General features: G+C 37.3%; 3 protein-coding genes, 1 non-coding gene and 1 pseudogene across 14 annotated transcripts; 2 read left to right on the top strand and 3 right to left on the bottom strand.

Moving 5' to 3' along the window:
- Positions 1–13,221: 13,221 nt before the first annotated feature.
- On the top strand, positions 13,222–16,116 carry LOC104779985 (SAGA-associated factor 29 homolog A). 6 transcript variants are annotated; one of them, XM_087509995.1, is made up of 9 exons: positions 13,256–13,649; positions 14,235–14,328; positions 14,467–14,543; positions 14,681–14,787; positions 14,889–14,974; positions 15,215–15,268; positions 15,353–15,506; positions 15,619–15,632; positions 15,747–16,116. In XM_087509995.1, exons 1-9 carry the CDS (start codon positions 13,526–13,528, stop codon positions 15,847–15,849), a joined length of 813 nt encoding a protein of 270 aa, XP_087366121.1. In that variant the 5' UTR covers positions 13,256–13,525; the 3' UTR covers positions 15,850–16,116. The 6 variants fall into 6 exon arrangements, with proteins under 6 accessions (XP_087366123.1, XP_087366122.1, XP_087366124.1 ...); XM_087509994.1 differs by having other exon boundaries at positions 14,678–14,787; XM_010504444.3 differs by having other exon boundaries at positions 14,672–14,787.
- Positions 16,117–17,443: 1,327 nt separating this feature from the next.
- Positions 17,444–20,161, bottom strand: LOC104779982 (uridine kinase-like protein 5). Of its 2 annotated transcripts, XM_010504435.3 has the most exons (13): positions 19,913–20,137; positions 19,741–19,832; positions 19,592–19,661; positions 19,397–19,512; positions 19,244–19,340; positions 19,083–19,162; positions 18,721–18,999; positions 18,569–18,629; positions 18,428–18,488; positions 18,251–18,344; positions 18,088–18,160; positions 17,972–18,054; positions 17,444–17,877 (listed from the first exon to the last, which is right to left on the bottom strand). In XM_010504435.3, exons 1-13 carry the CDS (start codon positions 20,010–20,012, stop codon positions 17,680–17,682), a joined length of 1,404 nt encoding a protein of 467 aa, XP_010502737.1. In that variant the 5' UTR covers positions 20,013–20,137; the 3' UTR covers positions 17,444–17,679. The 2 variants fall into 2 exon arrangements, with proteins under 2 accessions (XP_010502737.1, XP_087366119.1); XM_087509993.1 differs by having other exon boundaries at positions 17,972–18,160; positions 19,913–20,161.
- Positions 20,162–43,652: 23,491 nt separating this feature from the next.
- Positions 43,653–47,781, bottom strand: LOC104783613 (replication protein A 70 kDa DNA-binding subunit D-like; annotated as a pseudogene).
- A 2,040-nt stretch (positions 47,782–49,821) lies between these two features.
- Positions 49,822–52,642, bottom strand: LOC104779980 (proteasome subunit beta type-7-A). Of its 5 annotated transcripts, none has more exons than XM_010504434.3 (9): positions 52,527–52,642; positions 52,018–52,178; positions 51,396–51,537; positions 51,168–51,264; positions 51,022–51,091; positions 50,814–50,918; positions 50,628–50,726; positions 50,219–50,306; positions 49,822–50,102 (listed from the first exon to the last, which is right to left on the bottom strand). In XM_010504434.3, exons 2-9 carry the CDS (start codon positions 52,159–52,161, stop codon positions 50,026–50,028), a joined length of 822 nt encoding a protein of 273 aa, XP_010502736.1. In that variant the 5' UTR covers positions 52,162–52,178; positions 52,527–52,642; the 3' UTR covers positions 49,822–50,025. The 5 variants fall into 5 exon arrangements, with proteins under 5 accessions (XP_010502736.1, XP_010502734.1, XP_010502733.1 ...); XM_010504432.3 differs by having other exon boundaries at positions 52,415–52,589; XM_010504431.3 differs by having other exon boundaries at positions 52,322–52,532.
- A 17,763-nt stretch (positions 52,643–70,405) lies between these two features.
- Positions 70,406–70,512, top strand: LOC147945489 (small nucleolar RNA R71). Its single transcript, XR_015597873.1, has one exon. It is a non-coding gene; the product is annotated as a small nucleolar RNA R71 (small nucleolar RNA).
- Positions 70,513–72,089: the final 1,577 nt, after the last annotated feature.

The raw sequence follows: 72,089 nt of genomic DNA, 5'->3' as shown, positions 1-72,089 counted from the left end.
TGGGCACACAAACCCGACCGTGCACCAAGATAGTACCATTATCTTAGACTTGATACTCTGAATCCACATCCTTTGAGGCATTCACCAGCCCCAAGTCCTTCTCCTGAGCCATCTCTCCTACCAGAGATTCCATCTCCCACTCCTGAGCCGAAGCTACCCGCTTCCGACTCAGAGCATCTGCAACCAAGTTAGCCTTACCAGGATGATAGGCTATCTCCAAATCATAGTCTTCCACAAGCTCCATCCACCGCCTCTGCCTCAAATTCAGCTCAGACTAACTGAATGTACACTTCAGACTCTTATGATCTGTAAACACCTGTATCTTTGCACCATAAAGATAAGATCTCCAAATCTTCAGGGCAAAAATTACAGCACCCATCTCCAAGTCATGAGTAGGATAGTTGTCCTCATGCTTCCGCAACTGCCGCGAAGCGTAGGCAATCACCTTCCCATGCTGCATCAACACACATCCCAAACCAACTCTAGATGCATCTGTATAAACCACATAGGGTTCTCCCTGCTCAGGCAAAGCCAACACTGGCGCAGTAGTCAACATCTCCTTCAGGCTTGCAAAGCCCTCCTCACACTTCTGTGACCAAACAAAAGGAATATCCTTCCCTGTCAACTTACTCATAGGACGTGCTCTGCTCGCAAACCCCTGCACAAATCTCATGTAGTAACCCGCCAATCCCAGGAAACTCCTGATCTTGTGGCATTCTGCGGTCAAGGCCAATCTCTGATAGCCTGAATTTTCTCTGGATCTACAGAAACTCCATCTACACACACAATATGACCCAGAAAACCCATCTGACGCTGCCAAAAACTGCACTTGCTAAACTTAGCAAACAACTTCTGCTCCCACAACTTCTCCATAACTGCCCTCAAATGCACGTCATGCTCCTCAGGACTCTTAGAATAAACCAGGATATCGTCGATGAAAATGATGACAAATACATCCAGAAACTCCTGAAACACACTGTTCATCAATCTCATAAACGCTGCTGGTGTGTTAGTCAACCCGAAAGGCATCACCACAAACTCATAATGCCCATACCTCGTCCTGAATGCAGTCTTCCTCACATCTACCTCATCTATCAGTATTTGATGATAACCCGACGCAAGATCCACCTTTGAGAACCAATTAGCACCCCTCTACTGATCCAACAACTCATCAATCCTTGGAAGAGGGTACTTGTTCTTCACAGTGACCCGGTTCAAACCTCTGTAATCAATACACAACCGGAAACTCCCCTGCGATCTGAATATCAATTCCTCTGACTCGTCCAATAACCCTCAAGAACTTGCCTCCCGCAACTCTGACAACTCCTGTACGCTCCCCGGAATCCCCTCTGATTCCCGCGCTTTCTGCACACTCCGGAGTAATGAAGCTATGAAAAGCTCGAGAATCAAACATAACACGGGACTTAAACCCGCCCACCAACAAGGTCCCTACACAAACCTCATGTGTTGAAAACCTAAAACTTTATCACGGGAAAAACATAAAATCTGAACCTCCTAAGAATTCACAAAGACATAGTACCAGAAATTATACCTGTGCTCGCCCCGGCACTGGTTCCACCAGTCTCTGCAGTCGTGTAAACCCGTGGCACCTTCTCAATCCGTGCAACCTGCTGCCCTCCCGGCTGCACCTGCTGCGACGCTGCCACTGCCACCGGCTGCAACTTGGGACAAAAGGGCCTGATGTGCCGTGGCTCCCTGCAATGATAGCATACACGAGCCGCTGTCGTCGGAGCACTCCTCTTGGGACAGCTAGCAATCTTGTGATCCTTGCTTCCACACCTAAAGCAACTCGCACCACTCGACGTCTGCATAGCCTCCCACCTTCTCTTGGTTCCCTGCGCAGGCTTACCACCTTTGCTAGAACCACCCTGCTGTTGAGCCCTACTAGGCTGAACTGCTGGACTAACCTCCACTGACTGTGCCCGGATATCCTCCTCAATCCCTTCTGCAGTCTCAACCAGCTCCGCACGCGTAGCATAACTCCGCCCTCTACAATGAACCCTCAAATCATCACGTAGGGCCCTCAAAAACCTCATGATCTGAGCCTTCTCAGACTCCATAGCCCGACCTCCATAACATAGAAGTCGACTGAACTCCAAGTCCAGCTCCCGCACTGACCGTGTCCCCTAAGACAACTGAAGGAACTGCACCTCCAACCGGTCCAATGCCTCTGTCGGAAAGTACTTGCGGTTGAAGTCCCCCCCCTAATTCAACCCAAGTCATCTCCCGCTGCACTCTCCTAGCAGCCACTGATCTCCACCACAACTCAGCATCACCAATCAAATGGTGGACCCCTATGTCCACCCAGAACTCCTCAGGACATCTCAGAGTATGGAAGTTACATTCCACACTCGTCCTCCACGAAAATTGCGCAGTCACGAGACCCTTCATATCCTTGAGCATGGACAAATAATGTCCATGTGCTCTTATATCCGCAGCCACTGGCTGCCACTCCTCCGCCACCACTGGTGGCACAACCTGAGCCTGAGTCGTGACCATTGCTGGCAACCGCTCCAACAACTGTGCTAGCAAAGCCGTAAAGTCATCACCAAGGACTCCACCCGCTGGGACTCCCATACTCGGGACCCTAGCATCACCGACCACTTGAGCATCAACACCGCCCCCTCCAGCCACACTCATGGAATCCTCCTGGACACCCTGCGACTCGCCAACACCCTCAGCTGTCACACTCTGGTCCTCGGTAAGACTAACCACTGGGACTCTGCCCCTACCACAACCACGTCCGCATCCACGACCACCAACCACGACCAGAAACAACATCCTCTCTAACCATTTGCACTACCATGAATAGAAGGCTAAGCACGCAATTATACATAATACAAAAACATATATTAACCGTGGAATCGCACTGTAGGCTCGAAGAGGATGTTCTAGGACTCCATGCCACAGACAATTTACTAACTCACATAATCAACCAAGACATGCAATCCCAAACATCACAACAGAAACCTAGTGAACCCAAACCTAGAACCGTAAGGGCTCTGATACCAAGCTGAAATGACCCAACCCGTTTTTTTTTTAATAATAAAAATATATAAGTAATAATAATAAATAAACTACAACTAGTGGTCCCATACCCACTAGCCATCTAACCACAATCACAACCAACAACAGAAATAAACAATACCAATAATAACCAATATCATAACATAATGCATATCCAATAACCAATCATCAGAAAACATGAAACCAGCAACCTAGAAATGTTTCTAATGACCCAACTCTAGCAACCTAGCAATGCTAGACAACATCCAATCGAGCCCCTAGAACATCCTCCTCTTCATTGCCTTGATCCACGATCACACTTTGCCTTTACCTGCACCACAAACACAAATTGCAATGCATGAGTATTTTATAAACACTCAGTAAGGCAATTCTCCCATCTACTAGGTTATACACATATGTAATAGAGACATCTCTAACCATCAACCAACAATCAACAAACAACAAATAACAAACCAGGACTCTGCATCAACCGACACCAACATGCATCGACCGACACCAACATGCATCGACCGACACCACATGGGGATGCATCGACCGACAAAAGGGATGCATCAACACCACAAGGGATGCATCGACCGATGCAAGTTACACATGCATCGACCGACACTCGCACTGCATCAACCGACGCATGCTCGACATAACACGAAAATCCTAGGTTTTACGCGCCGTTCTCGCATTTGCATCGACTGACGCACAAAGTGCATCGATCGATGTAACATGCCGAGCATCGTGTTCCCCGAAGCTTCTCGCCGGATCTTTGTTCCTGCAACCACAAAACTCGATCCCAAGCCACCAGAAAGCTTCCTAACGTCCCAAATAACCATCTAACAAGCCTAACAACACATAAACAAGCAGATCAGAGAAACTCTAGCTTAGATAAGTCATGGTCCTGCACTTACCTTTGCCAAGTCGATTTTGAACCTTAAACAAACAAGAAAACACTTCCAGGAAGCTCTTACAACGATCCCAGCTACAGATCTTTACAGGAACAGCCTCAAATATCCATAAATCACCAAGAACACTCAAGAACACTCAAGAACACTTAGGGAACTTTTCTCTCTTTCCTTTTCTCTCAAAAGCGGCCAAAACCCGACTAATGAGACAAAACTCGTGTTAAGGGTTTTTCCTAACCCAAAACGCAGCGTTTAACTTAACTCGTCCGCAGAAAACTGAAACTGCATCGACCGATGCACTATATGCATCGATTGATGCAATCCCCTAAACCGGGATTTCGGTTCGCGGATGTTATAGTTCTCATGCTCCAGATTTTTCTGATTTGTTTCTTTTGTTACCATTATTATTTTGTAATATTTGTATCGGTTTTTGGGTTTTGCTAAGCTGGTTTTGTAAATTTTTATGATGATGGTGTCTTCGATATCAGTTTTATAAATTTAAGTGGAGGTGTTGTCTCTAGGGGATGTGGTTTTTGTGTTTTGGTTTGCAGAACAAGTGATTGATGAATTGAATGATAAAGAAGAACCCTCTAGTGGTGTTGTTGGACAATCATCATCATCAAGTGCATCATAATCTAGAATACTAGTAAGTTCTTCTCATCATCAAATTGGAACTTTTGTTGTTTGTGTCTGTGAATGCAGAGCCTAGTTGAAATTATCACAGCTTGAAAGTAGCAGCAGGTGAAGACTTCATGGTGAAGTGAAGCTTGGTTCTTTTTGCATTAAAAAGATTAAGGAAGACAACTTATAACAAGATTAAGGAAGTTGGTGGTGTTGTTTTCTGGATTATTATAATTTCTAGTTTTCAAGATTAAGAAGATTCAGAAGATTAAAATTTCTTTTTTTCAAAATTTGAATAATTGGAGACATATATCATGTTTATGATAAACAATTTATGTATAAAATTACACAACCTTTGATGACTTTATAAAATTATACAAGGTCTAAATTTCTGATTATGATATAAAATAGATCAACTCATTTAACCCATAAATCCATTAAGCTAAATGAGTTATGGGTTGATCCAAACCATTTGTTTAATGAGTTAAGTTGACTCATTATCCATTAAATACTAAATCTCTATGGCTATGGGTTGGTTTGGGTTGGTTTACCCAACTTGACACCCCTACTTTCTATTCATTTTCTACAAACAGGTCATCATTTGGATTCTTACTAATGTGAACAATCACAGAATTGTTAACAAATTCACAATAGAATCACAAATTTCAGTTGCACCATTGTAGTTTTTGACGACAATTCCAAATATAATGAAATCAAATTAATTAATTTACACTAAAATGTATTTGTTCCCAACAAATCAATACTAAATAAAACTCATAAACCTAAAACTAGCTTTGAAAAAGTCTACACTTAATAATGTAAACAATTACAAAATGCTTAACAATGTCAGAATATAATCACAAATTTCAGTTGCACCATTCTAGTTCTTGACAACAATTCCAAATATTATGAATACAAATTAATTAAATTACACCAAAATCACTTTGTTCCCAAAAAATTAATTCTAAACCAAACTCCTAAACATAAAACTAACTTTGAAAAAGCATAAACATAATAATGTAGCAATCACAAAATCCTTAAAAAAGTCACAATAGAATCAAAAATTTGAGTTGCACTATTCTAGTTTTTGACAAAAATTCCTAACATTATAAATCCAAATTAATTAAGTTACACCAAAATCACTTTGTTCTCAACAAATTCATTCTAAATCAAATTCCTAAACCTAAAATGAGATTTCAAAAAGTTTACACATAATAATATAAACAATGACAAAATTTATAACAAAGTCACAATAGAATCACAAATTTCAGTTGCACTATTCTAGTTTTTGACAACAATTTCAAATATTATTAATCCAAATGAATTAAATTACACCAAAATCACTTCGTTCGTAACAAATCCATTGTAAATCAAACTCATAAACCAAAAATAAGCTTTGAAAAAGCATACACTTAATAATGTGAACAATCGTAAAATCCTTAACTAAATCACAATACAATTACAAATTTCAGTTGTACCATTATATTTTTTGACAACAATCCTAAACATTGTGAATCCATATTAATTAAATTACACCAAAAATCACTTTGTTCCTAACAAATCCATTCTAAATCAAACACCTTGCTTATTGACAAATACATACCTTGTTATTGGAGCTTCTTGAATGAAAACTCTCCGATTTTGAGCTTCAACTCTCGGATATGATGAACCATTGTCGCTGATGGTGACCAACGCCGGTGGGGATGATGAAACCCAGAACAAACACTCAGAAAACACAATCTTGAGACTCAATTCTCCTTCAATCAACAGATTTAGATTGAAATCTTTGATCGTGAACAAAAAAAAGAAAAGAAAAAAAGATCGAAGAAGAGAGAGTATTGTACAATTTTGTTTTCTTTTGTTAACCAGTCATGTGTCAACAATGTTTTTCTTCAACCTTGATTGAGAAAAGATTTTATGTTTTCCCGTGATTGAGATTTGAGAGAGAGGGTTTTTCTTCAATAGTGTTTTGTGTTCAGGTTTACCTAAACTAACTGAAGGTTTTCCTTCTACAACAACCACAATGTCTAAGTTTGGTCGCTTCTTCCCAGGAAAGTGTCCCAAACGCTGCTCTCCCAAATACCTCTACAAGGGTGATGAACACAGATCCATCGAATCGACCTTGGGTGCGTTTAGAGCTGAATTCCACAAATCTATTTTGGTATAATCCATTCAATCTAAAATGAGTTTTGAAAAAGCCTACACTTAATAATGTGAAAATCACAAAATCCTTAACAAAGTCACAATAGAATCAAAAATTTCACTTGCACCATTCTAGTTCTTGACAACAATTCTAAACATTTTGAATCCAAATTAAAAATCACTTTGTTCCCAACAAATCCATTCTAAATTAAACTCCTAAAGCTAAAATGAGTTTTGAAAAACCTTACACTTAATATTATGAACAGTCACAAAATCTTTAACAAAGACAAAATATAATCACAAATTTTAGTTGCACCATTCCTAGTTTTTGACAACAATTCCAAACATTATGAATCCACTATAATTAAATTATTCCAAAATCAATTCATTGCCAACAAATACATTATTAATCAAACTCCTAAACCTAAAACTAATTTTGAAAAAGCCTAAACTTAATAATGTGAACAATCACAATTTATTTAACAAAGTCACAATAGAAACTAAAATTTCAGTTGCACCATTCTAGTTTTCGACAACAATTCCAAACATTACGAATTCACATTAATTGAATTATATCAAAATCAGTTTGTTCCCAACATATCCATTCTAAATCAAAAACCTAAACCTAAAACAAACTTTGAAAAAGCTTAAACTAGATAATGTGAACAATCACAAAATCCTTAACCAAGTCACAATATAATCAAAAATTTTAGTTGCATCATTCTAGTTTTTGACAACAATTCCAAACATTATGAACCCAAATTAATTAAATTACACCAAAATCACTTTGTTCGCAACAAAAATTCTAAATCGAACACCTAAACCAAAAACGATTTTTGAAAAAGCCTACACTTAATAATGTGAACAATCAAAAAATCACTAACAAAATCGCAATAGAATCACAAATTTTGGCTGCACCATTTTTGTTCTTGACAACAATTCTAAACATTATGAATTCAAATTAATTAAATTACAACAAAATAACTTTGTTCCCAACAAATCTGTTTTAAATCAAACTCCTAAAGCCTAAATTTAATAATGTGAAAAATCACAAAATAATTAACAAAATCATAATAGAATCAAAAAATTTGGTTGCACTATTCTAGTTCTTGACAACAATTCCAAAAATTATGAATCCAAATTAATAAAATCACACCCAAATAGTTTTGTTCCCAACAAATTCATTCTTATTCAAACTCCTAAACTTAAAATGAGCTTTGAAACAGCCTAAAATTAATAATGTAAATAATCTCAAAATATTTAACAAAGTCACAATAAATCACAAATTTGAGTTGCACCATTTTAGTCGTTGACAACAATTCCAAATATTATGAATCCAAATTAATTAAGTTACACCAAAATCACTTTGTTTCCAACAAACCTATTCAAAATCAAACTCCACAACCTCAAATGAGCTTTGAAAAAGCTTACAATTAATGATGTAAACAATCACAAAATCCTCAACAAAATCATAATAGAATCAAAAATTCCATTTGCACCGTTCTAGTCCTTGACAACAATTCCAATCATTATGAATCCAAATAAATTAAATTACACCAAAATCACTTTGTTCCTAACAAATACATTCTATATCAAACTCCTAAACCTAAAATGAGATTAGAAAAAAACCTACACTTAATATTATGAACAGTCACAAAATCTTTAACAAAGTCAAAATATAATCATAAATTTTAGTTTCACCGGTCTAGTTTTTGACAACAATTTTAAAGATTATGAATCCACATTAATTAAAATATATCAAAATCAATTTGTTCCCAACAAATCCATTCTACATCAAACTCCTAAACCTAAAACTAACTTTGAAAAATCTTAAACTTAATAATGTGAACAATTACAAAACCGTTAACAAAGTCACAATAGAATCAAAATTTTCAGTTGCAGCATTCTAGTTTTTGACAACAATTTCAAACATTATGAATATAAATTAATTATATCACACCAAAATCACTTCGTTCCCAACAAATCCATTTTAAATAACACTCCTTAAACTTATACTTAATAATGTGCACATTCACAAAATCATTAACAAAATCACAATGGAATCACAAATTTTAGTTGCAGCATTCTAGTTTTTGACAACAATTTTAAACATTCTGAATCCAAATTAATGAAATTACACCAAACCACATTGTTCACAACAAATTCATTCTAAATCAATTTCTGAAACCTAAATGAGATTTGAAAAAGCGTACACTTCATACTGTGAATAATCACAAAATCTTTAACAAAATCACAATAAATCACAAGTTTCAATTGTACCATTTTGGTTATTGACAATAATTACAAACATTATCAATTTATATTAGTTAGATTACATAAAAATATTTTTCTACCCAACAAATCTATTTTAAATCAAACTCGTAAACCTAAAACAAGTTTCGAAAAAGCCTACAATTAGCAATGTAAACAATCACAAAATCCTTAACAAGTCACAATGGAATAAAAAATTTCATGTGCACCATTCTAGTTTTGACAACAATTCTAAACGTTATGAATTCAATTTAATTAAATTACTTCAAAATCACTTTGTTCCCAAAAAATCCCGTTCTAAAACAAACTCCTAAACGAAAAATGAGTTTTAAAAAAGCTTACACTTAATAATGTGAACAATCACAAAATCCTTGACAAAGTCACAATAGAATCACAAATTTCAGTTGCACCATTCTATTTCTTGACAACAATTTCAAACATTATGAATCTAAATTAATTAAATTACATCAAAATCACTTTGTTTCCAACAAATACAATCTAAATCAAACTCCTAAACCTAAAATGAGATTTGAAAAACCTAAACTTAATATTGTGAACAATAACAAAATCCTTAACAAAGTCACAATATAATCACAAATTTTAGTTGCACCATTCTAGTTCTTGACAACAATTCCAAACATTAATGAGTCCACATTAATTAAATTATACCAAAATCAATTCGTTCTCAACTAATCCATTATAAATCAAACTCATTAACCTAAACACAATAAACTTTCAAACATAACCACAAAACTTGCATCTAAAGGTTGGTTTTATGTTAAATCTGAGACTAGCCTCTTAATCATTTTTAGATCTACGGATCTTAAAAGCTTCGCAATACTCGTCGAACAACTATCCATCCGGTGTCCACAAATGTCTCTTACAGCTCCTTGTTCACTAATGTTGTGGAGATCGAGATCATCGCCTGAGCCGATGAAGAAGCTGATGGCGGAAGGATTTGACCTAGTTCTACTGATGACATCTTTTTATGGGCCTTAGGGGCTTGGCCAAACTGATACACTCTTGAAGCCCATCTATAAGCAAGTTGGTTCACTTGTTTCTACAACTAGGTCCAGGTATGTTATTTAAAACCCTTCTACGAGCCCACTAACCCTATTGTTACGATACTCTCTCAATATTTATACACCAAGCGCTATGCTTCTATCGACAATGGTACTAGTGTGGTTTAATCTTCGATGGATCAAAGTTCCATTGATTGAATCTTCTCGGTTTTCATCTGAAGAACAATTTCTGTTGAATAGTTCTGATTTTTCGTCTCTGAACTTGCTCCGTCAATGAAAGAAACGATTACCCCGGTTTGTTCATCTACCGGATTTTACCTTAAACGTTTGCAAACTACCACAGATCTTCGTCGCCCTTATCCAGATACATCTAGCGAGATCTGTTCAGTCCCAGACTTGGCCTTCTAATCTTCTGAAAAAATGGGAATGCCTTCGGCAAGTTGATAACTCTCTAATTTGCATGTTTTTAGCATCCTTTTTTGTCCATATTTTGCATTGTTTATACCCTTACCTTAGCATTTTTAGGTCATTAACTGTAGGAATTCACTTTTAGGCCATTTAGGGTGTTGCATTCTTGCATTTGCATACTTTGGATGAAAACAGGTGCTTTAGAGCCTAAAATGGAGAGAAACAAGGACAAATCCGAGCATGTACCCGAAGGAGCCATCGAGCTGGAAGAACAGTCCAAACCCCAACACGATCGAGGAGGATCCGAAAGCAGGAAGAACAACCCGAAGATCTACCCGAGGATTAACCCGAACATGACCCTCGGGCAGGACTGGAAAGCTAGGTCAAAGGGGTTTCCATATATAAACCCCTCCTCTTCTTCCTTGCAAACTAGCACGCCGCAGACCCTCAAACCAGAGAGCGAGAGCTTCTGTGAGAGAACTGAACGACTCAAAACACTTTTCATTTTTTGTTAGGATTTATTTTATATCTTTTTTGTCATTTCTTTAGATCTCTACTTTGTACTCTTTATTCTCGATTCTATCGTTTATTACAATGCAATTTTCATTCGTATATGCTTTTGTTTCTCTTGCAATGAATTCCGAGTAGTGTAGTAAAGTTTCTAGGGATGGGATAAATGATTTCGTGTTCTTGATTGGTTAGGATGTCTTAGTTTGATTGTATATGTTTAATAGATTCCCTTCTAGATTGGTGTTCTTAATGCTGTCAACAAACCGAGAGGGTGAGATTAGATCTAGGGCGTTTTACCACCGAGAGGTGTAGATGAAATGCTTGAATCAACCAATGCTAGAGGTTTACTCACTTAGCCTAAGAGATTAGATGAGTAAGGGGTTTACTGACAATAATGAATCGGTTTTTATTGCCTGCTTGGTCATGTTTCTCCAACGAGATTTGGGTAGGGGAGTGATCAAGGTTGATTGTTTCTATCACGAGAGTGTTTTAACAAGATATTAGAGATTCATTGTCTAGGGAATATTTGCTTGAGGCATGTAAGACATCCATATTGCTCACGAACACTTAGGATTCGATTACCCCATCCTTAGAAGCTTTCGTATTTTAATTGCTTGCATTTTTATTCATCACTCGATCCCTTACCCGAACATGTACACGATCACCTGCTTCGAGTAACCCCTCGAGTTGTTCATACATTCTTTGCTTACTCGATCACCCCACCCGATCCTGTACTCAAATGCTTGCATTGAGTGCTTAGGTCGTGTGGTTTCTTGTTTATATTCCTTTCTTTTATTATTTTAGGATTGTTAGACAAAACCCCATTATTGCTTGGCTTGACTTGCATTGTTATGATTGCATCCTTCCTGCTAGCATAAACAACCATTTGGATTGATAACCCTATGTACTACAACTGCATAGGGAATTGATACCCTAGGTGGAAAAGCCTGTTATCAATTTGGCCGCGAAACTGCTCACCAGTACTAACCTTTTTACTATCTTTTGCAGAAGAAGTAATATGTCTCATGTTGGTGAGCTTGAGGTCTTGGATACCTTTTTAAAATTAGATTGTCAATCGACTATGACTATTCACCATCTCCCTGACTTGCTCGTGGAAGAGGTTTCGACTCACCATCTTCTCGCTTGTGGCAATGTGCCTTATCGTTCTTGTCTCCGAGTTATGGATCTTTGGTCGAAGTATCTTATCACTCTATCTTATGCTTTTAATGTTTCAAATCTTGTTGTACTAAGTCTTATTTGGGATCAATCCTTACACTATGTAATCCCCTTGATCTCTTGAATAGAAAATTAAGCTGTTTGACAAAAAAAAAAAAAAAAAACTACAAAACATTAGTAGAAGAGGAGCATGCGAGTGCAAATATATTAGAATAGGAAGAAAAAAAACAAGGATTTCAGTCATGTCTACTAATTAGAGACGACAATACCAAAGTTTTCATATTCCAATAAACACGTAAATCAGAAAGTGTTCGATCATTATTCATAAACGGATGCTACCTTCAAAACGTCTCCAGTTTTGGAATCAATAAATGGTTCACACTTATCGAAATTACTGTTTGAAGTGGCAACATAGACAGCTAGCTCAAACAAAGAAAAAAACTCAAATTGTCTTTCGTGAACAAAATAAGTTGAATTAGTTTACTTCTTAATCAACCAAGACCCGTTAAAAGCATAGTTTATCTAAATTGGACATTTCATTCATATACAAATGGCAGAAGGAGTAAGAAAGTTTATAACGCTCTTCTAATTAGACAGGTAAAATTATGATAATCACTTTCTATAACTATGATAATAGTCTATGAATAATACATTAACAGGTGTTCAGTTTAACTTATGTATTTTATCTATTCTAATTTGTTTTAGTTAAAAAATTATTATAGAGTTGAAACAAATTTAAAATAAATTAATCTGATAAGATTTTAATTGCTTGACTTCAAGTTATGATAAAATTTGTTTTCTTTAATTCTCTTAAAAAGATAAATCTTATGATTATGAATAATATACTAACAGGTGTTCAGTTCAAGTTTTTTTGTTAATTAAAAATAGTATAGTGTAAAAACAATTATAGAATAAAATAATCTAATAAGTTTTTTTTTTGTTAAATTCTCTTAAATAATAAAAGCTTTTGATTAGTAAATCTAGTTCAAATAAATTTACTTAATTTCCATTTAAAAATTTTTATCCTACTTGCATTGGTCTAATCCAAGTTATTATTACACACTCATAACTACAAAATTTATATATTGGGGAACTATAGAAGGATATGCTTTTAAAAAACCTTTCCCTTTATATAAAAACGACTCATACTTGATCTGCCCAATCACAAATCAACAAAAACAAAACAAAATTGCGATTTGCATTTACTAAATCTGAAAAGAAAAAGAAAAATATAAACTGAGATCTTTTCTGAGATTTTGTCCTCCTCCTATGTTTGAAGTTTGAACATAAAAATTGTATTTTTTTTCTTTGAAGTTTCCAACAGAATTTTTTTTTTTTTTGAAACTTTAAGTGATTAGAATTTTAAATTTGTCTTTTTTATTTGGTGGGTATATTCTTTTTTATCGGGATTTTTGTTAGCAGAGAAAGACGACGATGTCGTCGTCGTCGCCGGACATTGCCGGAATATTAGATAATACGAAGGAGCTTGATCGGTTAAGGAAAGAACAAGAGGAAGTTCTTGTGGAGATCAATAAGATGCATAAGAAGCTTCAAGCTAGTAAAGTCTTTCCATTTTCAGCCTTTTTTTTTTTTGGTTTTTTTTTTTTACTACTATCCAAATTTTTGAATGAAGCTTTTTTGATCTCTCTTAGACGTGCGTGATTATTTTAATTGATCTTTGATTGTGTTCGATTAGTTATGGTTATTAGGATCATTTGGGTTTTGGATCTTGAAGTAATTAGATAGAACTCTGTTGTTAGTTTACATTGATAAGTTTGAATTTTGAATACAGTTATCTGCTAAGAGAACCAATTAATAGACTTTAGCTATTCATGTCGTAATGTAGAAATTGGTATTGTGCTTTGATTAGGGAAAACAAGAAGAGGATTTAGCCACTTTTGGCATTTGTCCTTGTGAATCTTTAAGAGTTTTGAAATTTCTTGATTAAGCTCTGTTTTCGTACTTGGAAAGAATCGTCGTAGCGGACTAGATTTATCGAATTATCTAACAGACTAATGAGAATCTTATACTGAATTGAGCTTGTTTCAGCTAGAATGGTTTGAAGTTTATGTGACTCTATATGACTGTTATTTGCTTTCAATGAGTTATTCTGGCTGACTTGTGTATGTGTTTTGAACCGCAGCACCTGAGATAGTTGAGAAGCCTGGTGATACTTCATTGTCAAAGCTTAAAAATTTGTACATTCAAGCAAAAGAGCTTTCAGAAAGTGAAGTAACGTAAGCCAGATCTCTTCATCATTTCCTTTCAGTTGTTACATCAGATTTGAATGGTTTAGAGAGTGGATGATACAACTAAATGACTCAATTGTTTGTGTGCAAAAAACCCAAATCTCTAAAGCTGTGTGCTTATTGCAGCGTTTCAAATATTCTGCTTACTCAGTTGGATTCTCTGCTTCCATCTGGACCAACTGGGCAACAACGCAGAAAATTAGGTATACTTCCGATTATTGTTAAGACCCTTCTTTGAATATATCTCAGGCTAGTCTTGTAAGTAATGTATTGATATATATATAAAAGAGGGATTAAGGTTTTTCCGATGCTTGTAATGATATCACATAAGTGGCAGAAGGCAACGAACAGAAGAGAAAGAGAATGAAAGTAGATTCAGATGTAACAAGAGTTTCTCCTTCCATGAGAAATCAAATCGAGGCATATGCCAGTCTAAAGGGTGAACAGGTACAACAACAACTACACCATTTGTTTCTTGGAGGACTTGAATCACTTGTTTCTTTCAAAATTGGCCAAAAGTTATTATGTGACATCTGTTTTTTTTGTAGGTTGCTGCAAGAGTCACAGCCGAGGATGCCGAGAAGGATGAATGGTTTGTGGTGAAAGTTATTCACTTCGACAGAGAAACAAAAGAGTAAGCTTGAACCCTTTTAGTAAGATCATTTCCTCATTGGTTAGGTTAGGAGAGGGAACAATCATGCAATTTTATACATAGTTGTGCTAAAAGATAGATTTTGAGGATTTTTCATGAATCATGCATTTATATATTAGGATAAAACTAGTAGATAGCCGTTATGATGCAGTTATGGTATATATTTTGCTAGACAATAGATTCATATATGCGTCTAAATAGTGTTTTGAACCTTTTTCACAGAGTTGAAGTACTTGATGAAGAACCAGGAGATGATGAAGAAGGAGGTGGCCAGAGGTAATTAAGAGCTCTTTATAACTCTGAAACTTTTGCAATAACATAGCTAGAGCAGCTTGCTTATTATTCTCTTGTTATCTTTAGGACGTATAAACTATCAATGTCATGTATTCTACCGTTTCCAAAAAGGAATGATCCTACAAGCACACAAGAGTTTCTACCAGGAAAACATGTCTTAGCTGTATATCCTGGAACCACAGCCCTCTACAAGGCAACTGTAGTCAGTACCCCACGAAAGGTTAGCTTTTTTTTCCCGCAACATTTCAAACTCGTTTCAGCAGATGTATATAAAACCAATCAGAACTAACCTCTAGTTATCTAAACCTCGCATGTTGAACATGTGGTTCCAGAGGAAGTCTGACGAGTAAGTTCCTGCAGCCACACCTTTGTTCATATCCCATCATCAACTAATTAGGCGCTTTTAATTAAGATTTAAGAATCTCAAGTGCTTAATTTGATAATATCTGATTCATACTAGGTACTTGCTAGAATTCGATGATGATGAAGAAGACGGAGCATTACCTCAAAGAACAGTGCCATTCCACAAAGTGGTAGCTTTACCAGAAGGCCATCGCCAGTGAATTTCAGATGGATACAATAAAATAAGAGACTAACTATTTGGGTGCCAAAAGCATAAGTTAAGAGCTGTTGTCCCTGTTTTGTAGTTCACATGAGATGTTTTGAAGACTAAAAAGGTAATTTTTTTCCTTTTTACTATTCAATTTGGGGCGAAGCTACTCTAGTTAAATGTAATGTTTGAATGTGTTATGTGTATATATATATATATGTATGAGACCATGGATATGTATCATATTAAGACACAATTTATAAAAGTTACATTTGTATGATTACAAGTTTTTGTGAGATAGATGAAACAACTACTTTTCAAGTGTGACACTATATCCTTACTCGGATCTCGACTCGCGGTTCCCAGGCGTTACTTTAAACTAACCCCGAGAGACAAACGACTACTTTTCACGTGTCATTTAGTGTTTTGCCGTTCACTTAAGGAAGAATATCATCTAAATTAGGATCAATAATACGTACCAGCTGAAGGGTCTAAATTGGGTAGAGAGACTGGTAAGTGGTAGGTAACAAGGATGTAAAACTAAAAACGGTATCATACGGATCTAATGGCACGTGGAGTAACTAAAACAATAACGCAAGGTTAGTTTTGTCTTAACACGACACCAACTTCGACGCTAGGGTTTTTGCTTCACGGCTTGTTGAAGAGAAGCATTTTTTTCCCTGTCGTCCCCAGTTTCTACTTCTGCTTTAAGGAACTGGTAAACAAAACTCGTCTTCCCCTTCGATTTAATTATTCTCTTTTTGGATCTTTTCTCGTGCTTTTTTTTTTTACAATGTTTTGTGTACAATTGTTTGTTTTGTAGCAGTTCAAAGACTTAGAAATCTGTCAGTTCTAAGCTCCAAAAGATGCAGAACGAAGAGGGTCAAGATTGACAAAAACAAAAGAACAAAAAAAAAAAAACTTTTTTATTATTATTGTAAGGAAACTTAATGAATTGATTGTTCTTGTTTGTTTTTGGATTATAATTGCAGCTCGGCTACTAACAGGTTGATCACATCAAAGGATCATGCTTCTGTGCAGCTCAACATTGGTCATCTCGATGCTGATGGGGTGTACACTGGTCAATTCACTACCTTTGCTCTCTGCGGTTTTGTCCGTGCTCAGGTTTGTCAAGTCAGCTTCTTTATCATAAATCTTGAGACTTGTCTGACTTTAATCTAGTATAGCAATGGAATTGGTTCTGGATCATTGTGTTAACTAGAATTGGTCATGTAATGCTTTTGTTAGTTCATGACATTGTTAACACTTTCTTGAAACGATATAGGGTGATGCTGACAGTGGAGTCGACAGGCTATGGCAGAAGAAGAAGGTTGAAGCCAAACAACAGTAAGACCAACAAGCTTTGTTTTCTAGTTTCTAGGTTTCTTTTTGAAATCTAGATGTGAACCTGTATCTGGTTTTCTAATTTCTTGTTGCTGCAAAGCAAAGATACTTTTGGTTTGAAAGATAATGGAATGAGATGTTTGGTTTTTGTTTGCCCGGAATTAGCAATGAAATGACAAATCTATTATTCTTCTATACGCATTCAAGTCATATCAGGCCAAAATAAATCAGTAATAGTATTGGAGTTGTACACAATAGACAACTATAAGAATGGAGATTAGTCTACTAAGAAAAGAATGAATGGGTTTCAATGTAATGTTATGTATACTGGATAGAGTAATTTAGAGAAATAGGATAAATATTAGCAAAATATGAGAATGAAGATGGGAGAAAGAGAATCTCAGGATGAATCAGAAGGTTATTCAAGTTTTATATGATAATAATGCTATGGCTTTGTTGGTTCCCAAGTAGCTTAATGACTATAGAAGAGTATATCTTTTTAGCTTCTTGACTTGAGATTTGCAGTGAAGCTTGTTGTTACTTTTGAACTAATGTTGTTTGTACCAAAGTAACGGTCTGCAAATTCTCCCATGCCTGGTATCACACGCGAGTCCTCATTAAGGGATGCATCGATTTCTGAAGTCACAATCTTTAGCATTGGGAATTTCTTGCAGAGCGCGTGGATACCTTGAGGTGCCTGCAGTTTTTTTCTTGGGTTAGTATATAATAATACTGATGAGTTATAGCTCGAGAAGAAACATTGACAAGAGGTTTCTTTGGTTGATCTTTACTGCTATAAGATTGAGAAAGATGATATGTGATTCTGGAACTCCCTTGCTCAGAAGCAAAGTTATAGCTTTCACTGCAGAGTATCCTGTTAACAATTTTAGAAGGTTACTACTAGAACCTGAAGCTAGAACAGGGTCAAGGAGGAAGACATGTCTGCTTGCGATATCTTTAGGCAACTTCTCATATATTAACTGCAAGAAACATCATTTGAATGAGCAAAACTGTTTGAGCTGAGATGAATGGGGGAAACATGCATGTTTGCAGGCAATGTAATCTCAGACCTGACGACCATCGTTATTCTCTCTGTGAATGAGGATTTTGCCAATCTTAATACCGTTGCAGCAAGCTCTTAGTGCATTCTCCATACTTTCACCACTGTAAATACCAAAAACATAAGGATACCATAGCAATGTACAAATCCGAAAACAAACGAGATAGCAAAGCTTTGTTTTAGATACCTTCTGATCACTGAGACGCCACACAATCTCTTGCAGAAGTCAACTCCAGTGTACACTGATCCTGTTAAGTTCAAAAAGTCGATTACATAAAGTGACATTTTAATCTTTACCTGAACTCCAACATCTTAGTGGCTCAGTTACCTGTTGGAGTGGTGATCTGTTTCTCTGTGAAAGGAAGATGACCAAGTCCATGTTCCACAACCTGAAACAAACATACACAACTCCAGGCTTAGTTTGGTTCCTTATAAGAAACCTATTTCCGGAAATTGAATGTACTGACTAGAGGCATTTACCAATCGAATCAATCGGTCAGCGTAGAAGACGAAATCATGCTTGGCTGTGTTGACGTCGCGGATAAGAGTATGCATTCCTTTGATCTGGAACGTAGAAGATATGAGGAAGATGTTTGAGTATATCTTACAGAGATTGTGTTGGCACAGCTTTGTACGAATATGTTGTACAATGAGGTCAATTGCAACATCATTGTCTCCTCCTCTAGGAATGATTATATCAGCATACTTCATCGATGGCTGGATGAATTCGTCAAAGCTCGGCTTCACAAACTTGGTATACTGAAAAAAAACAAAAGTGATGGTCTGATGATTAAAAGCTAGAAACAAAACATTATATCAGATTCAGAGACTCATCACTGAACCTGTTCAAGCACGTTTTGGATGTTTCTTCCTCTCTGGACAGTATCACGCTGTATTCTTCTTGATAGCCTTACATCAGCATCTGCATATTGGTGTAAATTTGTATTGGATAAGCAGAAAGACCTTGAAACTGTTTCAATCTAAAGCCGAGGAAATAACAAACCTGTGTCGACAAAGATCTTCATGTTCATGAGATCACGAACTCGAGGATCATTAAGAACCAAGATTCCCTCTAAGATGATTACATCACCAGGATTAACCTGAATTGAATCGTCATTAGTCCATAATCAGGTCTAATGAACAACGCTTATCTTACCGGACTAGATGATTCAATGCTCTGGTGGATTTTGAAATCGTAACTAGGAATGTTCACTGGTTGTCCTGATCTTAATTTCTCCATACACGAAAGCAAAACCTCGGTGTTGAACGCAGCTGTGTAGTTTTCAATCAATCAAAAACAAGATTCTCATTCAAAAAAAAATAACAAATCGTCCTCAGATCAATCACTCACCAGGATGATCGAAGTTGTATTCATGAACCTTCTTTAGTTTCTCCTCACTAAGGGAATGATAAAACGAATCCTGCAAAATCAAATGTTTTCACACGACTGTTTTGACGATTTGATTTGTAAAAAACAGATGTAAGGGTTAAATAAATTACTTGGTTCACAAGCACAACACGTTGATCGTGTAACTGAGACATGATCATATTGCATACCGTCGTCTTCCCGGAGGCGGTTCCTCCGGCAACACCTGAATTTAGCAGATCGAATCAAACCAAACCAAAACCAATGAAAATCCTCAGAGACAAATTAAAAAAAAAAAAATCGTACCGATGACGAAAGGCTGTTTAAGAGGAGCAGGAGCTGAAGGTGATATAGAATTGTCACTGATCAAAAAGTGATCTTTTACGCCATTAGATAATTTCTCCATCGTCCTCTCTTCAATCTTACGTTTAGAACGAGAGATAACAAATCTGAAAGATATAGAAAAGACTATAGTCGGCCTTTTGGTAACGTCTTAAATGGATAAATTGAAGACACTATGTGTGCGTATCTCCATTTCCTATTAGATGTGTAAGTAAGTGTTCGTATTGGCGCACGCCGTATTTTGTAACCAATGTTCTTGATAAACCACATGGTACGATTTGGTTTGGTTTAATTTTCACAAACCAGTGTTGAAGAAACTACATAAATTTTAGTTAAAGTTGTCAATTCCAAAGAAAGAAGTTTCTAAAATATCAAAATCCCCTATATATTTATAGAGAAGCATTTTGCTGAAAATACTGATGTGTCGTCACCAAAATGATTTGAAGTTTTAATTGCAATTACGCATCTCAAGATTAACATATTTACAAAAACAAGTTTTTAATTTATTAAATATACTATTAAATTATATAAGAAAATATTTATTTATTATTATTTACATAAATATGCTATTAGAATATATGAGGTAATATTTATTTCTATTAGTTTTAAAAAATGAAAGATTTAATCAACTATTAAAACTATAAAATATAGTTAATTATTTAATTATTATTTTCATAACATATTTAATTATAAGTAAATTACATCCACAAACAATTAAAAAATTATTAATTTATTCAACATTTTGAAATGCAAAACTTACACCAAGCGCGACTGTCTCCGCAACATGTTTTGTTTGTAAACACTTTTCCTCCAAATTGGCTCGTTTGAGCTGATTCTATTGTTGTCAAAAAAAAATAAATGCAAAACTTATTCTCCAATTTAAGTATATTTAAAAAGTAATAATCACAATAATCTCAAAAAATAAATATTATTTCGTAAACAATTTTAAATTTATTCACCAATTTAAATTTAAAAAAAAACAAAAAATCTGTGTCCTATTTAAAAATTCCAATGACTATTCAGATATATTTAACAAATAATCAAAAAATAACTACTGTAATAATCATAATAATAAGATATTTGATTTTTTAATAATTAATAATAAATGGTGATTCAGCGATCTTAAAATGATACTGATTTTTTTGAAAACCTCAGACATTCATTATTTACCATTTTAATATATTTTTCTCATGGTATTTTTAAACTTAGAATTAGTTTAAATTCATTATTCTAAAAACATTGTCTTATCTATTTAATGGCATATTAATGTAGACAATAATGTGAAATATTAAGTATATGAATTTGATTTTTAAAAACACAAAAAAAAACAGATTATCATAACTAATAACATTTTATCAAAACTTTTTCTACCATGTTTAATTTTTTTTCCACATTTCACGAGTGAAATATATTTCTACACAAAATAATTAAATGCAAATTTGAATAAAACAAAACAATATGAGTAAAATTATTATCTTGACACTTTAGATCCCAAATGATAATTTTATTTGAATCGATTTATCCCGCACTATGTGCGGGTTGCTACCTAGTTTGTATTATAGAAAAAATCTTTAAACTACAAAATTTGGCCGATCTTTAATAAATTTCAAGTTAACGTTCTAACAAATTAAAAATACTGATAATGGCATTGAAATACTGATTTGTAGTATAAGTTGATCCGCTGCATTTATGATTTATCATTATGTAGTTTTCTTTACCATAAATGGAGTTTACTATTCTTCTGTATCAGAATACTTGATGTTTTAAGATTTTCAATAGGATTAAGAAAATAAGTAATGGTGTATCCTACTATATTAATTGGGAAGTACAAATATGAAACTAACCTTAAAATGTGTAAAAAATTACATTCAATTGCCATTAGAAAACCTTAATTATGATTAATTAATTAATTAAATAAATATAATGAACTAAAAAACGAAAATTGGAGATACATAAAATAAAATTAATTGTAGAAAAGTAAAAAATAAAAAATCTATTAGAATCAAAACTAGTTTATACTTTAAAAGAAAAATATAACAGGTAAAATTTTAAAAATCTAATCGAAGAAAATATATATAACTACAAATTTTATCAAAAACCTTTCCAGCACGAATTAAAATTTTATCAAAAATAAAATAAAATAAAATAGATAACAGTTCCGTTTAACAGTTTAGATTTTAAAAATTAATTAATAAAAAAATAAAAGATATAGATATAGTATCTTATCTATTTAAAAAAGTTATATTTTTCTTTTAGCCAGCGTTCTTTAGCAAGGATTGCGTTTAATTGACAAATGTTTAAACAATTTTATTCATTACATGCAAATGTTTTATTGACAGGTTTCCAATAAACATTTTTAAAATACAAAAAATTTAATATAAGCAACCCGATTTTTTAATCACAAACCTTTATAAATAACATAATAACAAAATAAATTATTAAAAAATTTTATCAAACAAAAGTTCAGCCCGCGATTTTCGGGGGTTAGTACCTAGTTGCTATTAACTCAGAATAATAAATGATGACTACATTTGGTATTTAGTCGTGTTTTTTTTTTCTTTTATGTCATTTGACTTTTTTCCAACAATTGTAACTACTAATATATCAAATGCTTCATAATTATGTTTAGGGTCTTTACACATTTCTTCTACACAATACTATTCAAAAACATTTAAATTAAACTTATGTTTACAATTTTAATGATAGGAGTTGCTTTAAAAAACGAAATTTTGTTTAAAATTTTCAAACTTAGAGCCAAAACTTGTGTTTCTCAAAAACGAAATTTTTAGAATGGAGCCAAACCAAAATAATTAAGTTCCATTAATCTTCTATATATATTGACATAGATTTACATCATTTACTTAAAATTATATATGGCTTTCCATAGTTGTAATCTAAATTTACCACCTCAAAATAATGAAAGAGAATTTTTATTTGATTTGAATCAAAGTCCAGCCATAAAACACGAACAAGAAAATGATCATCATATGAATTCTTGAGTAGGCTATGATTTTATCATGTAAACATCTGCTGAGTAGTATTCACCTTGATCTTCATAATTTTCTTTTATTTTCTTCTCCATGTTTTTTTCTTTTTTCATTTTTGTTAAGGAAAAGGAATAAATAAAAACAACACACGTCTGAGTAATATATAAGAGTAGATAGACACGAATGTGAGCATTTATTTAGCTTTGACCTGGTCATTTTGCATGTATACATTTCATAGTTTAAGTATTGTAAAAAGCAAAATCCTTAAATAGTTATTTTATTTTGAAAATAAAAATGAATTAAATACTCTGAAAAATCATCCTTTTTGATACAAAATAAAATCTTAAAACATCAAATATTCTGATATAGAGGGAGTAAAAGAGTAAATTAGGAAAATACCCTCTTTTTATTACACATTTGAAAATACCCCTTTTCATTATCTTTTAAAAAACTATTCTAAAATATACAAAATTACTAAGATAAGCTTACTTCAACAAGACGACAAAAAAAAAAAGAAAGCTTACTTCAACATAATAATTAACCAAAAAAACTATATTTCTAATATCAAATCAGTTTATTGGTAATAATTAAAAATTTTAATTTTAAAAAGTTGTTATATAGCTAATAATTTTAAAGATTATGATCCTAAATATTTTTATTAAATAATAATGAATAATAAAATATTTTCATGGTGCAGATTTGATGATTTATTATATTAAAAACACCTATAATAGTTTAAATTCCAAGTCTTTTTTTAAAGAGAAACATAGAATTGAAACAAAAAAATTGGTGATATTATGAGTTGAATAATGTGTTTGGAGTGTTGAATTTTGTTTCTTTATATAACATGAAATATATGAAGCGGTAGACTTTATAATACATATTTATTTAAATAGGATCTTGTTAAAATTTAATATATAAAATCAAGAAATTATATTTTTGTTACATATATAAAAACTATAATAAATATAATTCAAATTTTATTTATTAATAAGGATAATATATATAAAAAAAATTATGTTCATCTCGTCGTAATTGCTCTGGCGTTATATTTTTCTGTCGTAATGACCAAATTGTCAAATTTGTGGGCATCGAACACGATTGATAAATGAGTTACAATACTATTTGGGAGTTTGACTATGTTGATATGTTATTCTGAGATATGGTAGAAGATGATGTAAGAATGTTTAATTTGTTTTTATCAGATGATTGTGATTTATTACTTTGCGCGTTTTATGAACATTAAATATTAATATTGTTTATGCTTTTTTACAAATAATCTCTACCATCAATCCATTGATTACCTCTAACCGAGGAATTTAGATGGTAGTACTATCCATTGATTACATCTAATTTTTATTGATTTCATCTAATTTTGGAAACGCCAATTAATATTAATATTAGTTTATGCTTTTTACAAATAATCTCTACCATCAATCCATTGGACAAAAATTTATTGATTTCATCTCATTTTGGAACGCCAATTAATGTTGTAGTAGTATCTTTTTTTTTTTTTACGGAAGCATCTAATGTACCAAATTGTAACGTTTTATCCAACTTTATTCATTTTAGTTATGTGTTATACAACGAGTAATAGTATTATATCTAAAAATGGTATGAATGAACGTACATTATTTACAAAAGTACATTTTTGTTGTTCTCAACCTTTGCAAAAGTACATTTGACAAAATGAATTTTCACCCAATTTTTTATATACAGTATTGCACTCTTTAGATATTTTCTAATTAATATTAGTAGTTATTGAAATGACCGGACCCGTTTTTTTTAAATAAATAAATAAATAATAAATAATAAATAATTACAACTAGTAGTCTCATACCCACTAGCCATCTAACCACAATCACAATCAACAGCAGAAATAATTAATACCAATATCTAATAAATAAACAATATTATATCATAAACAATATCCAAAATATCAAACATCAGGAAACATAAAACCGGTAACCTAGCAATGTTTCTAATGACTCAACTCTAACAACCTAGCAATGCCAGACAACAACCAATCAAGTCCCTAGAACATCCTCCTCTTCATTGCCTTGATTCCACGATCATACTTTGCCTTTACCTGCACCACAAACACATATTGCAATGCATGAGTATTTTAAAAACACTCAATAAGGCAATCCTCCCATCTACTGGGCTATACACACAAGCAATAGAGACATCTCTAACCATCAATAAACAATCAACAATCAACAATAACAAACCAGGACTCAGCATCGACCGACACCAACATGCATCGACCGACACCAGTTGGAGGTTGCGTCGAACGACGCAAGATTTGCATAGACCAATGCAAGGCTAACTTGCATCGACCGATGCTCCCATTGTATCGACCAACGCATGCTCGACATATCACGAAAACCCTAGTGTTTACGCGCCGTCCTCGCATTTGCATCGACCGACGCACAAAGTGCATCGACCGATGCAATGCCGAGCATCGTTTTTCCCCAAAGCTTCTCGCCGGATCTTTGTTCCTACAACCACAAAACTCGATTCCAAGCCACAAGAAAGCTTCCCAACGTCCCAAATAACAATCTAACAAGTCTAATAACACATAACAAGAAAATCAGAGAAATCTCTAGCTTAGATTAGCCATGGTCCTGCACTTACCTTTGCCAAGACGAATCTCAGCTACAGATCTCTACAGGAACAGCCTCAAATCTCCAGAAAAACACCAAGAACACTCAAGAACACTTAAGGAACGTTTTCTCTCTTTTCTTTTGTCTCAGAAGCGGCTAAACACGACTAATGAGACAAAACTCGAGTTAAGGGTTTTCCTAACCCAAAACGCGGCGTTTAACTTAAGTCAAACTGCAGAAAAATGACCTTGCATCGACCGATGCACCTACTGCATCGACCGATGCACCTACTGCATCGACCGATGCAATCCCTAAACCGGGATTTCGGTTCGCGGGTGTTACAATTCTCCCCATCAATATAGATTCGTCCTCGAATCTCGAACAACCATCAGCCAAGGACTCACGTGCAACCGTCTCCAGGGCCTGCACTCCTCCGACCGAACTACGAAAGGTCACCTCTAGGTGATAGACTCACGCTCCAGGCATTATTTGCTCTCGACTTTTGGACTTTCCTTTACTCACAGGCCTAAACCTTGAGTTTTATTGGCTCCTCATCATGCCAAAGCCTGCATGCCATAATATTGGCTCTTCATCAGGCCGAAGCCTGCATGCCATAATATATAAGGAAGTCCAATACCCGTCTCTCGGGTTGCCACCCTACAACGCGCCCCCGGATCGTCATCCGAAGTCGTTATACCAACCATACTCCCAAGCCACAAAGTCTCAGAATATGGCAGTACTAGGAGAACCTAAGTTCCCCAAGAGTCGCGAGCAAACAATTCTGAACACGTCTGAGTCCTATCCCTATCCAGGTTTCCTTCCCGTGGCTCGCGTAAGACATCTCAATGTCCTACCAACCACATATCCCCTCACTGGGATACCTCATGACCACACATGGATCATCTTGCTGAAACAAGGCCAAACACATGTCCTAAACAAGACCGCCACCAAGGCCAAACAAATGTCCTAAACAGGACCGTCAAAAATACCAAACATATGTCCTAAACAGGACCGTCACAAAGACCAAACAAATGTCCTAAACAGGACTGTCACAAAGACCATCTGTCCCGAAGGACCGTCACAAAGACCATCTGTCCAGAAGGACCGTCATAAAGACCATCTGTCCCAAAGGACCGTCACAAAGACCATCTATCCCGAAGGACTGTCACAAAGACCATATGTCCCGAAGGACCGTCTAAACAGGCACTCTAGCTAAACAGCCCGCCACAAATGCCACACATCTGGCTAAACAGCCGGCTACAAAGGCCACAAAATTTCTCAAAAGATCGCCACTAAAGCCACACAATGACTAAAAAGTCCGCCACTAAGGCTACACAATGACTAAAAAGTCCGCCACTAAGGCCACACAAGCCCCTCAAAGGCTCTCTCCACTTAAATGGACAAATTTTAACTCACATAAAACTTTCCACTTTTACCACTTTTGGAAACTTCTATTTCAGGAAACTTTCCTCCAAAAACCCTGCCTCACGGAAACTTTATACCCCGAGCACCACCTCATCTTGTTACTTAGTCGCACAACCAACCACCCCAAGCGACCAAGTAAACAAGAGGAATGGGCTGGAATACTCCATTCCTGCTCCAGCCACGGATTACAGATGGGACCAGGCTAGACAAGCTCAAGTCGCGGCTTGCTTCTCATACCACTTCTTAAACCTTGCCTTCATCCTCGCCTCAGGCTCCCAAGTCTGCTACTCAACACCATCACAGTCCCAAAGGACTCTCATCAAAGGAATCCTATTGTTCCGAAGTTCCTTAATCCTTCTCTCGAGAACCTCACTGGTCTCGCCCCCAAAGTCATGTTAGGCTGAAGATCCTCAGGAATCTTAGCTAACAACTGATCATCCTCACGAAGACACTTTCTCAACATAGAAACATGGAAAACCTTATGGAATGCACGCATAACCTCAGGTAACTCCAGTTTATAAGCCACTGGTCTGACACGCTCAACCACTCTGAACGGACCCATATACCTCGGGACTCAACTTAGTCTTAGTCAATGACCTGTTCGGACCCTGCAACATGGCCATCTTGAGGTACACTCTGTCTCCTACCTGAAACTCAAGATCTCTCCTCCTCCTATCGGCATAACTCCTCTGCCGATCCTGAGCCTCCTTCATGTTCAGCTTGAGAAGCCGAATCTTTTCTGAGGTCTCCTGAACAAAATCTGCCCCATAAATGCTCCTCTCCCCCACCGGAGTCCAGCATAACGGTGTACAACACGGCCTCCCATACAAAGCCTCATAGGGAGCCATCTTAATACTCGCCTGATAACTGTTGTTGTAAGCAATCTCTACCAAGCTCAAATAATCTGCCCAATGGCCTCCCCAATCCAACACACACATCCTCAGCAAATCCTCCAGCGTATGAATCGTCCTCTCTGACTGTCCATATGTTTGGGGATGATAAGCTGTACTCATATGCACCTTAGTGCCCATCTCTGCCTGAAACGCTCTCTAGAACACCGAAGTGAACTTAGAATCCCTATCAGACACAATGCTCGCTGGCACCCCATGCAACCTGACTATCTCCTTCACATACTTCTTAGCCAAGAACGCTGCTCCATCAGTCTTCTTAATGGCCAGAAAATGTGTCGACTTAGTCAACCGGTCCACAATGACCCAAATAGCATCAAACGTCCTGGACACTGGCAAACCTACCACGAAGTTCATAGTAATCATATCCCACTTCCACTTCGAAATAGGAAGACTCTTCAGTAACCCTCCTGGAACCTGATGCTCAGCCTTCACTAGCTGGCACACGTCGCACCTCGCGACCCAACTAGTTACATCCTTCTTCATCCCGACCCAATGATAGTATCTCTTGAGGTCACGGTACATCTTAGTCGCTCCTGGATGAATATAAAACTTGCTCCCATGAGTCTCTCTCAGGATCTCGTGCCTCAACTCGTCATCTTTGGGCACACAAATCCGACCGTGGACCAAGATAGTACCATTATCTAAGACCTGATACTCTGAATCAAAATCCTTTGAGGCATTCACCAGCCCCAAATCCCCCTCCTGAGCCAACCGCACTCTGCTCAGAAGATCTGCTCTATCAACCGCCTCCAAACCCAACGGTTCCTGAGACACAACACACAAACTCAACGCACCGATCTGTCCTACCAGAGACTCCATCTCCTGCTTCTGAGCCGAAGCTACCCTCTTCCGACTCAGAGCATCTGCAACCAAGTTACCCTTACCAGGATGATAGGCTATCTCCAAATCATAGTCCGCCACAAGCTCCATCCACCGCCTTAGCCTCAAATTCAGCTCAGACTGAGTGAATATATACTTCAGACTCTTATGATCTGTAAACACCTGTACCTTTGCACCATAAAGATAAGATCTCCAAATCTTCAGGGCAAAAACTACAACATCCATCTCCAAATAATGAGTAGGATAGTTGCCTTCATGCTTCCGCAACTGCCGTGAAGCGTAAGCAATCACCTTCCCATGCTGCATCAGAACACACCCCAAACCAACTCTAAATGCATCTGTATAAACCACATAGGGTTCTCCCTGCTCAGGCAAAGCCAACACTGGCGCAGTAGTCAACATCTCCTTCAGGCTTGCAAAGCCTTCCTCACACTCCTCTCACCAAACAAAAGGAACATCCTTCCCTGTCAACTTAGTCATCGGACATGCTCTGCTCACAAATCCCTGCACGAATCTCCTGTAGTAACCTGCCAATCCAAGAAAACTCCTGATCTTTGTGGCATTCTGTGGTCTAGGCCAATCCCTGATAGCCTGAATCTTCTCCGAATCTACAGAAACCCCGTTTGCAAACACAATATGACCCAGAAAGCCCATCTCACGCTGCCAAAAACTGCACTTTCTCAACTTAACAAACAACTTCTGCTCCCGCAACTTCTCCATAACTGCCCTCAAATGCACTGCATGCTCCTCAGGACTCTTAGAATAAACCAGGATATCATCGATGAAAATGATGACAGATACATCCAGGAATTCCTGGAACACACTGTTCATCAATCTCATAAACGCTGTTGGCGCGTTAGTAAACCCGAAAGGCATCACCACAAACTCATAATGCACATACCTCGTCCTGAATGCAGTCTTCCTCACATCTGCCTCATCTATCGGTATCTGATGATAACCCGACGTCAAATCTACCTTGGAGAACCAAGTAGCACCCCTCAACTGATCCAACAACTCATCAATCCTGGGAAGAGGGTACTTGTTCTTTACAGTGACCCGATTCAAACCTCTATAATCAATACACAACCGGAAACTCCCATCCTTCTTCTTGACAAAAAACACCGGTGCTCCCCACGGTGATACACTAGGACGGATGAATTCCTTACTCAACAAATCCTCTAGCTGCTTCTTCAGCTCTGCCATCTCTGCTGGAGCCATTTTGTAAGGAGCCTTGGATTACGGCATCATCCCTGGTTCGAGTTCAATCTTAAAAGGGTCAGACCGAGATGGTGGTAAACCCTGCAATGACTGGAACACATCCTCAAACTCCTCTACAACCGGAATACCGCTAACCGTAGACTTCCCCACTGACTTTGGCATAGATATGGTAACCAAATAAGCCTCACGGCCCCTCTCGATCATCTTCCCGGCCTGAATGGCCGAGATCACGAGACTCCCTGAAGTCGGTCTAATACCCTAAAAAACCAACTTCCCTCCTAGACGCTCAAACTCCACTCTACCCCGATTGCAATCCAAATGCACCATGTGTCGATGCAACCAATCCATCCCGAGAATCACATCATACAACTCCACTGGACTGATAAGCAAATCCGCTGGCCACGACTCCCCTACGATCTGAATATCAATTCCTCTGACTCGTCCAATAACCCTCAAGAACTTGTCTCCCGCAACTCTGACAACTCATGTACGCTCCCCGGGATCCCCTCTGATTCCCGCGCTCTCTGCACACTCTGGAGTAATGAATCTATGAGAAGCTCCAGAATCAAACATAACATGGGACTTACACCGCCCACCAACAAGTTCCCTACACAAACCTCATGTGTTGAGAACCTAACACTTTTTCACAGGAAAACATAAAATCTGAACTTACTAAGAATTCACAAAGTTAAAGTACCAGAAATTATACCTGTGATCGCCCCAGAACTGGTTCCACCAGTCTCTGTAGTGGTGTAAACCCGTGGCGCCTGCTCAATCCGTGCCACCTGTTGTCCTCCAGGCTGCACCTGCTGCAACGCTGGCACTGCCACCGGCTGCAACTTGGGACACAAGGGCCTGATGTGCCCTGGCTCCCTACAATGATAACATACACGAACCCCTACCGTCGGAGCACTCCTCTTGGGACAACTAGCAATCCTTTGATCCTTGCTCCCATAACCGAAGCAACTTGCACCACTCGGCCTCTGCGTAGCCTCCCACCTCCTCTTGGTTCCCTCCCCAGGCTTATCGCCCCTGCTAGAACCACCATGCTGCTGAGCCCTACTAGGCCGAACTGCTGGACTAACCGCAACTGACTGTGCCCGGATGTCCTCCTCAATCTCTGCTGCAGTCTCAACTAGCTTTGCACGCGTAACATAACTCCGCCCTCTACAGTGGACCCTCAAATCATCACGTAGGGCCATCAAAAACCTCCTGATCTGAGCCTCGTCATACTCCATAGCCCGACCCCCATAACATAGAAGTCAACTGAACTCCAAGTCCAGCTCCCGCACCATCCGCGTCCCCTGAGACAACTGAAGGAACTGCACCTCCAACCAGTCCAATGCCTCTCTCGAAAAGTACTTGCGGTTGAACTCCCCCACGAAGTCAGCCCAAGTGATCTCCCGCTGCACTCTCCTAGCAGCCACTGATCTCCACCATAACTCAGCATCACCAGGCAAATGGTGAACCCCTATGTTCACCCAAAACTCCTCAGGACATCTTAGAGTATGGAGGTTACGTTCCACACTCGTCCTCCACGCATCTGCAGCAGTAGGATCTGTACCACCCGAAAACTGCGCGGTCACGAGACCCTTCATCTCCTTGAGCATGGAAAAATAACGTCCATGTGCTCGTGCATCCGCAGCCACTAGCTGCCGCTCCTCCACCACAAACTGGTGGCACAACCTGAGCCTGAGCCGGTACCACTGTTGGCAACCGCTCCAACAACTGTGCTAGCAAAGCTGTAAAGTCAGCACCAAGGACTCCACCCGCTGGGACTCCCACACCTGGGACCCTAAAGTCATGTGTTGAGCCCTACTAGGCCACTGGAGTACCAAGACCGCCCCCTCCGGCCACACTCATGGAATCCTCCTAAACACCCTGCGACTCGCCAACACCCTCAGCTGTCACACTCTGGTTCTCGGTCTCACTAACCTCTGGGACCCTGTCCCTACCACGACCACGTCCGCGTTTACGACCACGTCCGCGTCCACGACCACGTCTGCGTCCACGACCACGTCCGCGTCCACGACCACGACCAGCAACAACACCACCTCTAACCATCTGCACTACCATGAACAGAAGGCTAAGCACACAATTATACATAACACAAAAACATATACTCACCGTGGAATCACATTGTAGGCTCGAAGAGGATGTTCTAGGACTCCATGCCACACACAATTGACTAACTCACATAATCAATCAAAGCATGAAAATCCCAAACATCTACAGCACAAAGCCTAGTGAACCCAAACCTAGAACGGTAAGGGCTCTGATACCAAACTGAAACGACCCGACCCATTTAAAAAAAAAAAAAATAAATAAATAACAAATAATAAATAAATACAACTAGTGGTCTCATACCCACTAGCCACCTTACCACAATCACAACCAACAGCGAAAATAACCAATACCAATATCCAATAAATAAACAATATTATATCATAAACAATTTCCAAAATACCAAACATCAGGAAACATAAAACCAGCAACCTAGCAATATTTCTAATAACTCAAATCTAGCAACCTAGCAATGCCAGACAACAACCAATCGATTCCCTATAACATCATCCTTTTCAATGCCTTGATTCCACGATCATACTTTGTCTTTACCTGCAGCACAAACACATATTGCAATGCATGAGTATTTTAAAAACACTCAGTAAGGCAATCCTCCCATCTACTCGGCTATACACACAAGCAATAGAGACATCAGTAACCATCAATAAACAATCAACAATCAACAATAACAAACCAGGACTCAGCATCGACCGACACCAACATGCATCGACCGACACCAGTTGGAGGTTGTGTCGACCGACGACAAGATCTGCATCGACCGATACAAGGCTAACTTGCATCGACCGATGCTCCCATTGTATCGACCGATGTATACTCGACATATCACGAAAACCCTAGAGTTTACGCGCCGTCCTCGCATTTGCATCGACCGACGCACAGAGTGCATCGACCGATGCAATTCCAAGCATCGTTTTCCCCCGAAGCTTCTCGCCGAATCTTCGTTCCTACAACCACAAAACTCGATTCCAAGCCGGAAGAAAGCTTCCCAATGTCCCAAATAACAATCTAACAAGTCTAACAACACATAACAAGCAAATCAGAGAAATCTCTAGCTTAGATTAGCCATGGTCCTGCACTTACCTTTGCCAAGACGAATTTGAACCTTAAACCAACAAGAAAACACTTCCAGGAAGCTCCTACAACGATCCCAGCTACAGATCTCTACAGGAACAGCCTCAAATCTCCAGAAAAACACCAAGAACACTTAAGGAACGTTTTCTCTCTTTTCTTTTGTCTCAAAAGCGGCTAAACACGACTAATGAGACAAAACTCGAGTTAAGGGTTTTCTAACCCAAAACGTGGCGTTTAACTTAAGTCAAACCGCAAAAAAGGACTTTGCATCGACCGATGCAATTCTTAAACCGGGATTTCGGTTCGCGGGTGTTACAGTTATTAACATAAATTTCTTTGTTTATGGTGAACATAAATTCTATATTACGACGGCTGATAGCCAAAATTTATATATTAGCAACACTTTAGTAATTGATTATCAGATTTTAGTAACACTAAAGTGGATGATAATTTCATACTTATTAAATATTGGAAGATGAAATGTGTTATTTAAATATTTATTGGTGTATGGTCAACAGTCCATGTTGGGCTTTGTGTATATCGGTTGTCTATGCGAAATATAAAAAAGATCAGGACTCGTACCAGCTGGCTTGTTGTGGTTCTTTCTTATGGGTTCTGAAGGTGCAGCGTTGCGGTTGCCCTTAACCTTAATCTATGGATGTGCAGCATTAAAAGTATCGTTTCAAGATCACAGCGTAAGGGTAGGGCCAATGCCGCACCACCAAAGCCTAAGGCTAAGGTTATGAAAGGATCTAGAAGATCATGTAATTAATATGAAGATATTGCAATATTTGTTATACATATATGTAAAGATTTAATTATATCTTAGTTTAGACAATTATCTTACTAAATAAACTTATGTAATCCCTATTGTATAATTCATGAGAGTAAATATCAATTCTTCCATTCCTAAACTCCACAATCTCTATCATGATATCAGAGTAGGTTTGCTTCTAAGTCGATCAAACTCGTTTTATTTTTATTTTATGTTATTAAGTAAAGTGCTTCCATATTTAAATTCATCATGAACCTCTGAATCTAAGCCATCGAACTTTTTATCCAAGTCTATCATCAAGACCTCTGAATCTTTTTATTCAAATCTATCATCATAGACCTGAATCAAGTCATAGTGCTTCTCTTTACTATTCCAAAAAAAAACATGATTATGATTTTATCTATCAAGCTAAACTCTTCTTTTCAATATTTCTTTGATATTTTTCGTCTCCTATTTATTTATTTTTTCAGTTTTGAAGCCGATGCATTTAAAAAAATAATATATATATATATATATATATATATATATATATATATATTATTATCACTTTCTCCAGCCATAGAGCTTCTTTATATTTAAATTTCTTACAAGAAAAAAACATATTTTTGTCTTTCTTTTTGTTTTCTATTCCTTTATTTCAAAAAAAAAAAGTAATAGAAGCGGAAGCAAACGAAAACGCTAACCCATAGGAATAGAGATACATAAGATACCCATAGGAATATAGATACACATGATCGATTGATCTGCTACCATGATAAATTGATGAGAGTAATGACACATAATGTGTTAGAGAAAGAATTGTATTAGACTGTCATGATCATAATGTTAAAACTTATGTTCTCTTATATACACATGAGATTTCCTAAACTAAGATATAATTAAATCATTTGATCAATAAAAAAAAGATATAATTAAACCTTTTACAGGTATGTATGATAAATATTACAATATATTCATATTAATTACATGATCTTTTAGATCCTTCTATACACAAGAGATTTCCTAAACTAAAATAATATAAATAACTAGATTCGAACCCGCGGTACACCGTGGGTCAAATGTTTTATAATTTGTAAGTTATAATTTTTTATGTTTATTAGTCATACGGGAGATTAATTTGCAATTAATTAGTAACTATTTCAAACATCAAATTAATGTTAGTTATAGTATGAGTATAACTTAAAAGTGTATTATATTCTTAATATAATTAAAATCTTTTAACTAAATTGTATTATTATTATAATTTTTTTAATACATAAAATTGTTTAGTGTTTATAAATCTTAATTAATATATAGTATGATGTTTTGTTTGTGTATTTAATTTGGAAGTATATTTTGGGATATTGTAACATTCATTAGTAAAACATTAGTAAAATTGTAATGGTACATTGTGTAGACATATGCTAAACATTAGTAAACAGTTAATTATTTACGACATCTCATAAGTAATAATAATATTGACATTTGGACAAAAACAAAAGAAAGGAAAAGACACAGTTTAAAAAAAAAAAAGACACTTGAGTTTTGTTGAGTTTTCGGGCACTGTCTGTTTTGTTTATTTTACCTTCTTCCTTCATTTTTATTTTAGACGGAACCAATTTTTTTTTTTTTCCTCTTTTATCAAAAAACGAAACCCAAAATCTTAGATCACGATTGGAACCCAACAAATTCTCACCTTCTAGATTTCTATATTTGATTGCTTATTGCTCTACTTACTCGAATTCAATCCAAAATGGTTGATTTCAATCTCGAATCTTGTTGCTTGGTAAGTTCTTGATTTAAAACTGTATTCGGTCTTCTCAAGAATTGGATTATTTGATACTTCCAAACATATAATCGGAATTGTACATCTTTCCCTTTAAACTGTTGTTGAATTCGCAAGTGTAACTAAGTTCGAAGTTAGAACCTGTAATTTTAGTCCAGAGGGTTATATCGATATATTCAATTCACTCTATTACAATCTGACCATAAATTCGATTTTTAGGGTCTGTGTTTTGATATTTTTTGTTATAAGATGAATCCACATCTTAGCCAATCTATCTCTTACAGTTATTTTCTTATGTTGTAAAAGTATAATGATTCAACACCAAAGCAAGATAAGTTCGAGTTTGATTTCGTTTACATAAATTACAATATTCTGTAAACTTCCTCATACAATAATATATGTTCTTTCTATGTATGCAACGATTCTGCAGCAAGCTGGAGTTATAACATCAACAATTACAGTCAAATAAAAGGAATAATCGATGACGTCTTACTCGGTTAGTTACATGCCTCTCTGTTTTTGGCATTGTTTGGTAAATTAGTCTATAAATGAATGGTCATGTGTTTACAAATAACGAAAACAAAAGAAAATCCAGTTCTATAGAAATTAAAACAGCATTCTTTTGTTTTATATGGTCTATACTTATTTCAGATAACAGTATAATACGAAATATAAAGTAAATTTCTTCAAATACGATTCAAACCAAACATCCCCAAAATGTTTAACTAATAGAAGATTGGAAAAACAAAATTCACCCTTGAAATTAAAAAAAAAATTAAAACAACAAACAACAAAGCACACCTTACTTCCATAGATTTTGGAAAATTTCCTTGAACACAACATTCATCGTTTGCTTTGTTTTCCCTCCATCTTTATCTAAGATAAGCACTTTCAAACCCTTCTTCGATGTGACCCTAGAAAGGGCCACATATAACTGGCCATGAGAAAACACTGGTCGAGGTAGAAAAAGACCAACTTCTTTGAGTGATTGTCCTTGACTCTTGTTTATAGTCATCGCAAAAGCTACAAACAATGGAAATTATCTTCTTCTCATCCGGAAAGGCATTTTAGTATCAGTCGGTTTAATTAAAACCTTTGGAATTAACACTTTCTCTCCAACCCTTTCACCGGTAATAACGCAAGCTTCTAGGACATTAATCCCCATATGAGTAATCTGCAATCGTGTACCGTTGCATAAACCACCTTTAGGATCTATATTTCTGAGTAACATTACAGGAGCACCAATCTTTAGACGGAGACTGTGATTTGGCAACCCTGAGAGCTTTATACTTTTTAAAAAGTCAGAACTAAAAACATGGTTGTTTATTGATTCGCTATCCTGAGGATCAATACTATTAGCACTTAAGTACACCATTTCTTCACCTATATAGATATATGATCACGTTATTATTGTATTTAACTAACAACGAAAAAACTATAAATCCAGATGATTTAAAAGTATATACTAACCTTGGAGCTTCTAAAGCAGTCTTTCATTGATGGTGTTAACATCACTATTTGTTGGACATAAAATAGCTCTTGTTTGGAAAAACTTCGGATCTGTTTTCGTATGCAACTTGTCCAAATCACCATATACGGCTCTACTTATAGAATCAATAGGATCAACTACATCTGTTATCAGCAATTCTACTAGAATATCAATAAGAGCTTCCCCATCGTTTGTTTCGGGAATTTTGCCATCTCCAACAGCTAGAATCCAATCAGAAAACTCCTTTATATTCCTTGATTCAATCTCTGTCATATTCTTTGACATAAGCCGCATATTCTTCGTCAAAGACAGAACATTACAATGTTCCCATAGATACGAAATGTTTAATGAAGCTAGAACAATCTGAGCCCTACCAGCACCATTTATTACAGGTAATACTTGTCTAAAGTCGCCTCCAAATACAACTACCTTTCCACCAAACGGCTTGTTGTCTGCATTTCTCATTATATCTGATAAACTTCTATCCAGATTCTCAAAACAATATCTGCTCATCATTGGTGCTTCGTCCCATATGATGAGAGACGCTTCTTTCAACATCTTAGCCAAATCTGAAGTAGGATTGATATTACAGGTTGTAAAATCATCATGATTTATAGGGATACAAAACCTTGAGTGTGCAGTCCTTCCACCCTCTAACAGCAAAGAAGCTAGACCACTTGAGGCAACATTTATAGTTATCAATCCCCTGTATCTAACAGCTGCAGAAAGAGTTTTCCACATAAAAGTCTTTCCTGTTCCCCCAAAACCGTAAACAAAAAAGACTCCTCCACCGTCATTTAAAACAGCTACCATTATCTCATCATATATTGCCCTTTGCTCCGACGTCATCATATCTATCCATTCATCATGTTTTTCTTTCAATTCATCACGATTGTAGTTCTTCTCCTCTGTTATATAACGGTTGGAATGATCTAAACCTATGCTGTTTGGCTTTGGCATTTTTTCAATTTCTTTCAGAGTTCCACCATTGCATAACAATATCTCTTCAATTTCTTGAAGCGTATAATTCTTCTTCTCCTCATCTGATAAATTTAAATCTGCAATATAAAAAATATATAGAAATTTAATTAGTTTCCGAATCATACGCGAACCGTCCATACAGATGAGATTATCAAACAAAAATACAATACAAATAATTAGAAACATGGATTATTGTATTTTTCTCTTTTCTTAGCTTCAATGTCTTTTGATAAAACATGCCATGTTTCTTCCCACACATGTAGTGGCCTTGATAAACAACAATCTAGAAGCATCATAGCAAAAAGATTCCGAAGTTGGTCTCCAAAAAAACAGAAGCTTGCTTCAATAATACTATCGATATAAGCTTGGTCGTCTTCTAAAATACCTCGAGCCCAACATGCTTTTTTGTATGTATCATACACAACACCTCTGTATGTCCTGATATCTTCATCAGTTTTGGGATCTCTTACGATTCCAAGAAGGATTCTCATATAATATTCCGCTTCCATTCTGTGTGGAACATAATTGATCCTTCCAATAGAAAATCCCCTCTTCCTTAATTTCCATTGTTTATTTTTACCATCCCAAGTGAAGAATTTAGGAACAACATTAACCTTATTCAGATTTGCGTTCTAGCAAATGCATTAACCTTATTCAGATTTAGGTAGGCCATGAACATAGAATCGACATTAGCTCTTCTGTCAAGAACATCTTTGATCTTCTCCTTCTCTTTATAAAAAACTGGTTGCTTCCCTGGTGGATGAAATGGAAGTTTCATGACTGCTATACTTCTATACTGTATTGGAAACTTGAAAAGCCTCCACGCTGCTTCAGAAGCTGAAACATATCTACAACAAAAAGGAAAAAAAATTAGTAAAGAAAACGAATACAAAAGAAAGGCAGTCAGATCAATGTTATTCGAACCTGCAATCGAAGTATTCCTTTATCATCCTTTTTTTTTTCTCACCATCTGTAACATTGTTACTCCCAACTTCAGTCTCATTCGTATCTGTAGTTTTTTTTTAGGTTCTAGAACAACTGCAACACGATCTTGGCCTTTGTTAATGTACTTGAATAAGTACTTTATTGAACCGGATTGGTTGCACCACTCAACATTGATGTGAGCACGATAGCGCAATGATAGGATACGATTGTAGGGAACAACATATCTGTTATCACACTTAAGTGGACCTTTCTCTACAAAATTAGAAGATGCTCGCCTTCTACAGATTGGATATCCGTCTTTACAAACTGAAGTTTCTTCAACATTCTCTTTTGGGTAAAACTTAGAACACTTTCCATCCACCATACACGGAGAATTTATATTTGCCGCACCACAAGGTCCATGAATCATACAATCCTTAACAACGCTGTATAGTTCAGGATCTTCATCCTTATCTGGTATCTCAGCTGAGATTATTTTGTTAATGTCATCAGCTGTTGGCAAATTACAGCTAGGATCCATGAATAACAAAATATGAGCATGAGGAAGTCCCCTTTTCTGGAATTCAACCGTGTACATAGCTGCATTTTATTTTAAAAAATCATGAATTAGAACATGTATGTGAAAGATTGCGGTTAATAAACTGTCAATTAATATTCTTACCAGCTAGATTCTTCCCTAGGAGATGGTCTTCCGTTAAATCTTTCATCAAAGAATCAAGTTTAATTATGAAGATACGACACATAATGTCTGGTCTATCATCAGAATTAAGCTTCCGCTTTTTCAAATACCTTGTTACTTCTGGCCACTTAGGGTTACATGTAAATGTAATGAATAAGTCAGGAAAGTCGTACTGTTTACATGTAGCCATTGCATCATAATAACTGTGCAACATATACCAAGGTCCACCAGTGAAAGAGGCTGGTTTTCGAACTTCCTTTCCTTGCTCTTCCATGCTATTTGTTCTGGCCTCTGCTGCAGCTTGAATTGATGCATAGTTATCACAACAGATAGTAGACTGATTATATTTGATATACGACAACCTGTTTGATTCTAAAGTCGTATATGCATCAACCAAGAATTGTTGGAAAAGTCGCTTAGACCTAAGTAGAGTCTGAGCCTCGTTTTCTCTTTCTTGGATTCTGAAAGCAAACCACTGCCTCATTGAAATAAACTTTTTTTCTTCATCTTTCTGATTACCGTTTAAACACTTCTCAATTCCAACTCTGAAACCATCTTCACCATATGGAAAAATAAGAGGATACTGTAGTGCCAAGTAAGCAACGTGAACTTCACTTATTCTTTGTAATCTGCTAGAGCTTTTTTCTTGTACAATAATATCACATCCGGGCATCTCAGGGTGAAAATCACCTGGGATCAATGCAGCTACTTCTGATGATGTTGGCATAGAATAGGTTCTTCCATCTTTACCTACACGACCACATGTGAAACTTTGCATTCTCATCAGCAGCAAACTTATCTTTAGCTTGCCTAAATGACTCAACATATGGAATAATTTCATCCAACAGGCGGAAATTTTTTGCAATTAGTTCTTTTCGTATACTATGTCTACCTTTCAGACTTCCATACTGATTTCTATTGTTGTGCATCAATAATAAAATTACACACAATTAGAACAATAAATAAAATAGGCAATTTAAATCAAGGTTGATCATGTAGAATAAGAAATTTCGTTAGAGACTATATTTATTAACAATAAGAACAATACCTCATTACAGATGATCTGTTTTCAATCTCATTATCTATGTCAACTATATAGAGCTGGGAAAATTTAGCATAGTCACCATCTTCGGGCTTCAAACTACCAATTTTGTGAAAATTCTGGCCATGTAATTGAAATTGCTTAGGACCTTTACCCTTTTCAACTGAACGATCTACTTGACCACCAACAGAAGTAAATGCAAATAGCATATTATAAGCCCTGATATTCTCACGAAAATGCCTGCTAAGCGCATCATCCTTACTAAGCAATTTCCTAATAAGTTCGGGTGCTTCTTTGAGAAGTGGTAGTTTAACGGTTCCTTGTAAGCAACATAATGAAAATTTCAGCTTTCTTGACCTTCTGCGTTTGTTTATTTGCTCATCATACCACATCATTGCACCACAGTAAGAACACTTGAATGTTGGGTCACCATGATCTACATACTTTTCATCAGACACTGTATTTCCATAAAGAAATACATCAATTAGAAGAAGGTTCAGGAAATTATAAACATTCGATTTGTGTAAATGACTTACCTTTGGTAACTTTCGGTCTTGAACATTGACCCCTTGCATTTAATTCGGTGATTCTACTCATTCTTGGAGATCGAACTTTAAAACCTTTATGACGCCTACTATATGTACCACAAATCTTCTGAACATTAATCCTATTTCTTGTGCCAATTGAATGATCACTATCAGTTTCTGAATGATTTGAATCATTCTCTTCTTGACTACTCACATCAAAGTGTTGTTCATTATCTGAGTGCTCATCTCCTGTAATATAATTGTAATTGATTTTACCAAAAAAAAAGGAAAATTGTAAGAGAAAAGGATAAATTTATAAGCTGGTACCTCCTTTAGACGAAACATCATCATTTTGATGAGAATAGACTTCCAGATTAGGAACAGATGACTTTTTTTCTTTTCTGGCCGAATGGACAAATTGTTGTAATGGTGAATCTGAAAGCAAAGATTAAGTTTGAATGTACTATTTTATTATTCAATTAAAAATTCTTTCTAAAATAATAAGCTAAACCTGTTAAATTTGTGTCTATTAATGCAGAATGACTTGTTGCTGGAAGGTGTTGCTTCTGTCTTCTCCTACTATCTGGTATGTTTGTAATGTCTTCTAATATGTTACGTGAGCATTTCTTTAATTGTCGCTGAAGAATCTTCCTTGTAGATTTTTTGGTAGGAACAGTTTCTGTGAGTATAAATACAGACTTGTAAATTTTACATATATATCTAATAAATGTAAATAGAAACTGTAATTAAGTACAAAGACATACCTTGTGAAATAGCACTTTTAGGAGAAACAGTTTGTTGAGTTATAGTTGCTTTTGTTGGTGTTGGGTTAATATGAGCTGTGCACAATATAGGTAAAACAATCGTTATAGGAAAGGTTCTTTGTAGTGGGGTTTTATACTGCAGGTTCAATCATATTCCTTGATTACCTTTTAAAGCTTCATTCCTTATGTTCTCGACAAAATTGCTAGTTCCTAGTTTTGAATATGATTGTCTTATATTCACTGCAGAGAGAATGGACTTATCTTGTTCGTCAATCCTTCTAACTGCACATATTGGAACAATAGATTTACTTAGTAGTGGACATGTAATGACATTTGAAATGGATAGATATTATTTAAACTTAAATTTTTTTTTTGATTTTACATTTCTGAGATTGCTTTCGAATGGATGATATGAATTCATGACTTCCAAGAGATGAGTAAGATTGGTTTACTTTCACGGGTGTGAGATTCTCACAATGTTCGATTACAGAAGGTATCGTCCCTGCAATTGTATCATATCCATTCTATTTTCTGGTAACAGAGTAAACATTTCCCGTTATTTTTAAAATAGAACATGACTAACCTGTCGAATACATAGAAGGTACTCCGCTTTCGAGCGTAGTAGTGGCAGGAGTATATTGGAAGCCAATGTCCTCATCTACATTTGTAACTCCTTGACTCAAACTGTGTCGGATTGGAACATGTGTAAAACCGGTGTTTTCATCTAATCCGGGAAAAGCTTCTACAGGCAGAATATTCATGGACAAAGTAAATCGTGTGAAAGAATAATGGCATTATAGGTAAGTTTTATCTACGTTACTACCTGTATTGCTGGCAATAATACTTCTTCCGGTTGGATCAATGGATTTGTCTAGAATAACAGGCGTAAAGTTTGTTATGTCACTAAAAATCCGACCCAAAACGCCTCTAACATTCACCAGATTGGATTGATTTGATTTTTTGGTTTGAACTAAAGACGAACATATTCTTTTAGTCGGTTGATTTTCATGATCAACTACTTGTTCCAATAACCCTCTCTTGGTATTCATTAATAAGTATGTATAGCAAAATGTTTTTAAAATTTGTCGTCTGTTTAAAAAAAACTCAAATGAAGAGATGGTTTCATGTTTAGATGTCAATAGAATTTCTTGTAAAAAGTTACTTGTAAATCAAAAAAAGATGTAGTAAGGTTGTGGTACCGGTATTTTATCCGATAATTTTGCTAATGTTTAAATGTATGAAATCTTTTTGATTTTAAGTTGAGATTTCATTAATATGTTTGAGATAACAATTTCGGTCCTCATTGGTTGCATGTACTAAAAATTCTACATGGATTTAGACCGTAATCTTCGCCAACATAAAAAGGTATGTCAACAAACTCCTAATTTAAAGGACTAACTAACTATATTTCCATTTTAATAGTTGTAATTTATCAATTAAATGAAAAATATGATAACTATAAATTTACCATTGTGCTAATGGTTGTAAATAAATTCGATACAATAACACTTTTTAGAATTTTCTGAAAAAACTTAATTCAAACGTTAAACATCAATTACATAATTATAGATTCTGAAAGGGATTCTTCGTTAATTTAAAAGTTTTGCTCAACAACCTCCATAAAGACTTCATCTTCTTCTAACTGTTCAAGTCCACTGTCATATTGAAACAAAGATGGCTAGCTCCGTAATATATGTTGTCGATATATGATGATTAACAGAATATACAATCTAACCTGTAACTTTTCCTCTCGATTTCTGGGAATTCTTTATCGAAGAAGCATCTTGAACAGGCAGAATCAGACATAATTAATATCAGATACCCTTGTAAACCAATTCTTAACAAAGTCATCACAGGTTTTTCCTATTGCAACACATTTCATATTCCTCCCACTAACAGAGATTTAAGAACATATGTAGACTTTGTGTGGTTAGGATATTACAGATTATACAACACATAGAAGGATCTTAACACGGTTTAGTAACTTACGTGGTATCTTTTAGTTTGAAAATGACCATATTTGCTTCAGAATCACATCCACTATTCTTGTCCATATAATGTATCTTTGCAATCGGAGATACACTCATCAGAATACCACATGCATCTACATAAAAACATGAATCATATTTTTCAATAAACAGAAAATATATCGAAGGGATTAACCTGATAATTGAAAACATACCAACAACCCCTTTCTTATCAGCTTCTGTTGCATTCGCAATTTGTGTTGCTGAAGAAAACTCAAAGAACTGACTCATCGATTTTGGACTGATAGCATCCATTGTTGTTTTAGGAATACAAAGGAGATGAAAGGGGTGAACTGAGTATGGATTCGAATTTGGAGTCACAACAACCTTGAAGAAGTCCAAGAGGTACCATTCACCTTCTTTGAGGTATCTCTTAAATTTCTCTTTATACTTGATCGGAGGTATTGAAGCATCAATTCTAGATCCTGCGATAAAATAAAAATAGAATGGATTTTAATACATTTCTAAACCAATGGAATTACATAAAGTGTGAGATAATGTATATAGGAGATGACGAAAACTAAAAAACCAAACAAAGGATAGAATACCTTCTCATCTGCGAGAATCATTTCAACATAATTCTCTTTTGCTTTCCAAATACTCAGGATTTTGACAAAAATAGTCCACTTTTTCTTCCTTGATGAATCTAGAGTAATATCTTCCAAAAAGGACCGATGAGACATGGTGAGATTTGATCTGAAACCTTTTGATATTGGAAACTTTTCGTTTTCCCTGGGACTTAGTTTTTTCTTAAAACTTAACAATGAATATCTATTTATATATACGTTGAGAGAATAATTACTCAAAATCATAGACATAAATAAATAACGACTGACTCATGTATTTTTTTCAAATATGTGATATATTTGAATTTAAATTTTTTATCTACTTTTTTTTTTAAGTTTAAACTGGTTTTGATTGACAGATTGATAGCTCTATACTTTTTTAGTTACCAAGATTGTTGCAATTGGTTTACTTTTTTTCGATTATCTAGAAACCAACTTTTTACTATTTAATCTTCAGCTTTTTGTGTATTTACAAATATCCAATATATATATATATATATATATATATAAGAACAATTTTGTGGTATTATTCCTGCAACACAATTATTATGGACGAAAATAAGGAATTCATCCTTTTATTAATTTTGGGAAGATAGAAACAAATTATTCTGACCAGATTCATCACACTGGATCAATTCTTCGAAACTGGAAACTTAAAAAACTTGCAAACAACTTTTAAATCCTTAACATTAAAAAAAAAACTCAATTCTTCTTCTTTTTTTCGACGAAGCAGTCTTCAACACAACCTCTGCTCACGACTTCTTCTTGTTTGCCTCATTCACCATCTCTGCCTTGGTCAGCTTCTCCTGCTTAATCTGAACCACTTTGATGTGGTCCAGACAAAGCTTCTTTGTAGTAGAGGAATAGTCATTAGGGGAGTCTTTATCAGCACTTCTACGCTTTGACGATGGAGTCGTGAAGTCAGAGACTACCTGACTGCTGGTCAAGCACAGGCTAGCCTAGAACAAATAAATTTTTACAAAATATAAGTATTAACAGTTGAATGCTCTAAACGTTTGTTAAGTGTATTGTTATGTTAAATGAACCTGATATCCGGTGCTATCATCCGGAGGATTATCCCCACCATTTGAATCATCATTAATGTCATCATCTGGTACACCATCATTAACCAGCACCCTTGAAACCTTGTAGATATTCAACTCATTCCACAGGTTTTCACTTTCAATACTCACAAGAAACTGGAATGTTTTTCCGACCAAATTCTTGATATCATCTGGCAAGTTGTCAGGATCTTCCATCTATAATTATAACACAAAAGGAATTTTATGTAGTGACCATTGTAAAACTCTGTTATTAAGTTATTGATATAGGATAATCATATGAAATACCTCATAAAATGGCCCATCAATGAGTGAGTTTGCTGCACAGCCTACAATCTCTGTGGCAATGCTATCAAAGAGCATCAACTTCAACTCACCAGAATTATCCAACGTTGACATGTAGTTTGTACCTATAATTATACATAACGTTGACATGTAGATGAGTATGGAGATTATACACTTATAATTGCCACCTATAATATTCGAATGTGTACACCTTGCAAGAACATTAGTAACATGATGGTTGCAACCATCACACCAGAACTGGGGTTTCTTTGCCGTTGAGACAGAACCATTGGTGATTGCGTTGATAGGTGTAACCTTCTTGTTACACCTTTTGCACGATATATAGTACCAAGCCCAATCACAATCTATGGCATAAATAGTACATATCAATTTGACTCTTCCTTCCTACACATGTGTATATATTCAGATTAGAAAACACCACTATAATTTGTAAAGAACACGTTAATAATTTTTTGATTTTTAAAACTGGTATAATGAAATGGATTACCTCAAACATATCCAAGATAGCTTGTATGTTCCTCCTTGGGAAGTTCTGATAGATCTCGCCAACATTTGCTATCTACCAATCATTCCTTGGTCTCCTCTCAATTAAGGAAATAGCAAGCCCATCGTTTGGCAACCTTACATATATATATATGTTAAGTTAGGGGGATAAAATCCAATATACAATAAGCACTTATGGTTACTTAATTATATACTGTTAAACTTACTTATTCTGCCACTCTAGGATGTCAGCATAGTCGGGATTAAAAACCACTACCGATGCGTTGAAAGCATTGGAGATACTCCTCTTCTCTATAAGAATAAACAACATTGAATTTTTTATAAAATAAGAGATTTTTGAAAAGATACTACAAACAGATATGGTTAAATGATTAAAACTTACCATTATAAGTCTTGATTTTTGCAAATCTCACCAAACAAATAACACGTGCTTGAGCATCAACTTCACAAGCACTACTCACTTGCTCAGCAAATGTACCCCACAAAGTGCATGGTAGTCTATCATCACTAATAAAAGTCACGCACATTTTAACTATGTTATGAATGGACGGATGAAGTATGTTTTCACATATGTGGAATTATGAATAAAATGTTACCTCTCATCCCGAAGCTCAAAACTGATCTTCTTAGTGGGTCTGTTGTTGACATCGATGGTTTCCATCTCACCAACATTAACAATTTGACCAACAATATCTGAAAATGATGATGTCATTGAATTAGCAAAATTTTAAACATTCGATATGGTACAAATAAAATAACTCACCAATCAGATTGTTTTCATTTAGGTTGCCGGACAAGATAGAAACAAATGGGGAGAGAGTTAAATACGGATCATCAGAGAAAGAATCCATCCTACTGGCAATGGTTTGAGTGATGAACGACATCTTATAACGATGGGTAGTAGGCTTGAATTGACCAGTGGCGATACTCAAACCAAAGTTCTCGACAGTTTTCCATTGCCCAGCGACGACCTTGTTTTCAAAACGACTGATCAAGTCTTTCTTGACCGAAGCGTGAATCTTCGTTCCATGATAACAGAAGATATAAGGTACATTGTAGTTGCATCTCGGCCATAAAATTACAGGTGAATGATGAGAGACACCAGTATTTAAACTTACTTGGACATCTGAGAGCACCATATCGAATGTTTCACCAAACCTTGTTGAGTAGGTCTTCCATGAATGAAGGACCCTGACTTGGACCTTCCAAGAAGTCTTGTAAGGCTTAACGTCTCGAAGGTAAGCGTAAGCTGCAGCCATTGTTTGTTGCTTGATGATTTTTGCTTGAGAAATGATTTTTGCTTGATGAGTTATGAATGTGTTTCATGTTGGATTATTTATAGTGATCAAGTAGGTTAGGGTATCGTATAGGATTTGTAACAAAGAGGCGTTGATGATTGCGAGATTTTTGGTTTATATTAGGATTATATTATGTATTTGATAGAATTTGCTTTCAATGTTGATTGATTGTGAAGATTATGCAGAGAGATTCGAGGGCGGGATTGATTGAGAAGATATTGTCTGAATAGTTACCAAAAAAATTCAAAGGAATATTCTGAAGTTTGTTTGTCGAAGGCTGAAAATATTGGGCTTATGGATAATTTTTAAAACCTCTTGGCTTTGCTAATATGGCCGAGATGGTATTAATCTGGCCCATAGGAAAATGGAAACCGGGTTTTTTTTTTAAAACACGCGGATCCTAGCTGTTTGGATCGGTATTTTTTTAAAATAATTTCGGACACATTTACCCTGCTCAATTAATCGATTCCTTTTCCTTTTATATGTATTCAGTGGTAACTGATATAAATACTTGAAGGATTTCTGGCATTTTTTAAAATGTACTCCTCTTTTAATTATAAGAAGATATATTTAGATAAATGTTAATAATATATTTACAAGATAAATGCAAATGTAAATAATATATTGGTGTATGGTCCAACAGTTCATGCTGGGCTTTGTTTATGTCGGTTATTATAAATCCTAATATTGTTAGTAAACCCTAAGACCTAGTGTTATATTGTATCATTGATTAAGAAAGACAACATAATAATAATTTTTTTCTCCAAAACCCTTTCTCTAGTTTCTAAATGGTATCAGAGCAGACGATTCTTGTGCATCTAAATTAAAGCTTTCGTCTTAGTGTTCTTGTCATCCCAATGATCATGGGATGTGAAGCCGATGAAGACGATGGTGGCGGAGATGATGAAGATGATGTGATGTGTGGATTTTTGTCCACGTTTGTTTTTTAGTAAACGAGCTTATGGGTTTTGGTTAGTATTCATAATTTATTTTTTTCTTAATAATTTAATTAATGGGATTTTGGGATTGTGATTTAAGAGTACTGTTGTATGGTTTTTATTTTATTAAATTCGTTTTGGGTTTTCTTTTTGCAATAATTAATTCTTTTATTTAAATTCTTGATGTTTGGTATAGGGTTTATGGTTTACATGAGTTTGAGTTATGAATTTTTTGAGTTTTTTTTGTAATAGTTTTACCATTACAGGGGAGTTGTTTGGAACGCTCGTGTTTTTATGTCAATTTCTTTTTAGTCAGATTTGTGGACTGTCCGAGATTAGGACAATTATTTGTGGAGATTGTAGGATTTGCATCCATGGGATGTTGTTATTCTTTTTTACCAAAGACCGAAGACGAGCTGATGTTCCACCCCTATTTTCAAGATTAAAGTTTATGCCCAGAGGAGTTTGTTAACATGATTTGTCCATCCTTGACAAGTGTCCATGACATACGTATTCCGTTTCATGATTGCAAAGTTTGCGTTTAGCGTACCACGTTTGTCGTACGGAGGAGTATTTTGTTTATGTCGGTTATTATAAACTCTAATATTGTTGTAAATCCTAAGACTTAGTGTTATATAAACCCTTGTATGATTGATTAAGAAAGACAACATAATAATAAAGATGTTTTTCCAAAACCCTTTCTCTAGTTTCTACATCCACCAATCAAGAGAAAGAAATTAAAAGTAACCATCCAAGATGAATAATACAACTTAGTACTCCATTAGACATGTTTATTGACTTTAGGTGAAGAAAAACATTCAGGTAAAAATTGGGTGAAGAAAAAGAAGAATCGGGTTAAAATCATATCAAACTCAGATTAAATTTGGTCAAGTTGCTACCGGTTTACTGATCAGATCAACTAAAGGTGTATTATATTATGTTATTTGTATTGCAAAAAAAAGAAGTCTATGTAGTTATTTTATGTATAAACTTTGTTTTGGTGGTTTATAAAGAGGCCAAAAGTTTGTGTAAGAAAATTGAGAAAGCACAAGTACAAGGAGAATAATGCAGAAACCCAAGCTTTTTTTTATACGATTCGAAAGAAAGAAATCTCTCTCTCTCTATATTGAAATCTAAGATGGACATAGACCAAGAAGTATCGAATGATCCTTAAAAATAGGAAACAGACAAGACTGGGGTAGATGATAACATGAGAGTACAAAGAGCCTTGGTGTAGATCAATGCAAAGGTTTTGAGAATGATTTATTCATTCCTCCATGGCTTCACCCACTTCTGTAATCTCGACTCGCTCCAACAATGGGGTGATTTTGGTGAGAAGAACCTCTGTCACACAATAAACCAAAAAGATGAAGTTCGAAAAAACACCAAGGATTAAAACTGGATTCAACCCGAGGCTTTCGATGTTAGTTTCTTTGTTGTGTGTTCAAAGAGTAACTTACCGGTTTTCTTGGTGAAGGAATAACCTTTGCTGCTGACATAGGTTCTTGGGTTTGGTTCCATGTAATTCCTCAGATATTCGTTGTTCCCCTGTTTGCCAACACAGTGTAAAACGATAAGCTCCAAAAGCAACAAATCATACAGATGGAATGCAAAGAGTTTGATTTGGTGGGGAATAACTTGGCCAGCGTAATGTGTACTAGCTGAACAGAGGTTTTAGGATTGCATTAAACCAAATGGAGAGGACATTTTCATTAATCTAATGACAATGCTAAGACTTGGGTTTTGTGGGGTTGTTGGTGATTTACTTGGTCAGTGTAATGTCTATGAGATGATAAATTATGAGTCATTACATGCTGACCAAAGGGAGTTTTGTTCAAAGGTACTTGTTAAAGCAGGGTGAAGACAAACCTTTGTTATCACGCAGATGTCCACGTTGCTACCACTACCCAGGTCATTGAATATACCCGAGCATATGGCTTCAGCGACCAACTTAATTCCCTCATCCCTCTACATGATTTTGTAACAAGAAATTTCATCAGACAGAAGAAAATAATGTATCTGGAAACAGAAAGATGAATATTTTCGTTTACTTACAGTTAGGCCTTCTTTGTACTTTGCCTCAAACACAGACATAGCAGCAAGAGAACCAGAACCCATTGTAGCGAATGGAAGAGTGTCAGTTGAACCGTGTGGGTATATCTGTGTATAAGAGAAAGGGTCAGATGTGATATGAATAACGACGATAAACAAACAAGCAAAAAAATCTCTTCTCAGGAGATAGCATCCGGGAATTAAAACTTACAGTATGCAGATGAGGCCCAGTGATATCAACTCCACCAAGCACAAGCGCAGCAGAGACATGACCTTGATAGCTGAAATGAAACTTAGGCAATTAAGTAATCTATGTTTCTTTAAGACGAGTTTCTAGATGAGACAGAACCAAATTACCTGAAAAGATGTTTTTTGAGAAGGGTCAAAGCAGTAATGATACGAGAGTCTCGACTGGTCTGGTAACGATGCAACCGCAGCTGTGAGCTGACCATATCTGGAGAATGAGAATGAAACCAAGATAACTTAGCATCAAGTTTATGGAGCGACACATTATGTCAACTGGATTCTGATATCTCTAACAGAGAAAACGAAAATTATGCCACACTGTAGTTAGAGAGTGAATACCAGTAACTGCTTCAGTGTCAGCGGCGGTTCCTGCACCACAGCAATATATGTTCGGTGCCATATAGTGAATCTTCTCACAGTTTTTATCAGCAACAATAGGTCCCTCAGTTGCTCGGGTATCCGCCCCTAGTATCACACCATCCTATACAAATACCCAAATACTGAAATCAGCGTTACATACCTTCCCCCAATCATATACTAGAATGAATCCAAAAGACAAACTATGAGAGCAGGAACACCACAAACACCCTTCACAGGTTTGAATACTGTTCTCTAAACTATACAAAAAGGCAGAGAGCTGATAATTAATAACCACAACCACATTTTGCAGTACGCAAAACCTACTTGAAGAGATGAGAACTTGGAAAAGGATCTAACATGTATAAAATGAATAAAAAGACCCATTAAGAAGAGCAATCTAGTCGTATGCTTGCGATACTAATTAGGCTTCAACTTCTAGACTAATCAATTATAAAAAAGATCTAATCTGAACTTCCACACTAAAAAAGTCAGTGCATATTAACACAGTATAATAAAGTCTCGATTCATTTTTTTTCCTAAGACTAGGTACAAAACAGTTCCACTCTATAAACAAAACTAAGGGATAATGAAAAAAGCAAACCTTGAAAATCAAACCAACGATGGTAGTACCAGTCTTCAAAAAAGAAGGAGCTTTAAGACCCTTTTGTGTAAGCATATCATTTCTCTTACACAGATCGAAGCTGAACCCACCTTTTGGCGGCACATCTACAGCTGATTGCGACATTCTTCAAACTGAACACTCTACAAATAACAAAAAAAGATTAGTAATTTAACATCTAAAACGATTACCCAGAAGACGAATTAAAATATCCAAAATCGTCAGAAGCAATTTTGAGATTTGGGTTGGATAAATTATTTGTTTTCAATATCAAAGAGATACTAACAGGAAAAGCTAAGAATCACACAGGAAACAAAAACCCAATAAGAGTGAATCAAAAACCCTCAGATCGTGAACCCTTAAATCGAATGAGAATCACCGGAATCGAGCAAGACAGAGTTCAAGATGTAGAAGTGCGAGAGTGATGAGGGAAATAAAAAAAAAAAAAAAAAAAAACTTCGTTTGTGAAAAAGTGTAGTGATTTGATTTACCTTGATGAATTGTTAGAAGAGAAGAGAGAAAGTACAAAGAGACGGAGAGTTTTCTTCTTCCCCAATTAACCTTTAGAGGGTCAAAGGACATACTTTAACATGTAGGGGTATTTTAGTCTTTCCAATCGACAAAATCTGAAAAGGAATGGGCCCTCGCCCTTTCTTCCCTGTTCTTGAGCCCACTTATTAAACCTTGTACAGTAACTTCTATAAATTAATAATATTAGACCTAGACATTTTATTAATTTATAATAATATTAATTTATCTATAAATTAATAATAATTATTTTATAATGTAAATTAATAATTATTAATTTATAGGTATATTTTTAATTGTTTAATTTTTTAAATAATTATTAATTGAGACAATTTTTGCAAAATAAGATTAGAATTTTGAATGTTGTAAATTTTATTGTATTGGAACTGAATGTAAAATAATTAAAAAATATTATTGACAATGAATTACAAATATTATAGACAAATTCACTTATACATATGACATAAATATTCAAATTTATGAATAAGAATACCAATTATCGTATTTTAATAGTCTATTAAACTATGAAAATGTAAATGATGTATATTTAGAAATTGAAAATTTTAAAAAGTTTTAGCTGTTTTATGAAATGTTATAGAATATTTTATATTATTATACTTTGAAGATACAACATAACAATTGTTTTATATATATGAGGTGTAAGAGAAACATACTTTACTATATCAGTATATACATATATAATATATATATGTAAATTTACATGATTATTTATTTATGATATTATTGAGACCATATTTTACATGGGGATTTCAAAAAAATTATAATCTTATTATCTTATCGATTTTTTTTAATTTTTACACTGTCCCGACTTGGGACTAACAAAATTTATTAATTTATAGAGTATTAATTTGTAGAGGTTTTACTGTATTAGTTTTTTATTTTTCCAAACAACTACCAAATATAAAATCAGAGATTTGAGTTTTTTTTTATGGGAAAAATGCCATAAAAATCCACAACTTTCAAATTTGGGATAAAAAAGCCATTTAAATCACTAAGTTTAGTTTGACTTTTTAATAAAATAGCTAACTTTCATTAATTGAGCCATTTAAAGCATACCGTTAAATCTCCGTAAACAGAAGGATCACGGGGTTAACTTTCCGTCACATGTGTTTAAATATATATATATATATATATATATATATCTAAGTTGTTAAAAAATTTCTGATGATCGTTGACGTGGTTTGGTGGTAACGCGTGAGTTAAAATACCTTCGCGATTCCGAGTTCGAATCATGCAGATACGCAAATTTAATGAGTTTTTTTTTCCCATTTTTAGTATTTTTTTTTGTTTCGTCTTCTTCATCTAGTAGAGAATGACGTCACGACAAAAATATTTCAGTGACCGGACTGGTTTTCGTGTCGTGACCCAAAGATAGAGCACCCACCGCCAATCCACTAAACAAACCACCGCCGATCCACTAAACAAACCACCGCCGATCCGGAAGAAACTATGTCCCCCTAAGCCTTCGAAGGTCAAGAGATTCCATCGTCTGTGCCAGTCCACAAACCACCATAGAATAACATCGATCCCTAGCTTTCTCAAATTGAGCCATCAATCCATCCATAAGGATAACTTTAAATACACCCTGAGGCGAAATGGGAATTTGATTCTGAGTTCGAACCAATGTAATGCTTTTTATTTTAAAAAACCAAAATAAAGAAGCGACACCCAGAAAGAGTCGAACCCGCGGTAGATAAATGCTTAAACACCAACATTAACCAATAGACCAAGATATGCTTTTGACAAATATTAGTAAACAAATTGTATATATAATATTTTTGATTAAACGGAAATTTCTACCGGAAATTAACACTGTTAACGGAAATTTAACGGCATGCTTTAAATGGCTCAGTCAATGAAAGTTAGCTATTTTATTAAAAAGTCAAACTAAACTTTGTGATTTTAATGACATTTCAAAAGTTCATGCTTTTTTTATCCCAAATTTGAAAGTTGGAGATTTTTTTGACATTTTTCCCTTTTTTTATTCATGAATCATAAATTCATAATCCATTTCTCCATAGCTTCATCAACTTCTGTAACTTCGACACGCTCCATCAACGGGGAAATTTTGGTAAGAAAAACCTTTGTTGTTACACAATAAACCAACAAATCATGAAGTAAGAGAAAAAAAAAAAACCAAGGTTCAACAAGCCAAATGTGATGCAAGTTTGTTTGTTGTGTGTTTAAGAGTAAACTTACCTGTTTTCTTGGTGAAGGATTAGCCTTTGGTTCCATATAATTCCTCAAATATTCCTTGTTCCCCTGTTTGCCAAACATAGTGTCTATGAATGTAATTTCGAAGGATGATTATATTGATTCACAATGAGAAGATATATATACAGATTATACAGAAGGACTAGGGTATTAGAGAGACATTATTGAGAATATACAGTTTACATAATTAGAGATTCTAATGAAATCATATCCCACTAATTACTCCTTAATATGCCCCCTCAAGATGGAGGGGCTTTGCGAAACTCCAATCTTGGAAAAGAAAGTAGTGAATTGCTGTCGAGATAGGGGCTTGGTCAACGCATCAGCTAGCTGATCTTTCGTGGAGACATGAACAACCCTTAATGCACCTGTTTGAACTTGTTGTCGAATAAAATGGTAATCCAAAGCGATGTGCTTCATGTGAGAGTGAAAAACCGGATTCGCACATAAGTATGTGGCACCGACATTGTCACAATAGATAGTTGGAGCTGCAGGAAGGTGAATACCAAGTTCAGTAAGTAAGGAGCAAATCCAAATTATTTCGGAGGAAGCATTGGCAACCGCTCTGTACTCTGCTTCAGTAGATGATCTTGCAACACCGCGTTGTTTCTTTGAAGACCAAGAGATGGGATTATATCCCAAATAGACAACATAAGCGTTTGTAGACACAAGATCATCGGAGTCACCACCCCAGTCCGCATCTGAATATGCATGTAGATTGGTTGAATTCTAACGTCGTAGTGTGATACCATGGGAGGAAGTACCATTTAAGTAGTGCAGGACCCTCTTTACGGCTTTCCAGTGCTCATCGGTAGGATTATGCATATACTGGGACAACCGATTGACTGAGTAGGAGATATTAGGACGAGTAAAGGCTAAATACTGAAGACTACCGACAACACTACGAAACTCAGCAGGATCAGAGAGCTTAGTATCCGCGTGAAGAGATAACTTCGGTGTAGTTGCCATCGGTGTGTTGACAGGTTTTGACAACAACATGTTTGTTTCAGTCAGAAGATCTGAATTGTACTTCTTTTGTGTCAAATGTAACCCCGGTTCATCACAACATGCTTCAATGCCCAGAAAGTAGGATAAGTCTTCATGATCTTTAACTGAAAATCTTTTGGCTAAGCTGTCGAGTGTTTGACGAAGTAGAGGTTTGTCATTTCCAGTGACTTGGATGTCATCAACATACACTAGCATGTACACAATAGAACTGCCACGACTAAGAATGAAAAGAGATGTATCAGCCACTGAATTTACAAACCCCACAACAAGCAAATAATTCTTTAACTCCATGTACCAAGCCTGTGGTGCGTGTTTAAGGCCGTAGATTGCTTTCTTCAGGCGACACACATAATCTGGGCGATCCGCATCAACGAACTACGGTGGTTGAGACATTTAGACCTTATCAGTTAGAGTGCCCTGAAGAAAGGCATTGTTGACATCTAACTGTCTTATTGGCCAGTCTCGAGCAACAGCCACACTTGACAGCAGGACTAAAAGTCGTCATAATCAATACCTGAACGCTGATTGTACCCCTTAGTCACCATACGAGCCTTGTATCGACTTATGGAACCATCAGAGTTATACTTCGTGGTAAAAACCCAACGACAACCCACATTTGTGATCATATGTGTAGGCTTCGGAACCAATTCCCAAGTCTGATTGCGGAGCTGAGCATTTATCTCCTCCATCACAGCTAGTTGCCACCGCTTATCTTGGAGAGCCTGATGTGCAGTGCGAGGTGTAGAGAAAGCAAGACGGGCAACAAAAGAATATTTGCGGTTGGGTTTAGTGGTACCCTTCTTAGCGCGTGTAGCCATGTGATATTTATTGACCGGTGGAGGCAGTGGCGGAGGAGCCAGTAATGGCTGTGGTGGAACCGGAGCTGGAGGTACAACCGGAGGAGATGAAGAGCGAGGCGATGGGACCAGGGAAGGCGAGGATGACGATGACGGAGACGGAGTTGGCTGTAGCGACGTAGCCGGTGATAGAGATGGTGCCGGTGACGTGAGTGGTGTCGGATGTGGCGATGAATTTAACGGTGGCGTGTCACAAACGGAGAGGGAGAAGAGATAGGCTCGGCTGTATTGTTTGGTGAATTTGGACGTGTGGATGGAATTTGGACTCGGGTATCGATTGTAGTGGGATCAATTTGGGCTGTTTGGTTATGAAGGTTATTATGGTGGACCAGAATAGTGTTTGGGTTAATAGTATGGGCCGTAGGTCGCGGCCCATTTTGAGGTGGAGCAGTGAGCTCAGACAAAAAAGGAGAAGAAGTGGAGGACGAGGAGGGTTGAGAGCGTACCTGTAATACCGCGGAGTCCGTCAACGACTGTGAGTGAAGGATCTGACCTAGGGGTGAGTAGGACAAAGAAGCTTGTAGAGGAGTGACCAGTGACGGAGAGAAGCTCGATGTCGATGATGGTGGTGTCGGAGACTGTGTCACGGCAAATGGAAACTCTGTTTCGAGAAATTGAACATGTCTCGATACATACACCCGACCACTGACCTTGTCCAAGCAGAGATAGCCACTCTGAGAAGAAGAGTATCCCAAGAACACACATGGTTTAGATCGAGCATCTAGCTTATGGGCAGCATATGGTTGTATCCAAGGGAAACAGGCACAACCAAATACCCGTAGCTTTTCATAATTTGGAACCGCATTGAAGAGCTTCTGATACGGTGATTGATGAGACAAAACTGGAGTGGGAAGCCGATTAATGAGATAAATTGCAGTAGAAAACGCATAAGGCCAGTACGTCATGGGAATCAATGCATGAGACAGCAACGCAAGACCTGTCTCCACAACATGTCGATGCTTGCGTTCAGACAAACCGTTGTGTTTCGATGTATGCGGAGGAGTCGTGTAGTGAGAAATGCCCATTGTAGCAAGATAGTTGTGAAGTGAAAGATACTCTCCACCATTATCCGAGTATAGAGTCTTGATTGGTAAGCCAAAATATTTCTCCAAAAGTGCTTTGAAGGTAACGAAGGTGTCTTTCACATCAGATTTTCATTTTAGGGGGTATAACCAGGTGTAGCGAGTGTAGTGGTCGACAAAAATAACATAATATTTATAGTTTGTTGTTGAGATGATAGGAGAGGTCCACACATCAGAAAAAAAATATTGAAGTGGTTGGGTAGATGTAATGGTGGACTTAGCAAAAGGTAGCTTGTGTGTTTTATTAAGCAAACAATCTGAGCAAGACAAAGACTGTGAAAACAATAGTGTTTAAAATAGCAGAGGAAGGATGACCAAGGCGAGCATGCCAAAAAGCAAGAGTTGTTTTCGAAGTGGGAGATGCATATAGAGCAGTAACTTGAGATCTTGTCACTAGCCACTCATACAAGCCATCCTTAGTCCTGCCTTGGAGCAACAGGCCCCCCCCGTGAGTAGATCTTTCACCTGAAAGGAAGCAGGAAAAAATGTGACCAATACATTGTTAGAATTGCAGAGGCGGTAAACCGATACAAGACTTTTGTGAATGTTTGGAACTCATAAAACACGATGTAAATCAAAAGAACGTGTTGGTGACTCTGGAGCTGGGGACAGCGGCGAGCAGAGTGACCCTGAACGTTGCAAAATTGACATTTACCAAGGTAAGGACGAAACGGACGGTTTTCAGAACGATGATTAGATTGTTGAGAAAAGGAAGTATGCAATCCAGTGTTGTTGGAGCGAGATTTGTTGTAGTGACCACCATGATTGTTGTTGTTGTTGTTAGTATTGTTGCGATGAGTAGCCACATTTGCGGTGACAAGGAGCAAAGTGACAGCAACCTTTGATAGAAGCTTCGCCTCCCGATTGAGCAGCCTCTCATGAACATAAGCGATGGTGGGAGAAGTATCTCGTCCCTCAACTTGGTCAATAATGGGACGATATTCTGCAGGAAGACCCTCAAGAATCAGCTCAATTTGGTCATCATGGTCCAGTGGTTTGCCAAAATTAGCCAAAATATCGAACCGTGTAGTAAGCCCCTGAAGGTACTCGTCAATAGTACGATTACCTTTGGGCCATGTCTTCAACTGATCACAGATCTGTTGAACATGGCCACGACTGGGTTTGTCGTATGTGTCAGTAAGAGTGCTCCAAATCTCGCATGAGGTGGTGGTGCGAGAGAGGATTGGTTGCACTACAAGAGATATAGAGCCCAAGTGAGAACTATAAATCAGTTTATCCTGAAGTTTCCAGTTGACATAGTCTGAATTTTCAGAAACGACACCTTTGGTGGTGACAGTGGCGGAAGGGATCTGACCGGAGCCATCATGGTAACCGGCAAAACCATACCCATCCACCAGAGCGTGAACCTGAAGCTTCCACATGAGATAATTAAGTGGAGAGAGTTTGGTGACATTGGTCATGTTTATGTGAAGCAGTGTGTGGTTATTGATGGTGATGGTATCGGTCATTGTGGGAGAGGAGGCTGAAGACATAAGTACAACAGCGTAGAGAAGAGAGAAGAAGGAAAAAGGAAAATCAAGGGAAAAAAAAATTAGGTTCTAAACCTGCTCTGATACCAATGAGAAGATATATATATACAGATTATACAGAAAGACTAGGGTATTAGAGAGACATTATTGAGAATATACAGTTTACATAATTAGAGATTCTAATGAAATCATATCCCACTAATTACTCCTTAATAGTGTCAAATAATAAGCTTCAAAAGCAACAAAACATACACATGTATTATGCAAGTTAAAGGAGTTTTTATGGTGGTGATTAAGTTGGTCACCTTAACGTGGACATTCTAAACAAAGTTTTAGGAGCATTAAACCAATGAGGAAAATGCTTTCCAGTTATCTAATGGCAATGTTAAGAGTTGGATTTAAGTGGACACTAATGTCTATGACATGATAAAATTATGAGTTTACATGCTAACGAAAAGGAGTTTTGTAGTGTAGACAGACCCTTTGATCACGCAGATGTCAAAATTGCTACCACTACCAAGGTCATTGAATATACCCGAGCATGTATGGCTTCAGCAGCCAACTTAATTCCTTCATCCCTCTACAGAGGATTTTGTAACAAGAAAATTTAATCAGACAGAAGAAAATAAATTAATGTCTGTGTATAAGATGAATGTTTTCGCTTTCGTACGGTTAGGCCTTCTTTATACTTTGCCTCAAACACAGACATAGCAGCTAGAGAACCAGAACCCATTTTAGAGAATGGAAGAGTGTGAGTTGAACCGTCTGGGTATATCTGTGTATAAGACAAATGGTCAGATGTGATATGAATAACGATTGCTCTAGAATAACAAATATGATTGCTCTACAATAATAAATCGATTACTCTAGAATAACAAATACGATTACACAAAAGATGATGAACTAGCTAGATTAGGGTTGGATAATACAATAAATCAAAGAGACAGTAAGTAAGAACAATACTAAGAATCATATAGGAGTGAATCAAAAAACAATGAGAGTGAAGAATCACCGGAATTGTTTCATCTCTAGAGGTTAATTGAGGAATAAGAAAAGAGAGAGAGAGAGAGAGGTGAAGCAAAACGTACAAAGAGAGACGTTAGTTGAAAAAGTTTGCTTCTTCTGTGCTTTAAAGATAGATTTCTCTAAAGCTTTTGACTCTGTGCAACGGAGCTTCTTACTCACCACCTTGAGAGCAATGGCTTTCCCTGAGCAATATGTCAACTGGATACGAACCTGCATCACCACCGCTTCTTTTTCAGTCCAAGTTAATGGCGAACTAGCGGGTTACTTTGGAAGTATGAGAGGATTATGACAAGGCTGCTCTCTGAGTCTATATTTATTTGTCATCTGTATGAATGTTCTTTCCAGGAAACTCGATGTGGCTGCTGTGAATAGACTTTGGATACCACCCCAAGTGTAAACAATTGAAACTCACCCACCTTTGTTTTGCTGATGACTTGATGGTGTTCATGGATGGTTCTAAACAGTCTGTCACTGGTGTTTTGAGAGTTTTTGATGATTTTGCTCTACATTCTGGTCTGCATATTAGCATCGAGAAATCGACTATTTACACTGATGGCATCCCCACGATTCATAGAGAGGAGATTCTCCATGAGTTCCGGTTTGCGTATGGTACTTTGCCAGTTTGGTATTTGGGTTTGTTGTTGTTGCCATGACGGATGACCTCAGGGGACTACCTCCCTCTTATCGAAAAAATTCGCCTGCGAGTAGCTTCCTGGACAGCTAGAATGCTATCTTTTGCAGGCCGTTTACAGCTCATTAGTTCGGTGCTCTTTAGTCTGACTAATTTCTGGATATCAGCGTTTAGACTCCCTAAATCTTGTATCCACGAGATTGATCGGTTATGCTATATTGATAGCTTAGTATCCAAGTCAAATATTCATAATTATCTATAGAAATTTAACATTTCTAAAAATATATTTTTCTCGAAAAAATATTTACAAAATATTTTAGTATTTATTTTCTATTTTTAATAATTTTAAATGGGATACTATTATTTTATTCCTATTTTTCTAATTTTCGTTTTTAAAAAAAATAATTCGTTATTAAAAAAAAACTTATTTTTAAAAGTGAAAGAAAAATTATTCTTTAAAATTACTCGTTTATATTTTCAATATATATATATATATATATATATTATTTTATTTGTTCATCCACCTAATTATAATTGTCCGGACCTTTTGTCTTATTTAGAGTATTTGTTCCTCTTTTTGGTAGAGTATCCAGCCGGAAAAACATGGTTTTTTCTTGAGATTTGCAGCAATCTTATGAGATTTTGTCATATCTTCAAATTAAATGGATATTTGTAGTATATCCTCTTGAGATTTTCAGTTCAAACCGTCATAATTATCTATAGAAATTTAATATTTTAGAAAATAGAAGTTTTCTTTAAACAAACATTTACAATAGATTCTATTATTTATTTTCCATTTAACAAAAAAATGGGATATGAATGTAACACCCGCGAACCAAAATCCCGGTTTGGGGGATTGCATCGGTCGATGCAGAAGGTGCATCGGTTGATGCAGGTTCAGTTTTCTGCGTTTTGACTTAAGTGAAACGCTGCGTTTTAGGCAAAGGGAAGAGGAAAACCCTTAAGTCGATTCTTTTGTCTCATTAGTCGACTTTGGCTGTTTTTGAGAGAAACAAAGGAGTTAGTGTTCTTGGTGTTCTTGGTGAATTATGTGGGTTTGTGGCGTTTTCAGATGAGATATGAGGCTTAGAACGTTGTAGGAGCTTGCTAGGAGTGTTCTATTGCTTGTTTGAGGTTCAGATTCTTCTGTGGCAAATGTAAGTGCAGGACCATGGCTTATCTAAGCTAGAGCTTCTCTGATCTGCTTGTTTATGTGTTGTTAGGCTTGTTAGATGGTTATTTGGGATGTTTTGTGGCTTGGGATCGAGTTTTGTGGTTGCAGGAACAAAGATCCGGCGAAACGCTTCGGGAAACACGATTCTCAGCATGATGCATCGGTCGATGCACTTTGTACGTCGGTCAATGCAAGTGCGAGGAAGGCGCGTAAAACCTAGGGTTTTCGTGTTATGTCGAGCATGCATCGGTCGATGCAGTGCGAGTGTCGGTCGATGCATGTGTAACTTTCATCGGTCGATGCATCCCTTGTGTCGGTCGATGCATCCCTTGTGTTGGTCGATGCATCCCCATGTGGTGTCGGTCGATGCATGTTGGTGTCGGTCGATGCAGAGTCCTGGTTTGTTATTTGTTATTTGTTGATTGTTGGTTGATGGCTAGAGATGTTTCTATTGCTTGTGTGTATAGCCCAATAGATGGGAGTGATACTAGGATTTTTGTATGTCTTATCCTAGCAGGTTCAATTAACCTTATGCAGTTGTAATACTTAAGGTGTCAATCTAGTTGGGAAACTTTACTATCACTCAAGATGCAATCAAGGTATCACAAGTCAAGCCAATTTAAAGAGAGTGCTTTTATCTAACAATCCTAGAATGATCAGAATGCAAAACGGAAATGTGTTCTAGAACTAGAAACGCGAATGTATGACAAGAAGTGAAAATGAATGAAAACAGAAACGAGTCTAAGTAGGGACTAAACAACAAGAATCGAAACAGTCTCAGGAATGCAATAAAAATCAGAAAGAAAGAAGTTCTAAGGATGAGAGTAATTGATGTCAGTGGAGTATCCTAGTCTATAGAGTATTTAACATGCCACAAGCAAACTATCCCTAAACAATGAACATCACGACTTAGCTAATTCAATCTCTTGACAGAAGCTACTCAGACTCAACCACTTCCAAACCTAGCTCTCGCTAGAGAAACATGATCAAGCGTGGCATGACAAACAAGTTCATTCACGTCAACAAACATCCTAGACAACTAATCTCTTAGGCTAGGAACGTAAGTCTCTGACACTAGTTGGTCAGATATTTCATTGTACACCTTTTGGGTGCGGAAATGTCTAAGACCTAGTTCCAATTGATCAGAGAGAAACTAGTATTTCTAACTCTAGTCCAGAAGAGATCATACAAATCAAAGCTTAAACACCCTACATCCTAAGATCCTCCACCTAATCTATCCCATCCTCAAGAACTACTACACTACTCAGATCCGAAAATCATCATTAACAATACAAACTCCGTAAACATTGAAACAAGCATTCTTAGATAGATTAAAAAAATGAAGAACAACTTGTAGAAGAAATCAAATGAAAATACTGAATAAACTCAAAGGTGTCGGATTACAAGTCTCAGAACGTTATTGGGTGGCTAGGTTAACCTTAAGGAAAATAAACAATACGGGATAAAAGATAAGATGTCCCCGCAAAAAAAACTAAACAAGATGTATATATAGTAGTCCAACATGGAAAGCCCTAAAACTTAAAACGACAAGGTAAAGCGTCGATTTAGTAATCTCCTGAAGCATGTGAAACCAAACGTCTTTCTTCTTGACATGTGCGATCGAGTCCGTGCGCGTCGAATGGAATGCGATGTCGTCATGGCTCAGATGGACGGCTGAAGAGCGTGGCGGGGGAGCATGGCTCGATCAGACAAGCTGGAGTGCGTGGCAGGGGAGCATGGCTCGATCAGACAAGCTGGAGTGCATGGCGGGGGAGAGTGGCTCGGACGAGACAAGCTGGAGTGCGTGGCGGGGGAGAGTGGCTCGGACGAGAATGGCTTCCAACGTCTCCTAAATACCTGAAATACCTTAAAATGCACAATGTATGAAAGGATGATGCAAGAACTACCTAGACACGCAAAGTGTATAGAAAGGACTAGAAAATGATGCAAACCAATGAGTTATCCTAGCTAAATGCATGATAAAAATATGCTGAGGAGAGACAAAATATAAACATATCAACTCCCCCAAACTTACTCTTTGCTTGCCCTCAAGCAAACAATCAAAATAGAGTATGGAGAAGAGGTGTGAAGATGGGGTCTCGGAACCTAAAACATGCTGAATAGAGTAGTTAGAATCAAGGTCCTTGTTTTTAGTTCTATGATGCATGGTGAAGGAACTTTATTTCTTTAATCTACGTATGCAATCCTATAACATCATTCCCTTTAACATTCATTAACAGAGAACCGTGAATCTAGCTAAAAAATGTCATTGAACTCATTTGGCTAGGGTAAAAGGTCAGAGACATAGATGGTCTCCTTCTCAGGTGGTTTATCAATTCAGAACAAGGTTCTCTCACGAAAAGGAGTTGAGCTTAAGAGAAGGCTAAAGGTTGAAACCAACTGATACATACAACAGCAGCGTCCTGTCTACCCAAAGAACATTCCAAACCGAAGTTGGTTCTATCTCTGACCTTCATTAGAAACTTAATCTCAAACCCATTCTTTCATTCTTTAGACTTGGTCTTAGGAGGAGTTCACTTCTTATCATTCTAGCGGATTGGGAAATCTTTACTATCAGTAAGGTTTTTTTTCTTTGTCTAATCTTTTCGTTTTATGCCCAGAACCAATAACTCATTATTTCGCTCAACCCAAATCCTTTACTAGACTTGTAAACCTTGAAAACACATCCCCCTCCTAAAGACTTTCTACCCTTAACTTTCTTTTTACTCTTCGCTTTTCTACACAAATCCATACCCAATACCCAAAATCGAGTTCTCATCTAGTCCTACTAGTCCGGATAACGCAAACTAGAACTACATAGGATCCTACTCTTGTCGGTTAGAACCTAACACTTTCTAACAAGCTCAACTCGGAAAAAGGCCTGACACTCGAGAATACAATTGGCCTGAAAGAACGGTTGGTTAAGGGTGTGGGGAACTGTTCCAAAGATGGGAATCAGCTACTTGGATTGACAAGGGTGGTAAAAATGTGAAATACAATCCAAGTATGTATATGGTATCCATGAGTTCAACTTCAATGCATAACAAGATAATTGCAAGTCAGGATTAGGTTCAGATAGATAGAGAATGACATCAATTCAAAACATGCTTCAATCTTACATTTTCAAATTCAATCAACATGCATCAAAGAACTAATAACAAGGGCCTTGATCATATCCTATTGAATTCAGCATGCTACCAAGGTTACAATCATCTTCAACCCCTATGCTAAATGCAACAACCCTATGTGAATGACACTAGACTCAATCCTAATATGCAAGTGCAAGCTACATGAACACTCTGTTTTTGTGGAAATTTTCAAATTTTTTAATTTTTTTGGTTTTTCTATGCAAATAAATGAATGCAGACTCAAACATGATATGATACAAAAATATGAAATAAGAATCACAGAACACAACATCAGATACATCATCTCAAACCCTCCCCCAAACTTAAATTACACAGTCTCCTGTGTAAGAAAAATTTGCAGAAGGATTTGAGAATCACAACAGAAACAATGCAGGAATGAAATGGTATATACAAAGGAACGTAGGAGTACCTCAGTAGTAGAAGAAGGAGTCCAAGGAGGGGCGTGAAACTAACTCTGTCCTTCGCCTTGTTCGGGATCCGCGGGTGTGACATCCGCTGGTTGGTCAACTTGCTGCTCAACCGCTTGCGTATTCTGATACATGTTCGGCTGCTCGTCACACTGCATGTCATCAAGTCTGGACTCGCCATGGTCCAATGCCAACACAACAACCTCTGTAGGCTGATGATGACCCTGATGTTCAACTTGCTGCTCAACCTCAACTTCATGCTCATCTCGAGCTGCAGAACGACGCGCTGATCGCCGACTAGAAGAGGCTCTGGAACATCGCGAACCGTCTCTTTGCGTCTCCCTAGACTTGTGTGACGAGTGGCGTGAAGGAACGGGTGAGGGCTGACGCTCCCGAGGTACATATGAAGATTGACGTGCTGGAGAGGGATTCGGAGAAGGTGTTCGCGCTAGGGTCGCGGAAGGATGTCCTGACATTGGTCTAGTGTCCTCGGGGATAGACCTAGGGATAGCGGTTGTGGAAGTCGAGCAGCTAAACTTGTGCATGAAGCTCTTTATAGTCTTGGTGAAGCTGCTGAGCACCTTGTCTCTGGCTTTCCCCCATCGTTGAAGCTGGTTGAGGCGTTGATAAGCTGCTCTAACCCCCTTACCCATTATTGGGTCTGAGTACTCCTCGAAGTAGAACTGCTCTGGGCGGTACTCCTCGGTGTCTTCCTCCTTTGGCTCAGTCTTTGCTTCCGCAAAGTCTACATGCTCCTCCTCAGCTTCAGAATTGTATAGGGTATCCGCAGGAGGGATGAACTCGATATGCTCACCCCCTAAGATCGTAGTCAACTCGACGTGAGGGAGGAGTAATCTCGAAGGACCGACAGCAGGATGCACAAACTTGTAGAGCAACCGTCCATGCCTCAAACCCCAATCCAAAGTTCGTAGCTGTCGCAGGTTGCTGATGTCTATCCAACGTAGTGGGTTCGACTCAGAGTGTAGGGGAACACCAGCAGCCTCAAGGAACCAAGTCACTACGCCTCCCATGCACATCACTCCGGGAGTGTGGTTGCTGCTGAGCCTCGAGACCCAGTTCTTGTATGACATCAGGTAGTTGAGAAGGTAAAGCGAGACGGAAGTGTTGGATATGTCACCTTGCATCGCGGTGAAATCCATGGCAGTGAATGAGAGCCCCTTAAGCGTGAGATCAATCATCTCAAGCTCTCCGTTCGTCATGTATCCCTTGATTTCCTTGGCGTAGAATGCATTCGAAACAGCCTTCTGGAAGTAACACAACACTGGGCTTCGCAGGTTCAGCGCTTTTGTCTTCGATGAAGTGAATGTGGGCGTGCTCCCAATTGTTGCCCAGAGTGCGGCTATCTCAGTCCGCTCAAATTGCAGCGTAGTCCCTGTTCTGCTGGGAAATCCAAGCATCTCTTCGACGGTTCTGAGGGTGAGAGTGTAGAATTGGCCGTGAACGCGAAATGTAATGTAACCCAGACCTCCATAAGACATCATTCCCGGCTCATCCGCATATAAGTGTATCTCCAGAGTGCAGAGGAACTGAATTGTCTCCTCCCTGTATCCATTCTTGGGTGTGTTCATGATTCTCTCTAGATGGCACCTCCTAAACAGATACTGAACATCCTCTGCAATCCCGAGTTGCTGCATCGTCTCCACATGGGGATACCTTGTGCCATCGAATTCCAACTGCTGGAACAGCTCGTAGTATTCCTTAGGAGTTAGTTTCGTCTCAGCGCTCTTCTGTCTGACCGATTTTCTGGGAGCTTATTCTAAGCGCAACGCAGGTTCCTCTTGTTCGTAATCACTCCCGTCCTCCTTTGAGTTTGAAGCTCGTGCCGGTCTCTTCCCGTGACTCTTGCTCTTAGAGAGCGGTTTGTCTGTTCTGCTTGACACAGTGCCTTGCGTAGGCGGCTTAGAAGCAGCAACACTTCCTCGTACCTCACACCCATACTTCTCATACATCTCGTCCCAAAAATTGTCAGACATTGTAAAGCTGAGACAATTCAAACCCAAAATCAAAGATTAGTAGGTTAGTGACCAGGCAACAATACAAACCACAAAAATCAATGAAAGACCTAAAGTGTTGAGAGCAGCCAAACACAACGGATTGATGAAAGTGAGTATGGCTCGATCGAGATTTTGCAGTGGCTCGATCACGGGATGGGTCGATCAAGGCTTGTGGAAGTAGCTCGATCGGGTGAGTATGGCTCGATCGAGAGGTGTGGATGTGTTTGCTCGATCGGTCTTGGACAGGTCGAATGGTCACGGTTCTGGGAGTGGTGTGCTCGAATGGTGATTCGCGGGCTCAAACAGTGGCTGGCGCGAGAGGACGGCTCGAGTGAGACTCGTGGAGGATTAAGCGGAACATGTGGATGGTCGACGATGATGGCGGTTTGAACAAGATCGAGTAGTAGGCGGATCCGGCGGTCACGTCGGGATTGGCTCGAGCGGGTGAGTAACACTGTGGCTCGATTGGAACGTGAAAAACTCGAGGAAGGTGGATCAAGTGGTGCTTCGACTGCTCGAACACTGGTGGAGGAGACTGGCTCGATCGAAAAGATCACGACGGGGGTGGCGAGAACGGCTCAGACGAAAGACTAGAGGGCGGCAGCAGCACGGCGGCTCGAGCGGTGGAGTGCGGAGCTTGGCTCGAGCGAGAGTTGAGTCTCAGTTCCGGGACGGTGGCTCGATCGGATTTCGACAGTAGCTCAAGAGGGGCTTTTGAAAGTGGCTCGAACAGGTCTTCTCGGGGATGGCTCGATCGACTTTTAACAGTGGCTCGAACGGGACTTCAAAGAGTGGCTCGAACGAGCGGTGTGGATGTACGGCTTGATCACACTGCAACAGTAGCTTGAGAGAGGTGGTTGGGGCGTGTCTCGAGTGGTGTACGTTGAGTTGAACGGCAACGCAGCTGGTCTCCTCGTGAAGTCGAGTGATGAACTCGCCGGTCGAGTAAACAGAAGCTTGGGTCAAGTTTTTTGGCTGGAACAGAGGTCGAGATGTGAAGTCGGACCGGGCTCGAACGGCGTAGTTCAGCGTCACCAGAGAAGGTCTCTTGTGAGAGCGAAGATGTTGTCGAGCAGAGAGAGAGTAAGATGATGAGAGTGTGGTTTGGTTGGTGGGGGGCTAAAGTGAAAAAGAGTGGGTGAGGTTTAATAATGATTGAGATGGTGATGGTGTCATGCAAGTGGGAGGAAAAAGAGAGTGATGGTGGGATAATGTGAGAGGGGAGACATAAAGATGATATGTCTAGTGAGGGGAAACAAAGAGTGAGGGAGGGTGATATGACAGGCACGTGGGTGAGAGGAGCGGAGTGACAAAACCAATAATTAAGATTCCCCCTCATACTCGTTTTTTTTTATACTTCATATCCTCTGTAACTTTTCCTGACTTCACTTCTGCAACATCATCATACTCGGTTTGACTCTGAACTCACTAATTTGCCTGCATTTTTTTTTTCTTTTTTCTCTGTTGCTTAAACTCCCTTCTGTAGATACCTGAACACAAGAAAACCAAAAACAAAAATTAAAACACAAGGATCCTAAAGAATATGTACAGTGATACCTTTGGGACTTCCTCCCAAGTGAGCTTGTTTAAAGTCCCTAGCTTGACTTTTCAGCTTTTTATGGCTTTTGGGGTTCATAGAGGAGCACAGAAGACCCCTCTGGTCGGACTTGATCAGCCAAATATTTCTTGACTCTATAACCATTTACAGTGAACTCGCTACCATCCTTGTTCAGAAGAGTGATGGCTCCGAATGGCAGAACTTCCTTGACGTCAAAAGGTCCAGACCACCAAGACTTAAGCTTTCCAGGAAATAACTTAAGTTTGGAGGTTAAAAGCAGAACCTGATCTCCAGCCTTGAGCTCCTTGACAACAATTTTCTTATCATGAAATTTTTTGGTTCTTTCTTTATAGATCTTTGAGCTCTCATAGGCATCAAGTCTGATTTGTTCCAGTTCATGTAGATCAAGAGTCCTCTTAGCCTGAGCTGTGTCAATATCCAATTTAAGCAACTTGATAGCTCAAAGCGCCTTGTACTCAACCTCCACAGAGAGGTGACATGCTTTACTATATACCAACTGAAATGGTGTTCTTCATATCGACGTTTTGTAAGCTGTTATGTACGCCCAGAGAGTCTCGTCCAGCTTGACAGACCAATCTTTCTTTGAAACCCCAACAATCCTTGACAAAATACCTTTGATCTGCTTATTTGAGACTTCAACCTGTCCGCTGGTCTGAGGGTGATAAGCAGTAGATACCTTGTGCTTGACCCAATACTTTCTCAGCATACTTTCAAACACTTTATTGATGAAATGAGTTCCCCCATCGCTGAACACTGCTCTAGGTATCCCATACCTTGGAAATATTATGCTCTTGAATAGCTTCAGAACTACCTTGTGATCATTGGTAGGACTGGCAATGGCTTCAACCCACTTAGAAACGTAATCAACTGCCACCAGAATATAGATATTCCCATTAGATGGGGGGTTGAATGGCCCCATGAAGTCTGCTGGCTTAGCAAGATACGGTCAAGCTTCTCATTGACATTCTTGAGGTCTTTATTGTACTTCTCCTCAGCCCCAGCGTCGCTGCAAAATGTGCGGTCATAGTCTTCATTGTAGTTGCCGTCAGACTGAGCGAGATTCTCCACCAGTTGCCATCCTTCATCAACGTCTTTGTTCAGGAAATTACCATTAGAAGCAGTTTCAAGCAGCATACGGATCTTTGGTAGTACACCACGGTAGAGAGTGCTCAGTAGTGACTCGTTGCTGAAACCATGGTGTGGACACTGGCTATGGTAGCCCTTTAAACGCTCCCAGGCTTCACAAAATGATTCTGAGCTCTTCTGAGTGAAGCTGGAAATCTCATTCCTAAGACGGGCTGTTCTGGAGTTGGAGAAGAACTTGGCCAAGAAAGCTTTCTTGCAACCGTCCCAAGTTGTGATTGATCCCTTGAGAAGGTTTTTCTCCCATTCATGAGCTTTGTCTCCCAGGGAAAACGGGAAGAGGCGCAACTTGTAACCATTCTCACTCACGCCATTGATCTTGGTGAGACTGCACAGGCGGTCGAACTCGTCCAAGTGGTCGAGTGGATCCTCCATAGGTAACCCGTGAAACTTGTTTCCTTGGATCATGGAGATCAGACCACTCTTGATTTCGAAGTTGTTGTTCTGCACGGCGGGAGGGACGATTCCAGCACGCTGAGTATGAGTGTTCGGTGCATCCTGAAACAAGAGCTTTTTCAAGTATCTACTTATGAATGAATGAATGATGCAATCAAACAAACAAACATAAGTATGAATGATCATAATGTAATGCAAGGTGTTTCAATTCCCTTATGATGTTGTAGCATAAAGGATGTCAATCCATAAAGAGTGTGATATGTAAGCAGTCAAGATGTGATCAATGCATTCAAGTTAAGCCAAATTTCAAGTTGATTTGTTTCTAACAACCTAATGACAATAATGAAATGCAATGAACTAAGGCAACTTAAGACAATACTAATGCTGAATTAAACTGTAGAACAAGTGCAATAAACAAGACTAAGCAGAATTAACTAATAAGCAGAAGAAAACATGAACAGAACAATGCATAAGCAAGAAAGTAAAATGGAGCTCGACCTAGCACTCGGTCGAGTGCATGGTCGAGTGGGAGGTCGAGTTGACAAGCGAATGAACAGAAACAGAGCAAATAATGAAAACAGAGCAAACAACAAGCAATTAACAATACTTAAACAGGGAAATCAATAAACAAAGAAAATCCTAAGGATGGATTCATGGGATGGACTCAAGCTATGGCTATCTAAATTGGTCCACAAACCTCAATCAACAATGAGCTATCTCTAGACAATGATCTTCTAATACATGTTAATCCATTCTCATGACAATAACAATCAAGCCAAGATACTTCTTAGACCTAGTTCTCACTAGCTATTACATATCAAAGCAGGCATTAAAACCCAGATCATCAATGTCAAAAATCACTTTAAACATCTAATCTCTTAGCATGCTTCATGACAATCTCTAGCATTAGCCTTATCTAACAACTTAGACATTGGTGTGATGCTAAGAAGCTTAAGATCTATCCTTACCCTCTCAGTATAAGAATAACATAGAGCATATCTAATCTAGAAGAGATATATAACAATCAAGCTTGACCAATCTAAACAACCATAACCTTTACCCAGCCTAATCCATCCCTAAGATCCTAAGCCACTAATAAGATCTAAAAATCATCATGAAGAACACAAACCCAGAAATTAGTGAAACTATCATGATTAGAAAGATGAGATAAAGATGAACAATATTGAACAAAGAAGTGAAAGCAAATATTCAACAGATTCAAAGTTATGAAGGTTACAAATCTATGAAAATCTAGAGAAAAGATAAGAGATGATGCAATAAAGTAAAAGAAGCTAAAAATGGCAAAAACTAGGTTATGAGGTGTCTACATGGTC

Source organism: Camelina sativa, chromosome 4 (assembly GCF_030686135.1).
Source record: "Camelina sativa cultivar CO46 ecotype springtype chromosome 4, ASM3068613v1".
Classification (NCBI taxonomy): Eukaryota; Viridiplantae; Streptophyta; class Magnoliopsida; order Brassicales; family Brassicaceae; genus Camelina; species Camelina sativa.
The sequence above is the reverse complement of the archived record's forward strand: the minus strand, read 5'-3'. Positions and strand labels throughout refer to the sequence as shown.

Bases quoted from the DNA above. Each gene is read 5' to 3' on its own strand.
- LOC104779985 (XM_010504444.3), top strand. From the start codon at position 13,526: ATGTCGTCGTCGTCGCCGGACATTGCCGGAATATTAGATAATACGAAG. The intron at 14,544-14,671 runs GTATACTTCCGA...ATATCACATAAG, and splicing joins GCAACAACGCAGAAAATTAG to TGGCAGAAGGCAACGAACAG. The intron at 15,269-15,352 runs GTAATTAAGAGC...TGTTATCTTTAG, and splicing joins GAAGAAGGAGGTGGCCAGAG to GACGTATAAACTATCAATGT.
- LOC104779982 (XM_087509993.1), bottom strand. From the start codon at position 20,012: ATGGAGAAATTATCTAATGGCGTAAAAGATCACTTTTTGATCAGTGAC. The intron at 19,662-19,740 runs GTAATTTATTTA...TTGATTTTGCAG, and splicing joins GTGTTGTGCTTGTGAACCAA to GATTCGTTTTATCATTCCCT. The intron at 19,000-19,082 runs GTTCAGTGATGA...GTTTTTTTTCAG, and splicing joins TCCAAAACGTGCTTGAACAG to TATACCAAGTTTGTGAAGCC.
- LOC104779980 (XM_010504434.3), bottom strand. From the start codon at position 52,161: ATGTCGCAATCAGCTGTAGATGTGCCGCCAAAAGGTGGGTTCAGCTTC. The intron at 51,265-51,395 runs GTATTCACTCTC...CTCATTCTCCAG, and splicing joins TGACACTGAAGCAGTTACTG to ATATGGTCAGCTCACAGCTG. The intron at 50,103-50,218 runs GTAAGTTACTCT...ATTGTGTGACAG, and splicing joins TTCCTTCACCAAGAAAACCG to AGGTTCTTCTCACCAAAATC.